The sequence below is a fragment of the Hemiscyllium ocellatum genome, chromosome 37 (assembly GCF_020745735.1).
Source record: "Hemiscyllium ocellatum isolate sHemOce1 chromosome 37, sHemOce1.pat.X.cur, whole genome shotgun sequence".
In the NCBI taxonomy this organism is placed as follows: Eukaryota; Metazoa; Chordata; class Chondrichthyes; order Orectolobiformes; family Hemiscylliidae; genus Hemiscyllium; species Hemiscyllium ocellatum.
In genome coordinates, this window is record NC_083437.1 from 39534625 (window position 1) to 39606713 (window position 72089).

The 72089-nt window shown below is 40.9% G+C and overlaps 1 protein-coding gene across 1 annotated transcript; it reads left to right on the top strand.

Moving 5' to 3' along the window:
- The first annotated feature begins 15869 nt into the window (after positions 1-15869).
- slc25a33 (solute carrier family 25 member 33) lies at positions 15870-55100 on the top strand. Its single transcript, XM_060852053.1, has 7 exons — positions 15870-16017; positions 27037-27216; positions 34669-34746; positions 49192-49292; positions 50587-50653; positions 50748-51022; positions 53379-55100. Exons 1-7 carry the CDS (start codon positions 15977-15979, stop codon positions 53567-53569), a joined length of 933 nt encoding a protein of 310 aa, XP_060708036.1. The 5' UTR covers positions 15870-15976; the 3' UTR covers positions 53570-55100.
- The last annotated feature ends 16989 nt before the right edge of the window (positions 55101-72089 follow it).

Here is a 72089-nt window from a genome sequence, read left to right on the forward strand (position 1 = left end):
TCTTGTATAAGGACAATCTTACAAAGATGTCACAGAACTGTTTCCCACAGGGCATAAGTAGCACAGCATTGGAGGAGTTAACTGGATTTGGAGAGAGAAACCCATTTAGATAACAGTCTCTCAACAATGTCTCAATACGCTTGGAATCTGGAATATCTCAGATTACCCTATCTAGTTGGATGTCGGGTTCACATGCAATAAGAGATGTACAAAGGTCTCAATCGAAAGATAGTTTTTGACCTTCCCTTCCCTTCGACCAGTCTGTCTTGAACCCAGACTGTCAGTTACGGCCCTAAAACCACACGACAAAAGACTATGCACTGGTTTGACTCGGCATATCTCAGTCCAATTAGAAAGCTGGGAATTCTTTGAGACACAATAAAGCTGAAATGCTCCCTCACCTTTAGTCATGTCCTCAATAGAAGATTTCTTCTTCTTGTACATATTCATACGTACACCATATGGAGCAACATTACAATGGAATTTCTGTATCCAATTTAATTTGCAAGAAGCCTTTGTAAATTTATGGGGACGATGGGCTGGATTTTACAAAACTAGTGCGAAGAGGGTTGTAGTTGGCACTTGTGCCTCAAGGTTATGGAGGAGGAAATCAGCCTTTCTCAGACCACTGTCTAACAAAACCTTGTGAGTGATGGGGAGGGAAAACAGGGACACACTTAGGTTTGGGTATCTCCTGAACTCAAACAGCCAAGATAAGGAGGTGCTGGTGTTGGACTGGGGGCAGACAAAGTTAAAAATCACACAACACAAGGTTATAGTCCAACAGGTTTATTTGGAAATACTAGCTTTCAGAGCGCTCCTCCTTCATCAGTTAATTAGTTGCTGCCTGATAAAGGAGCAGTGCTCCGAAAGCTAGTGCTTCCAAATAAACCTGTTGGATTGTATTCTGGCATTGTGAGATTTTTAACTTCAAACAGCCAAAACAAGGTCCTGAATTCCTGTGGAGTTCACTTCATGTAACTTTGATGGGAAATGAGTAGAAAACTGGAAGAAATAATAAAAACACTGGTTTGCAGTTCTGCTACCAGTTCACAGCAGAGAAAATCTGCAGAATTTCAATGCATGAACAGAAGTGCTCATACATGAAATTTCACTGTTTGATTGTTAGGAGAAATTGCAGAGCTAACACTTCTTATTCCTTTCTGCGTAGCAATATGATACAGCAGCAGGCATTCAGTCCTGTTAAGTTCAATGCACTCAGGGGAAGTCCCTGACTTTGATTTGAAGAACTTTTAAATCAAGACGTGAAAAACCCTGGAAAGAAATGTTTCATGTTAGATCAGTGAAAAACAGTTAGATCACAAGATATTAAGCATGAGCTCAATGTAGCTTAAAGACCAAAGGACAGATTTCTGTTTAACTCCTTTGCTGATTTCTTTCCCCTCAATACATTAACTTTATTCGTGTTGTTTCATATCCATTTTTTAATCACTTCCCATCCACTTTCTTCACAGGAAAAACAAATATCTTGCTTTCCTTCACTGACATGATCTCTTAATGTTATCTTTCGGACCAACTGCTCACAAACCAAAGCTTTTCACCGTACTTAGATACATGTGACGACAATAAATCAAATCAAATCAAACTAGCGAAAGTTACAATGTGGTTGGGTCAACTCATGTCCTTTTTTACAACACAATTAGTATGCAGGGAGATGAACAAGATCTGATCAATGCTTTCCTGAATTTACATTTTCTTTCTTGTCTAGCCTGCTCACAGGTTACTGCTATCACCATTTAAAGATTGCCACTGATCTGATTGTGAACTAATCTCCACTTCCTTGACATATCCCTCCCCATAACCCTTCAACCTTGAATAAGTTCAATAACCCTGCATCTACTGCTCTCTGGGGTAGAGAATCAGAAATGAAAACAGGAAGTGCTGGAGAAACGCATCAGGCCTGGCAGCATTTGTGAGGAGAGCGACCGCAGGAAATGTAAAACTTGCGCCCACACCTCCACACTCACTTCCCTCCAAGGCCCCAAGGGATCCTTCCATATCCGCCACAAGTTCACCTGTACCTCCACACACATCATCTATTGCATCCGCTGCACCCGATGTGACCTCCTCTATACTGGGGAGACAGGCCGCTTACTTGCGGAACGCTTCAGAGAACACCTCTGGGCCGCCCGGACCAACCAACCCAACCACCCGTGGCTCAACACTTTAACTCTCCCTCCCACTCCACCGAGGACATGCAGGTCCTTGGACTCCTCCACCGGCAGAACATAACAACACGACGGCTGGAGGAGGAGCGCCTCATCTTCCGCCTGGGAACCCTCCAACCACAAGGTATGAATTCAGATTTCTCCAGTTTCCTCATTTCCCCTCCCCCCACCTTGTCTCAGTCGGTTCCCTCAACTCAGCACCGCCCTCCTAACCTGCAATCTCCTTCCTGACCTCTCCGCCCCCACCCCACTCCGGCCTATCACCCTCACCTTGACCTCCTTCCACCTATCCCACCTCCATCGCCCCTCCCCCAAGTCCCTCCTCCCTACCTTTTATCTTAGCCTGCTTGGCTACTCTCTTTCATTCCTGATGAAGGGCTTATGCTCGAAACGTCGAATTCCCTATTCCTGAGATGCTGCCTGGCCTGCTGTGCTTTGACCAGCAACACATTTTCAGCCTTTTAAATTGAACCAGCGTCCAACACTTCCTGTGGCAGCTCATTCCATACACGCACCACCTCTGTATGGGCTGAATGGCCTATTTCCACACTGTAGAGATTCAATGATTCTATGAAGTTTTCCAGTGGCACTTAAAGAGTCAAGATTTCCTCAAGGAAGGAGTGCATTTACCCTTTGTCTAGCAGTGAACAGAATGTCCTGGACTATACCAACAATTCCTTTCTGCCACTGCTCTGAGACTGGATGATCACTTCTGCACATACAAGTGAAGCTCAACCATTCCTAATGAAGTGGAAAGCCCAACGTAATCTTTATTGTGCTGCTTACTGCTTCGTCCCATGTGTTGGGAAGCAGTCCAATGGACTGATCCAAATATTTAACCTGTCTAATTCTCAAAGATTTTGAATTTTAGCAAAAACAATTTGCAACAAAAGATTCTGCTCTGGCTCACTGGGCAGGTAAAGTCATCATGATCTTACCAGACCATAGGGCTGCTCTCTCATTAGGGAGAGATGACTGGTGATGGTTTAACCTGAGGGTCACTGCAGCTCAGTTGAAGGGAGAGGTTGAGGAGGTGAGTCCCTCATGGTAACCTCAGCTGGTGTGGGAACTGAATCCACGTTATTGGTGTCCCTCTGTGTTACAAACCATTCAGCCAAATGAGATAAACAACTGTCCCACTGGCTGGCTTGTGATGCAGAGTGATAACAAAAGCATAGGTCCAATTTCCTCACCAGCTGAAGTTACCATGAAGGACTCACCTTCTCGAACTCTCCCCTAGTCTGAGGCGTGGTGACCCTCGAGTCAAACCACCACCAGCCGTCTGTCTCTAATGAGAGAGCATCCTTTCTGGACAGGAAGCTAATCAAGACTGATGCTTTCAAGTGAGACTGAAGGAATGCTGAATTGTCAGAGGTGTGGCTTACTTTAAACAAAAACAAAATATAGAACCATGTCAGCGCATTTCCCAAAGCAATGTTTTTTTTAAAAAAGTTAATGCGTTTTATTGTTTGTTGGATCTTGGGTGGAATTTGGCTGCTGTGTCTGTCCATGTTACAAGTATGACATTTTGACAGTTCTTATAAACCTTAGACAAAAATGCGTGTAAAAGCACTGTAAGACCTTGGACTGCAGTGGTTGGGGAAGGCAGCTTACCGCCACCTTCTCGAGGGAAACCCGGGATGAACAATAAATTCTGGCCTTGCACCAAATGCTTACTTCACAAATGCAAATAAAGGAAGAATATACCTGGGGTCATTTCTATTCAGTACAAAGCAGAAACATGTTGTGAAACTTGAAAGGGTTCAGAAAAGATTTACAATAATGTTGCCAGGGTTGGAGGATTTGAGCTTTAGGAAGAGACTGAACAGGCCAGGGCTGTTTTCCCTGGAGCGTCAGAGACTGAGGGGTGACCTTACAGAGGTTTACAAAATCATGAGGGGCATGGATAAGATAAATGGACAAAGTCTTTTCCCTGGGGTGGGGGAGTCCAGAACTAGAGGGCATAGGTTTAGGGTGAGAGGGGAAAAATATGAAAGAGGCCATAGAGGCAATATTTTTTCATCCAGATGGTGGTACATGTATAGAATAAGCCGCCAGAGGAAGTGTGAAGGCTGGTACAATTGCAACATTTAAAAGGCATTTGGATGGGTATATGAATAGGTTTGGAGGGATATGGGCTGGGTGCTGGCAGGTGGGACTAGATTAGATTGGGATATCTGGTCAGCATGGACAGGTTGGACTGAAGGGTTTGTTTCCGTGCTGTACATGTCTATGATTCTACGAGAAGTCAAATCTTTGGTTCAATTTACAAATTAGATAAATCTGTCAGACCGTCGATACTATTTCAAAGGCAGTTTGAGCACTTCATCAGCTTATAATTTTTTTTACAGATTTACCATTTTGTTAACCCAGTAAGGGATTTTACAAAGGCCTATTAAATTATTTATTATTTGTTAAAGTTAATAAAAAATTAAATTCATTACAATAAAAGCTAGGTGGAAGCAGGGTACTCTTAACTACTTAGACTCATACAGCACAGGAACAGACCCTTCGGTCCAATCAATCCATGTCGAACATAATTTCAAACTAAACTAGTCTCATCTACCTGCTCCTGGCCCATATCCCTCCAAATCTTTCCTATTCATGTATTTACCTAAATGTCATGTTGAGTCTTCCTCTTGCAGTTTATCTCCTTGACTCCATTTGGTAAAATATTCCAAACATTTATTATTCTTGAGTATAAACACTGAGGAATTAAGCCCTGAATTTAGAATGGATCATTGTTTCATGTATCAGGATACAATAAAGGGAAGGAGTGGATTTCTTATAGAAAATACATGGTTTCCAGATTCATTTCAGTTTCTTAAAGAAAGTCGATTTTGAATGAACAAGGTCCTTCAGCTAGAAGACAAGGCCAGGTTAGCACATTATGTACAGCTACCAATTTAAAGTATTTGGAAGTTACCAAAGAACCTTATTTTGTAAAAGCAAAATACTGGAGCTGTTGGAAATCTGGAGAAACTCTGCATGTCTGGCAGCATCTGTGGGAACAGAAACAAAGAGTTGACATTTCAACTCCAGTATTGCCTCTTCCTCAGAACTTTATTTTGTTATTTTCTGATGGAACTAAGGAGTTTATTGTTCTATTTTGTTCTTCCATAATGTATCAGCTGTAGCATAGTTGGTGCCAGACCCTGAGTCACTCATTCAAGTCCCACTCCACAGTTTGAACACAGAAATGGAAGGTGTCATACCAAAAACGGTAGTGACGGGTTAACATTGGCGTACAATTTTCGTAGATGTAAAAGACAAGAAGGCATTATTTTGAGGATCAGGAGCATTATCCCCATGGTTCTGGCAAATATTTATCCCTCAATTAACATTACAAAACCAAAGAGACTCAAATAAACAGATGTAGAGTGAGAATGATGAAGTTTATACAGTGCAAGGTTATGTATGCCACACAATAGGTCTTCTTCTTCCTCTCTGTCCCACTACATCTCAGTGTAGTCCCATTGGTCCTAGAGGTCCAGATGGGCAAGGCTAGGGCTTTTTGTGCTCCAGTGGCCCAGACATACCGAGGGTCTTCTTGCCAGAGGCAAGTGAACGCTCCTTGGATTGAATTTCCAAGGGTCAGGGTAGGGGGGCAGGCACGATGGGGGTGAAGGGCTCATCCAGTTATATAGAGACCTGTGAGGAGACTTCTGAGGGGGTTGTGTGTGATTCCTCCTCCAGTTTAGTACCCCCAGCTCTCTGTCTCCTCGTGTGGAAGAGGCACCTGGAATGTATCGCTATCCTGGTTAATGGCGGGAATGATGGGGTATAGGTGTGTGCACCTCTTTAGCAGAACCCAAGGGCAATGGCAACTGGCAACCTGTCCATGCAGGCAGCTAGATGATGACATGACTTCCTGCTCTGCTGCAACTTCTGGGCAATGAGAGTCATTGTCTCCCATATTCTTGTCTGCTGTCCTTCCATGTGCGTATGGGTGAAGTCCCCGGTCACCTACACCACTGTGTCCGCTTCTGCTAGCACTGAGTAAGTACCTGGTCTCTGGCAGTCCCCCCGTGTGCCAGTGGCCTGGAGTGCTCCCCCCGTCAACCAACTTCAGCGTTATCACAGTAAGGTACTCACCAGTTTGTGCTCCCAAACTTTCTAAGGCGACCATTCTCACTGAGCTGTCAGTCTGTGATGATTGTGATAAGTTACGAATTTTATGAATTCTGCAATGTTGACTGTAAATTTAGAAGGTTGCAAATGTAGCCCTATTGTTTAAGAAAGGAGAGAGAGAGAATACAGGGAACTACTGACCTGTTAGCCTGAAGACAGCAGTAGGTAAGACATTAGAATCTAATGTAAGGTTATTACTACTGCATGTTTGTAAAATAATTGTCTGATTATACGGAGTCAACATATGAAGGAGAAATCATGTTTGAAAAATCTGAAAGAGCTTTTTGAGAATGTGAGCAACAGAGTCAAGAAGAGGGAACCAATAGTCAGTGTATTGGGATTTTTTAGAAGGTTTTTGATAAATTGCCACATATAAGGTTAGCAAACAAAATTCAATCACACAGGTCAAATCTCGATATTTAAACCTTGCACTTTGGAAAGATCACAGCCAGCCGGTGCGAAATATTGTAGTCGAAATGTTTTCCTTAATGAATATTGGGCCACAGTTGAATTTTTCCAATGATGATCAAATACACTTAGCTCAGGAAACATCAGTCACAATATAAGGAGACCACAATATGCAATAATTTTATTTGTTACTATCTGCAGGTTACATTCACCTAGGGGGGAATTGCATGCATGTTACACTCAACGAATATGATATTTCAAACACTTCATTTTGATTTGCTGATGTTATTTAATATCCACTCAATCACCAACTATCAGCATGTGGAGCTCATTTATTCCTCTATTTATAGCAATGAGTGTGACAACATATGTCTGATTTAATTCCTGTTATTGCATCAAATGGATTCAATTGGCCAGGTTGCCATCTGACTGTCTAGGCCTGTGACCAATGGTGTGTTGCGAAGATCGGTGCTGGATTCACAGCTTTTTTTCATTTATGTAAACAATTTGGATGTGAATATAAGAGATATGGTTAGTAAGTTTGTAGATGACACCAAAATTGGTCATGTAGTGGACAATGAAGAAGGTTACGAAGAAGAACAATGAAGAGTAAAACTGTACCTTGATCAGAAGGGCCAATGGCCCTAAGAGTGGCAGATGGAGTTTAATTTAGATAACATGAGGTGTCGCAATTTGCTAAAGCAAATCAGGGCAGGACTTATCCAGGTATGATAGGACCCTGGGGAATGTTGCCAAACAAAGAGACCTAGGCATACAGGTTCATAGTTCCTTGGAAGTGCAGGTGTAGGTGGACAGGGTGGTGAAGTAGGCATTTGGCACATTTACTTTCATTGGTCAATGCATTAAGTATATGAGTTGGAATGACATGTCGTGGCTGTACAAAATATTGGTGAGGACACTTTTAGAAAACTGCCTTCGAGATATTGTTAAACTTGAAAGATTTACAAGAGTACAGCTGGGAAAAGAGGGTTTGAGCTATAGGGAGAGGTTAAATGGAATGGGTGGGGGGGGCTTTCCCTGGAGTATCAGAGGCTGAAGGGAGACCTTATAGAGGTTTATGAACTCATGAGTGCATGGATAGTTCTTTTTCCTAGGATAGGTTAGCAGTGCGGCCTCACAGTGCCAGGAACCCAAGTTCGATTCTCAGCCTCTTTGTGGAGTTTGCACATTCTTTCCATGTCTGCACAGGTTTCCTCTAGGTGCTCCGGTTTCCTCCCATAGTCCAAAGATATGCAGTTTAGGTGAATTGGCCATGCTAAATTGCCCATAGTGCTCAGAGACGTGTAGGTTAGGTGCATTAGTCAGGGGAAATGTAGAGCAATTGGGTAGCGGAATGGGTCTGTGTGGCATACTCTTCAGAGGGTCGGTCATAGAGTCATAGAGATGTGCAGCTTGGAAACAGACCCTTCGATCCAACTCCTCCATGCTGACCAGATATCCCAAACTAATCTGGCCCAAATCCCTCCAAACCCTTCCAATTCATATCCCCATCCAGATGCCTTTTAAATGTTGCAACTGTACTAGCCTCCACCACTTCCTCTGGCAGCTCATTCCATACACCACCCTCTGCGTGAAAAACTTGCACCTTAGGTCTCTTTTATATCTTTCCCCCTCACCCTAGACCTATGCCCTCTACTTCTGGACTCCCCCACCCCAGGGAAAAGACTTTGTCTATTTATCCTATCCATGCCCTTCATGATTTTATAAATCTCCATAAGGTCACCCCTCAGCGTGTGAACTTGTTGGGCCAAATGGCCTATTTCCCACAGTAGGCATTCTATGCTTAAAAGGGGAGTCCAAAACTAGAGGGCATAGGTTTGGTGAAAGGGAAAAGATTTAAAAGGGATCTAACGGGCAACATTTTCATGCAGAAGGTGGTGTGTGTGTGTATGGAACAAACTGCCAGAGGATGTGGTGGAGGCAGGTACAATTACCCCATTTAAAAGGCATCTGGGTGAGTATATGAACAGAAAGGGTTTAGAGGGACAAGGGCCAAATGCTGGCAATTGAACTAGATCAGTTTAGGATAGCTGGTCGGCATGGACAAGTTAGACCAAAGGGTCTGTTTCCATGCTGTACATTTGTATGACTCTATGATTGGGGTAATATGCTAGTGTGAATTGAGCATTGGTTAAAGCCAGATTACAGGCATATGTGGGTTATTTTCAGGTTGGCAGGGTGAGGTACTGCAAAGATCAGTGCTGAGGGCCCAACTGTTTACAGCCTATATGAAAGCTATGGATATGAGAACCAATTGTAATATTTCAGGAGGCTAAATGGCCTATTCCTGCTCTTACATTCCTAATGAGTAGACTCGACAAATGGGGTTAAGGTTCTGTTTTATTGGCAAGTACTTTGTTTGGTCACTTTTTAGTATTTCATGTTTTCTGTCATCTTTCTCTTCACCTCGTGATGTTGTCTGGTATCAAATCTTGTCTGATCATTATTGCACCTTGGGGCATCTACTACATTCAAGTTGCCATACAGAATTAAGTCTCTATTAGTTAAAATCAAGTAAAAAACATGCTTAGACAATTGCCTGAAACATGTTTATCATGCAGGGAAGCACATAGCAACAGCAGCAGCAATTGTGCCTTTAGGCTGCACATGACTCTGAGCAAAGAATTCTGATGCCTTGCCAAATGAGTCGCATCTGCACAGCTTATACCAGGATGGAATTTGTTTTTTATAAAAGCTACGTGATAGCAGCCTCGTTCCCTATGTCCCTTTCAGTCTCCTATCTAGATCAGTAACAGCTTCTTATATTTCCATTAATAGTATTTGTGAACATGTGGTGGCCTGCTTATTTGAGCCATGGGACGTCAACAAATTTTAGGGAACAAGATTAAAAAGCCTTTCCTTTTCTGCAAAGTAGGAGTGGGTTCAGGCTACCCAGCAAACAGGGCCTCTTGCCAATGTTTCTGTCTGCAATTATATCATGGTTAGAAAATATTGCCTCTGAAGGTCTGATTGAATTTGTTGCTTGAGTTTGCTTGAGTTCAATTCCAACATTAATCTGGGATTGTTTTCTCCATAATTTTTTCTACAGGATGGATTTTACCACAAATCAGTCAAGTGCCATTCTTGGAGAGTTTTATGGAGGATTTCTCTAATGCTTCCTCTTGTGCTATCTTCTCAAACCCATCTCATTATCGGTACACCACATCCCTATGGCACTCCACTCATAGAATCCCTACCACGAGGCCATTCAGCTAATTGAGTCTGTACTGTCAGGAATTAAAAAGCGTCCTGCCCAAACCCAGGCTCCCACCCTATCCCCACAAACCCACATTTCCCTTGGCTAATCCACCCAGCCTGCACATCCTTGTCACTATGGGGCAATTTAGCATGGCCAATCCATCTAACCTGCATATCTTTGGAATTTGGGAGGAAACCGGAGCACCCGGAGGAAAATCACACAAACACCACACAGTCAGTCACCTTGGAATCAAAACCAGATCCCTGGTGCTTTGACGCAGCATCACTAACCATTGAACTGATGTGCACAGGTGGAATTATTGGCCACTACTGGGCCTACCACAGGATTCTAAGTTCTGTTTTTCAAGCTCAGTTATGCACCTAGTTAAACACTGTCAGCCTGCAGTTGCCCCTGCACATTTCCTTTCAATTACCCCAGACTTCTTGGGCAGAGTCTACCATTGAGGACCTGGCTGTCCTCGTGGACAGGGGTGCATACCATCTCCGTCCGTGGAGTGTACACTTAGGTTTTGGTGACTGATGGATGTCCAGAGGAGCGAGCAGTAAGCAGGAGTCAGCAGGTAACTTCTCTGATTTTCGTGTCAGGAATTATCCCCATCTGGTTTCTATCCAGTGGGAGGGAGAATGGGAAACTACTCAATGTCAGTGAGGTGATAATGATGACATAATGAGGAATTTATTAAGTGTGTTGATACATGATAATTAGCCTCTTGCCATCCAGTGGTGAGAATCCTGCCTTGCTATCCAACACTTGGTTGGAAAATGAATCTTTGTGTTCTTGATGCATAAAGGTCTTCAATGGTGATCTCACTCCATTCTCCGAACGTTCTCACCAAAGCCCATGTCATTCAGAAGTTGGGAAGATTTCACCCTTTGTTTTGTGGATTAAATATCAGATGCTGTAACCATCAATAATCAATGCTGGTCAAAGAGTTCATTCAATGTAATCTAGGTCATAACTTCAGGCTCTATGCCAGAGGTCCACCTACAAATGAAATTAATCGATGTTCCTCAGGAGTAAATGCAGGAATAGTTTTGCTACCTGATCTTCTTGGGTTCCCTGTATGTAGAGAATCTGATTGACAAGTACCATGACCTCCCCAGTGGTAGGGCAAAACCGCAGGCACATAATCCATCTCATGCTTCTGGCACCAAATAGACCCATACCAACCATCCTGACCAAGGATCCCCAAGTAATGCACATTTCCTGATAGTCTGAAGCTACAGAACATGATAGCAGAGGTTCTAACTCATTTTCATCAGATACCTGATCAGGAATCTTTACAGATTACCAACCTGCTCTTGGTGTGTGTTGGAAGGATTTGTAAATTAATCCTCAACCTGTTTGGCTATGTTATGAACATATTTCTCATGGATTATAAGTCCCGGAGTAGGGCTTGAACATAGAGCTTCTGGTTCAAAGGCAGGGAAACTACTCACAACACCACACAATCTCCTCAAAACAATCAGTTCCATCTATACAGTTTTAAAGCGTGTGTCATCACAGATGATCAATTGCTTTAATTGAAATCATCAGACATAATCATTTGGAAATTAACAATTACAGTATCATTAGTTTGCAGTTGTGACTGAATATGACCATGTGTAACTGACCTGTCTCAAAATGTTTTATTAACACATTAATATCTAAATAGTAGTAACTAATTTAGCTAAGTAACTAATCTTCTGAAGATAGAACACTTGTAATACCACAAACAGCACACCACGGCTACTTCTGCTGTTACCTGGTGATGGCTAAACTCATGACTTTTTTTGTTAAAGTAAACATTATTACAGCTCTTTTTAAAGCATTCTGGTGAAATGTATGGGTTTTTTTGTTGTCTCCTCACTTGTTTATTTTTGTGTCATTATTTGCTCCACGTGGAGTCAATTTGCCCACTTGCTGCTATGCACGTCACTATTATATCAACCTTATACTGGAATGCAGCCTGAACCTACAATATTCTGAACTCTAATCAGCTGAGCCAACAGAATAGACTGGAAAACAAGAAATACCAGACTAGAAACAGACCAAGGTCCATCTGGTTCACCTTCCTGCTATCCTGGTTTTCAGGATAATGAAGTTGTTGAAATCAATCGTAGAAAATACAGCAGAGAAATGGATCCCACAAATCCACATTTGTTAAATTCTTCATTTGAGCTCATTAATTATACCCAGACATGAGGAAACATGAGATGTGGATTTTTTTTGTTTTGGAATATATAGCATCTTTGTCCTCCCAAGAATGCTACGCTTACCACATGTCAAGCTATCCCAAATGTTATGTTCTGAAATAAATCCATCTGATTTATACCTCTATTTGTTTTGCAAGTAGGGAGACAATATAGTACTTGGTCCCATTTTCCTATGTTCCTTTCTAAACCTTTCTCCTGAGATTTTCTAACCAATCCAGATGCACAGTACTGTGTGATGAATCCTCACCTCAGCAGGTCATGTTGCCTGACGTGGACTTTTTGTCATGAGGCTGGTTTGCAACTATCATGCTGCCTTCTAGTTTGGAAGCTACTTGGCTTGGTTTTGTTCAGTGTATTGGGGAAGATCACTAGATAGTCTAACAAGAAGACGCTATTGTTTTAAACAAAATTGCATGATAGCAATCAAGTACAAGTTACCTGAATACGACAGTCATTCTTATTGAGACTGTGCAGAGACCTGAACAGTAGGTCTGTCTACTTCGAATTCCAGAGCTTTTCCATTATTACATCATCACATTGAATGCACTCCTCATCATTAACCCTTCCAGAGCTTAACACCTAATGGGCCTAATTTTAAAACAAAGTGAAAGAGGTTTTGAGGGGTTTCCTGAGAGTGGTGGGAATCTGGAATACATTGCTTGGGAGGGCAACTCGTGCCCCCATCTGAAAGAAGGTCAGCGTGCCCCTGACAGCCAAAAGAAACGCTTAAAAGATAACATCCAGACCAACCTCAAGAAACTCCATCTCAACATCAACAACTGGGAGGACATAGCTACAAAGCAGAATCACCAAGAAATATCACCCACAGAGAGCTTTATGCCGTGAGAGTGATCCCCACCATGCTGCTGAACAGAAGCTCAAGGAGAGACAGAACATCAGGAAGGCCCACCCACCACCATCTCCAATCACCATTACCACCCACCAATTCCCACACTGCAATAGAAGCTGTAGATCCTGGATTGACCTCTTCAGCCATCTGAAGACCTACAAATAGATGCCCTTATGGAGGGCCATCATACTCAACCCAAGTGATTGTCGAAACCTAGCAATGTTTAAAAAGTAAGTGGATAAGCACTTGAAATATCCTAACAGTCAAGATCATGGAGCAAGTATTAGAAAGTGGCATTAGTGTAGATAGGTTGGTGCAGACTTGAAGAGCTAAAGGGCCTCTTCTGTACTCTATGACATTTGTCAGAATGTCCTGTGAGCAAGTTGACTGTTGTGTTTTCAACAGTGACTACTTTGCAAGAGTTCCTCATTGGCTGTAAAAGTAATTCTGTTGATTGTTTTGTATATTCTCTGACACTTCTTGGGGAATAGTGGGGAAGTTTTTAAGGACAAGTGGGTTAATAAGTGGCCGTTGAACTGAATCAAGACTGCTCCTTTAATAGCTAGCAGGTCTTGGAGTGGGACTTGAAATGGGAACCCAGAGATTCTGGCTCAGAGGCAAGGGTGCTACCACTGCACCACAAGATCTCTGACTCAGCAATAGATTTGTGGTTGTGAAGGGCATTATATAATTGCAAATTGTGATGAAACATCATAGAGATTTTCCACATGCTGCCAAACCTGCTTAGTGTGTCTAATGCATCACATAAAAGTTATAGCACAGAAACAGAAGAACAGGAGTAGGCCATTCAGCCCTTCAAGTCTGTTCCACCATTCCATAAGGTCATGGCTGATCTTCAGCTTAACTCCATATTATCCCTTAATACCTTTGTTTAACAAAAAATTATTGCTTTCAGATTAAGAATTAGCAACTGCACTAGCATCCACAACTGTTTGAAGAAAACAGTTCCAAACCTCAAGCATCCTTTGTGTGTGGAAGTACATTCTAACATCTTCCATGAATGTTTACCCTAATTTTTAAACTATGCCCATTAGTTCTTGAATCTTGAATTATCTAACCTGTCTTTTGCAGCTATTATTTTGAAGACTTCAATCAGATCACCTGTTAACCTTCCAAATTCTAGAGAAACAGGCCTATCTTTTATAATCTCTTTTTTTGTAATGTACTCCCAGACATTCAGGCTGGATCAGAGATAGAGACACGACATCTGTGCCATCCAAAAATACAGAGCAGAGGCAAATTGTATTCAGTTCTTCCTTGTGCTGTAGGTATTTCTAATAAACCTTCTCAGACATGCTATTACATACTGCCTGCAGCAGGTGGGACTTTTGAATCAGAGGTAGGGACACTACACTGTTCACAAGAACAACCCCCCTCCCCCCCAGATATAAATCCAGTTCTAAAGAAGGGTCACTGGACCTGAAATGTCACCTCTGTCTTTTTCTCCACAGATGATGGCAGACCTGTTGCGTTTTCCCAGCAATTTCTGTTTTACTATCTGATTTCCAGAATTCACAGTTATAGACTCATAGAGTCATAGAGCTGTACAGCATGGAAACAGGCCATTCAGTCCAAATCATCCATGCTAACTGGATATCCTAAATTAATCTAGTCCAATTTACCGGCACTTGTGCACATCCCTCTAAACCCGTCCTATTCGTTTATCCATCTAGATGCCTTTTAAATGTTGTAATCGTACCAGACTCCACCACTTTCTCTGGCAGCTCATCCCAGACACGGATCACCCTCTGTAAGAAAAAGTTTCCCCTCCGGTCCCTTTTAATTCCTAAATCCTAAACAGCTGCAAGGTTACGCTGCAGCTCTATAGAGCCCTAGTTAGACCACGCTTGCAATATTGTGTTCAGTTCTGGTCACCTCATTATAGGAAGGATGTGGATGCTCTAGAGAGGGTGCAGAGGAGATTTATCAGGATGCTGCATGGACTGGAGGGTATGTCTTATGAAGAAAGGTTGAGAGAGATCAGGTTTTTCTCATTGGAGTGAAGAAGGATGAAAGATGACTTGATAGAGGTGTTCAAGATGATTAGAGGTATAGAGTGAATAGTCAGGGACTTTTTCCCAGGGAAGAAATGGCTATCACAAGGGGGCATAATTTTAAGGTGATTGGAGGAAGGTTTAGAGGTGATGTCACAGTCGCTTCTTTACATAGAGAGTGGTGGGTGCGTGGAATGCACTGCCAGCGGTGATAGTAGAGTCAGATACATTAAAGACATCTAAGTGAATCTTGAATAGGCACATGGATGAAAGTAAAATGAAGGATATGTAGGTTACTTTGATCTTAGAGTAGGATAAAACATTGGCATAGCATCGAGGGCCAAAAGGCCTATACTAAGCTGTAGTGTTCTAAGTTCTATAATCCCTTCCACTCTCACCTTAACCTATGCCCTCTAGTTTTGGACTCTGCCATCCTGGGGAAAAGACCTTGGCTGTTCACCCCATTCATACCCCTCATGATTTTATAAGACTCTGTAAGGTTTCTTTTGTTTTGGGGTCAACATATACTCCACCCTTCTTTTTGTTGTAGGTATTTTTAAAATTAACCCTGTGAGCTGAGCTATGACAACACCTACATCCTGTCCGTCTTGAAACTGAGCCTCCTGTCTCACAGGTAGGGTCACTACCAAACGAGCCCTCCTGCTGAGCTTGCAACTGCAATTGACAAACGCTCCCTTGATAGTCAGCAGGCGCCGGCCCCGCCCCCTCTGCCCACCGGTGACGCAAGCGACCGCGGTGACGTCAGGCCACCGCCCCCTCCCCGCCCTCGCGGTGACGTCACATGGGCCGGTTGGCGCAGGCGCAGTGGCGTGGCCGTGTCCCCTCCATTGCCCGGCATTGAACGGCTGTCAGTCTGTGAACGGCTTGAGGGACACGCTGTACCGGGCTGGGCCTGGCTTCGGGCTCACCGCAATGTCAGCCTGAAGATGGCACAGAGGGAAACTGTGTTGCACCTCTTCGCGGGAGGGTGAGTGCGACCGATACCCCTCTTTCCCCCCCCCCCCCTCCACCGGCGAATTAATCGTTTTTCTTTCTCACCGGTAGGCCGCATCCGGTCGCCCTTGGTTACCGGCTGGAGGATGGGCTGCGTGTGGCAGGCTGAGGGAATGTTCCAGAAAGCAGCGGGCATCCCTCCGAGGGAAACCGTCCAGCACTGACCCCTACCCCCCCCATCCCCGCACCCCAATATCAGCCCCACTCTGTCCCCATGTGCTCTCCATACCCCACCCGCACTTTCCGAGCTTTTTCAGCACCACACTCTCCACCCCTGTTCTCCAGCGACTGCAGTCATCACTTCCCCACAGTCTACCCATTCCATAAACCTTCCCAGTCTACCCATTCCATAAACCCCCCAGTCTACCCATTCCATAAACCTTCCCAGTCTACCCATTCCATAAACCTTCCCAGTCTACCCATTCCATAAACCTTCCCAGTCTATCCATTCCATAAATCCCCAGTCTACCCATTCCATAATCCTCCCCCCAGTCTACCCATTCCATAATCCTCCCCCCTGTCTACCCATTCCATAAACCTCCCCTAGTCTTCCGATTCCATATAACCCCCCAGTTTTCCCATTCCATGAACCCCCCAGTCTACCCATTCTGTAAAACCCCCCAGTCTTCCCATTCCATAAAACCCCCCAGTCTTCCAGCCATGAACTCCCCCCAGTCTACCCATTCTATGAACCCCAGTCTACCCATTCCGTAAAACCCCCCAGTCTTCCCATTCCGTAAAACCCCCCAGTCTTCCCATTCCGTAAAACCCCCATTCTACCCATTTATAGAACCCCCAGTCTACCCATTCCGTAAAACCCCCCAGTCTTCCCATTCCATAAAACCCCCATTCTACCCATTTATAGAACCCCCAGTCTACCCATTCCGTAAAACCCCCCATTCTTCCAGCCATGAACCCCCCCGACTACCCATTCCATAGAACCCCAGTCTACTCATTCCGTAGAACCCCCCCAGTCTACCCATTCCATGAACCCCCCCAGTCTACCCATTCCATGAACCCCCCAGTCTTCCCATTCCATTTGTGGGCGGCACAGTGGTTAGCACTGCTGCCTCACAGCGCCAGAGACCTGGTTTCGGTTCCCGCCTCAGGCGACTGACTATGTGGAGTTTGCACGTTCTCCCCGTGTCTGCGTGGGTTTCCTCCGGGTGCTCTGGTTTCCTCCCACAGTCCAAAGATGTGCAGGTCAGGTGAATTGGCCATGCTAAATTGCCCGTAGTGTTAGGTAAGGGGCAAATGTAGGGGTATGGGTGGGTTGCGCTTCGGCGGGTCGGTGTGGACTTGTTGGGCTGAAGGGCCTGTTTCCACACTGTAACTAATCTAAACTCTTCCCATTCCATGAACCCCCCAGTCTACCCATTCCATAACTGTCCCCCAGTCTTCCCATTGTCAACCCCTCACAGTCTTCCTATTTCACAAACCCTTCCCTGTTGTCCCATTTCACAACCTCCTCCCTGTCTTTGCATTCCATTCCATAAGCCCCCCAACCTTCCCATTCCACACTGCCTCCACCCTGTCTTCTCATTTCATTCTCTTTCTCCTACCCAACCTTTCCCATTTCTCTCATAACTCTTCCCATGCAATCCCCTTGTCTCCTGCCATGTTACCTAGCCAGATAATGAAACGTCTGGATATCAAACCTACAGCTCAGCGAGCAAACCTACACCCCACTCCTGCCATGTTCTCGGATTCTGGATCTCTGACAATGTGAGATCCAACTGGTCCAAAGCTTTAGCTCCCTCCCATTTTTTTCCATGACACAAAACATTTGAAAACGTATTCAGCATTGTTTTTGTTAGGTTGACCTCTAGTCAGCAAAAGTTAAGTTTAACGGATTTTATTGTAGAATTAATCATTGTGATCGCTTAATGCTGAGTGGCGCAAAATTATCCTGCGTGACAATGGATCTGTTTAGTTCACTGTGGTAGGTATGGGAAGGTTCTTTTAGGCATCAGATGTGAAGATTTTGCTTTTATTTTGATGTTAGTACATCTTACTGGTCTAGCATTTTAAATACACTCATCCTTAGATTACATGACCTTAATAGCCTGCAGTAAACAGGGTTCCAGCGCAATAGCATAAGCTGCTTTCGAAATTGTCATAAATGTGACTGTCTCATGGGGCATGGTTTGAAAGGAATATAGGATGTAATTGTAAACCCATAGTTTTAACCCGTGTCATCCACCTGACCGTTATAGTCTATTTCTGACTTTGGTTTTGCTTCCAAACTGCATTATTCACCGTTCTGAGGAATGGTCACTTGACCTGAAATGTTAATTCTGATTTCTCGCCGCAGATGCTCCATATCTTCTGAACTTTTCCAGCTATTTGTTTTTGGTGCTGATTTACAGTATCTACTGTTCTTTCGGTTTTTATTCCCAAGTATTCGACAGGAATCAGCTCACGCTGCTGATGTTAATTATAGCTACATTAATTTTGTTTTGGAGGAAGCACATTGAAATTATGTCCAATCTATTGTATCTCTTACAGCTAAAACTATAACTTGGATAATTATCGCTGTTGGCAAGTGGCAAAGTCGTCTCACTATGCAAGTGATATCACAGGGTTACATTGCGCTGGGTGAACAAGTGGGATGTTTCCTGGCAAGATATAGAGCAGCCAATTGAATGTTTGCAGCTTAAAGCCCACCCCCTAATCTCTTAGTTGCTCTATGCATGTGACGGAGGAACTGGAAGTTTTAGTGATTTCCCCCTAGCCTGTTGGCAATTTGGTGCAGGCGTTTGAAACTGGAGACAAATTACTTACTTAAGTAATAAAGGCTTTCAGAAGCCCCTTGCACACTTAAAAAAAAATTGGCAGTAGTTTCTTGACTTGCTAGTATTTGTGGAGAGAGAGGGGAAATATCTTTTTGCTGATTTTGTTTTTCTAGTAGCTGAGCTTCGAAGGGCTATTTATAGTGTAGCCTTTGCTTGGACTACAGTAATGTACAGTACTTTCACACACTGTTGGTTACTACTTTCTGTGCAATTCTATTGGAAGCAGTTTCTTTGGTGTTTGTGAGCATAGTAACATGGCAATCTTCTGAAACAGCAGGGGTTTTGTTACCTGATATAATTCAGTTCCCGATGAAAAGTCATTGACCTAGAACATTAGCTCTTTCACTTTCTCTACAAAGGCTATCTGACTTGTGTGTTTACAGCATTTGCTGTTTTTTTTAAAATGTCACTCACTTTGCTGTTTGGTAGGAGCTCAGTGTGCTTAAACTGGTAGCCACATTTCTTACAACACATCCAACATATTTTATTGACTATAAATTAATGTTGGATGCCCTGAGTTTATGTAAGATGTTTCATAAGTGCTAATGTTTTCATTGCTAAGCTCAATCCAATTGTTCGTCACAAAGACTAAGCAGGAGCAGAAATTGTTGTTATTACTTTACTGTTCTGTGTTGTTGGAATTGGACATGCCACCCAATAATTAATCCACCTGAGGCTTTATTACAGTAAAAACAAATTCAGACTAGGAAACAATACTGCTTTTATTCATCTGAGGGTTGATTAGCTCAGTTGACTGGACAGCTGGTTTGCAATATCGAGTGAAGCCAACAGTATGGGTTCAATTCTTGCACCAGCTGAGGTTGCTGGGAAGGACTTTGTTACTCAACCTCTCCCCTTGCCTGAGGTGTGGTTATCCTCGGGTTAAACCCCCACCAATTGTTTCTGTAATGAGAGAGCCAGTGGTTTGGCACCTTTTGTCTTTATACATTGAGCCAGGAGGAAATTGACTGTCTTTTCTAACAGCTCTTAGTGAAAAATATTACAGAAATTTCCTTCACTATTAGTCCCCAAAGTTTGGGTGTAAATAACTTTGGGGATGTTGCTTCATTTTTAATTTCATAATCTGCTGATCAAGTAATTTTACAACTTCATCCTATCTGTCATTTTTTTGGGATCATTTCTGATGGCAATTCAATGCAATTCCCAAAGATAATGTTTGAACTTTCCATATGTGTAGTAATTAAACGTTTGGGTCTAATGTGGAAGTACTTCTATTATTAAACAAGAGTAAACCTGGTTCAATCCTTTATTATAGTGTAAAAAATGAGGTCTGCAGATGCTGGAGATCACAGCTGCAAATGTGTTGCTGGTCAAAGCACAGCAGGTTAGGCAGCATCTCAGGAATAGAGAATTCGACGTTTCGAGCATAAGCCCTTCATCAGGAATAAGAGAGAGAGCCAAGCAGGCTCCTTTATTATACCTGCTTGACTCCTTTGTGTAAATGTGATGACACATATGCCCGAGCACCTATAAAAAATGTATGCTGTATAGTACTCTGTGTTCTGTCAAATGTTATGACTGTGAAATAGAACATGCAGCTCCTAAAACTGTCTGCTTGGAAGCTATAAACACTTGCAGCAATGACTCCATAGCATTGAAGGTTAAATGCTCTCAACCCTTAGTGTGTGAAACTATGACTGTTATTACATGGAACCATTAGAAGTAATCTTCATTCAGTTTATTTTCCTTTTTTTAGTAAGGCAGTGGTGTTGCAAAATTTAATTTGTTAATCCTGTATGCTGTTGTATAATTTATTATCAAGAAGTGTCCTTATACTTTACTGCAGTATTCAGAGAATGTGTAGTTATAATGTCTTGCCGAAGAAATAAATTCACAAGAGATTGGTCTGTGATCATCCAATTGTGTAGCAATTGTTATAATCCCAACTGATGGTAATATTGAACAAGTCAGATCCCAGAATGAGACCTGGTTCAATAGATCATACATTTAAATTTATTTTTATTTACCATGGTAATTAGTCATTGAAACATATTCGTACAAAACTGTAGATATTCTTTAACAGCAGAATGTAAATGTACTAAACAAAAGAGAGGGGGAAACAAGCATTATAAAAAACCTTAAACAGCAAAAGTTTCAATCTGTATGCCAACTTAGAGACTCCAATACAGAGAAATCACACTCCTAGTTCAATATTTTAATTTTCTACTTAACTGACTCCTTCCACAAAGGAAAATAGTTATGGAGGGCAATCATATCCATCCCAGGATGTCACAGCATGAATTCCTCAATGCAGATATTTTTAAACAACCTGTTTGGAAATTTTAAGACAAGCCTGTGGAGTTAATGGGATTTGAGCCCAGGCATCTGGTTGACAGGTAAGGCACATTACCATAATGCCATGAATGCTATTTTCCAATGTAGTGTCCGAAGCCAAATCATCAGTGATCTCTTTTTTTATCATGAGGTCAAAAGAGGGGATGTACATTAATTGCACAATACTCAGTACTATTCAATGAAACCATCTATGTTTATGTGCAGCAAGAACTGCATGAGTGAATGAGTGGGCAGGAACAACTTTGCCACACATGCCAGGCTATCATCTACAATAAGAGGATCTAACCATTTCATCTTAACACTCATTGACATTGCTGTCACTGAATCTCGTGTGTTAAACATCCTGGGATGCTTACTATCAGTCCAGTTCAATTTTTAGCCAGCCATATAAATAGTGTAGGAATAAGAGCCAGTCAGAGGCTGATAAATCACTTCCAATCTCCCTGGTGCCTTTTCACCATCTACAAGGTCCAAATCCCCACTTGCACGATGGTTAAAGCTCCAACCACATTCAAGAATTCAACACCATCCAGGACAAAGCAACAAGATTGATATGCAACCTTTCCACTACCTTCAACAGTTACTCCCTTCACCATTGATGCACACTGGAAGCGAAGCTCTGTTTGCTGGATACCTAGTTTGCAAAGCAAACAGATGCCAACAGCGTGGGTTCAGTTCCCACACCAGCTGAGATTACCATGAAGGACTCTCCTAGTCAACCTCTCCCCTTGTCTGAGGTGTGGTGACCCTTGGGTTAAACTATCACCAGTTGTCTCTTTCTTTAACAAGAGAGCAGCACCATGATCTGATAACTGTATGGTGACTTTGCTTACCTTACAATGATAACAGTGTATACCATTTGCAAGATGTATTGCAGCATCTCATCTGGGATCCTTTGATATCACCATCCAAATTCATGACCTCTCCTACCCAGGAGGACAAGAACAACAGATGCATGAGAATATCCCCACCTCCAAGTTCCCTTCCAAGGTACACACCATCCTGACTTGGAAATGTTATCACTGCTCCTTCATTGTACTGGGTCAAAAGTCTGCAACTCCCTTTCGAACAGCATAGTAGGGCCTCGTACCCTCATGGTCTGCAGTAGTTCAAGAAGGTAGTTTAGGATGGGCAATAAGTGCTGACCTATCTGATGATGCATGTATCCTGGGACTGATTAAAAAATAAGCAGTAATGAGGACTTATATATAAGTGAGCCCTCTTACTGATTATGTAAAATACAATGGTCAAGACCATTTTCCTTTTCCTGAAAGATTAAATGTTAAACATTAAATCTGTTTTTCCCTCACAGATGCTGCCTGACTTGCTGTACGTTTGTTTATATTTCAATTCTCCTTCCCCTGTTGTATTTTCTTCTGGGTTTGTCCTTTGAGTGAAATCCTTCCAATCTGCTCCAGAAGAGTTGCAGTGTTTCACTTAGTGATTGGTATGGCACTAATCCTAAATTCAAAACTGTAACAATGTTTATCCACTGTTAGCAGTAACTCCAAGTTTGTCCTGCATGAACTTTTTTTTTCCCCTGGGTCAGTGTAAAAACCTGGCTGTGTGATAATTGTCATTGTTTCAAAATACTGAAGTATTTTGTAACCTATTGCCTGGAGTAAGTTGAGAGTGATAACCCAACAGTGTGATCATACTTGGAGAAGATAGCTCTTTCTCCATGGTACTGCAATTTCTTTTCAACAATTTCTTTTGACCACCTTTCTACTTGTATTCCTCCTCTTTTAAGCTTTAAGTAATCTAAATAAATTAACATTAATAAAGCATTAAAAGTTTTTACTCAGTGAAGTTCAAATCAAAAAGTCCACAAAAGGTGGGACAGATAGCAGGAATGACTGGATGATTAAAGGGATTATGTTGCAACACTGTAGAAAATACTAATGTGTGCAAATAAAGAAAAACAATTGATCCAGAGCTGTTAGTAGTTATAGAACCATTACCAACATTTGCTGTCTAATTGAATAACAGTAGTTATGACCTGAAGTTGTTGAAACCAGTGTTGAGTCTGCAAAGCAGCAGTGAACTAAACAAATGATAAGGTGTTGTTCCTAAATCTTGTACTGAGCTTCATTGGCACTATATTGTAAATGGGAAATTTAGTACATTTTGGAAATCTGATATAAGCGGCAGTGCAGGAAAATTTCAGCAGAATTCCTTCTGATTATTCTTTGTGCACGCCCTGCTTGTTACAGTGTGCAGTTCATTTAAGATTACCATGCTAGAAAATGAGTCTGTAGTAGTTGGGTGCAAGATGACTGGCACAGGCAGAATGAGCTGAAGGAGCCTTTTCTGTTTTCTAAAATTCTGACTTTAGCTATATTGAGTTAACAATCTGAACTGTTCATAAGTAATGTTTGTTACATTCTTGGTTCAGGCCAATTTAGACCATTTTAGAGAACTGATGTTTAGATTTATTGGTTCATGCTCAGCTATTTATGGCTGTAGTAACCACCTGTGCATAGTTCATATTTGGAACTCCTCTGTATCTCCTTGCATCACTTTGGGGTAGAGGGAAGAGCTTGAGCCTGCCTCTGACTGTCCATGTGTGCATTTTCACATCTATTATACTTTTTTTTTATTTAACCTGTTTTTGTAATCAACCTCTTCATGAGATGTTATTGCACCCCTCTGGAGCTGGCGGGACTTGAATCCAGGCCTCTTGGTCAAGGGAAGGAACTCTACCTCTGCACCACAAGAGTCCCATTGTACTTCATAAAACCATTTGCTGATTGAGTGCATTTGTGTTAAATTCCATTGCTTTATGACAGTTGCATTGCTGGGCTATATAATAGAATCTTCGCTTTAACTTTAACCATTTGGTGTTTAAACCTGGACAAAAAGTAGTTTGCATTCAAACCACAGCACGATGGCTCAGTGGTTAGCACTGCTGCCTCATAGCACCAGGGTCCCTGTTTCGATTCCAGCCTTGGGTGACTATCTGTGTGGAGTTTGCACATTCTCCCCGTGTCTGTGGGTTTCCTCTGGGTGCTTCTGTTTCTTTCCACAGTCCAAGGATGTGCAGGTCAGGTGAATTGGCCATGCTAAAATGCCTATAGTGTTATGTGCATTAGGCAGAGGATAATGGGTCTGGGTGGGTTACTCTTCGGAGGATCGGTGTGGACTGGTTGGGCCGAAGGGTCTGTTTCCACACTGTTGGTAATCTAATCTAATTCATGGATGTATAATTGACCTACATGTTATAACAGTTTTTAATTTATTAAAGAAAATAATGCACTGGTGAATTGTTTGACAGTTGTTCACAGGGAATTACAAATCATGCTGATATGTGTGCATTGCAACCTCTCATACTTCATTGCACTTTTAGCATAAAAGCAGATGGAGTAGAAAGACTAGACATGGCTTGCCTTTGACTCATTTTATTTTGCCTCTAATGTATTATTTAGTTTGAATAAAAAGAAATACAAACTTATATATCACAGTTTTCAGACCTGAGAGGACTTCATAGACAATTAATTGCTTTTGAAGTGTATGCTTTGCTGTTATATTGGTGAATGTGACAGACAAATTGCAAACATCTGGATCAGTGCAAGCAGTGGGATAAGTGACCAGCTAATTTGTTTTGGTGCTGGTTAAAGGTTAGATGTTGACTATGACTATTGTAGGGCTCATCTCTCCTGTTTCAAAATGAGGCCCCATCCATGGGGCTTCTTATCAACTCAACCAGAGGAAGAACAATTCATGAAATCCCTAATGTCAGAGTACTCTCATTGAGTTAAGTTTGCTCTTGTTTATCACTTATAGCTTAAACACAGTAGCCGGTTACGCTCCTTAATATTCGAGTTGTACATAGTTCCTGCTTTTGGAGATACATTTTTATTCATTATTGGGATGTGGGCATTACCGGCAAGACCAGAATTTATTGGCCATCCCTAATTGTCCTTGAGAAGGAGGGAGTGAGCACATTCTTGAACCTCTGCAGCTCATGCGGTTTTTAAGTGGTTTTAATGCAACTGACTAGCTTGGCAAACCGGTTCAGAAGGAAATTAACAGTCAGCAACATTTGCTTATGTCTAGTTGATTTTTAATTTGGGACAGGAATTGAGATGAAAGACACAAACTACCAATGCTGTAGAGTCTGAGACTTGAGAGATTTTAATTCGGTGCCTCAGCATTTCTCCATGCTAACTCCTAAATCCAGCAGGGATGATAGCAACTGAATCTCAAAATTCATGGGCAGGTGAGGTACCTTTGGGATTTATGGAAGTTTTTTGAAAATGCTGTGAGGTGATGATAGTGCTGGGGAAATGATGAGAAATGTTGTGAGGTGCAAGAATGGAATTTCCAACTATAGAGGTAAACGGTTTGGGCTTTGGATGATTGAATGGAGTAAGGGGGAATGTTTAGGATACTGTAATTAAGAGTAGAGGATGAAGGAGGAATGTAGTGTTAGTGGGGATTTTAGAGTTTGAAAAGGGTAAGACTATAAAAGAATTTTGTAGAGGAAGTGAATTTTGTTGCTAATGTCCCAAGGGATGGTTCGCCAATGGAGGTCAATAAGAAAGAGTACATAGGTGAGTGGGAAATATAGTTAAAATAAGGTTAGTGCAGTTTTAGAAGAATTGGAGTTTAAGAAAGGTTAGAATGAGGGGTTCTAGCCTTCATCACTTAGTTGAGTACTTTAGGTAGCACTGGTCATGTTACAATTAGTTTGAGCATTGGCTTTAGCCTGAAAAACTACCAATATTTCTGCTCCTGATTTAGAATCTAAGATTTCTGCATATGTTGCATGTAGAAGGAACAGGATCAGTTTTGAATGTTGTTCTCCATAATGAAACAGGATGCCATCATAGAACTTAGGCCCAGAAACAAATGGCTGCTTGACAGTGATGAAAGGGGAAAGCCAGCATCCATTGTACAGTTAAGAGTTGGAAGAATAACACCAAAAAAAGTGGGTGGTATTGTGGTTGGAGTTTGGTCACAATTAATGTGCAGTTTTAGGTGCATTAAACTGCCTGTTCTAGCTGATATGTTTTTCCTGACAAAAATACCTGCCAATTTCTGGAAAGACTATTGTCACTAGATGTAATTATATACTGTTAGAATTTTTTTAAAGGAAATATTTAACTTTAGTTAATATTACAAATAATGCTGAGTAATGTTGATTTCATTTTCCCCAGTACTGTCATTGTTACAATAGTCACCAGCAATATTTAATATAAGCCTTAGGTATCCCAAGGTATTTCGAAGACACAGCCTAAGTTTAACTACAAAGGTTTCACATTCTGTGCAAATGAAACATGGTAGTGTCCTGTAAGAGTTGAGTTTAATGGTAACCATAACCATTGTTAATGCAGGCGAGGGTTAACCATCTGGTTATTGATGTTCTCTAAGGAAGAAAATCTGCCATCCTTAGTCTGGCCTACATGTGACTCCAGACGACAGCAGTATAATTAACCCTTACAATTAGGGGTGGATAATAGATGCTGGCTGGCCAGCAATACCCATATCTTGAGTGAATTTTTAAAAAAACCTGTGAATGAATAAATGTCTTCCATCAGGCCTGTGAAAATTTTTGCATCATGTTGATGCCATCGTCTTTGATTGAAGCTCAGGATGGTTTGAATGTTTTTTGAGGAACAATCTCTCCCCATATAAGTACCTATTTTCGAATATAGAAGGGCCTACTTGTGTTTAAGTCATTTTCTGTTTTTATTTCAGATTTCCAGCACTTAGATTTTGTTCTACTAGTTAATCCAAATGGATAGTCATATCATCCTTTTCCCATAACCTTTACCTCTGTTTCCAAAGAAAAACGTACTTAGAACTTCCAGTGTTTCATGTGTACCCTGTTAGCTGAGTGAAATATGCTAATTGTTTTCCATTCTTTGTATTATCCATAGGTGTGGAGGAACAGTGGGGGCAATTGTCACTTGCCCATTGGAAGTGATTAAGACTCGGCTTCAATCCTCGGGCTTAACACTTCGTCCGGTCTACATTCCACAGGTGAACCTTAATACGATCAATGGACCGGGTGTTGTTCGACCGGCACGTGTAGCACCCGGACTCTTTCAAGTTCTAAAGTAAGAGATCTATTTCTATTTATTTTGTTTATGTTGTTTTCTGCATTTCTTCACAAAAGTAATTAATTAGCTTCTCATTGTTGGGTTTTGCTTCAGCACAGTGTCCCTACAGCATCCTGGTCAGATCAACTACTATCCAGTTAGTGCATTTCATGTTTGATTTTCATTGACTCCAACATTTGGGATTTGCTTATTTTATCAGTAAAGCTGTTGGTAGTTTGTTTTATTTTCAGATTTGCAGAATCTTCAGTACTTTGATTTTATTATTATTTTTGGTGTTTCTAAACATTTTGATTTCTGATAGATTAAGATTTGGGGTGTGAGTGCAAATCTGTTTTTGCATTGGTTTAGTTATTTTGTGTTTCCAATTAGTGTTTTAATCAGTCAGGTTGTAAGTTTGCTCCCAGGCATTTCATTACCATGCTAGGTAACAGCATCACTGAGCCTCCGGTGCAATGCTGGTGTTCTGTCCTGCTTGCTATTTATGTGTCTTGCTTTATGGTGGTGGGTGATATCACTTCCAGTTCTGTTTCTGAGAGGTTGGTAAATGGGGTCCAATTTAATATGTTTGTTAATGAAGGTCCGGTTTGAATGCCAGGCCTCTAGTAATTCCCGTGCGTGTCTTTTTTTAGCCTGTCCCAGGATGGATGTATTGTCCCAGTCGAACTGGTGTCCCTCATCGCCTGTATGTGTTTGGCTACTAGTGATAGTTGTTCATTAATGTCAGTGAATTCCTGGGTGGAGTGAATGGAGTGGCTTTAGAAAACCATATGACAGCCACCTTGAGGAAACTAGACAAAGCAGGTGAAATCAACAAGACAGACCTCCAAAGAATGAAACCTGAAGGATCCAACAGACCCCGTTTCTGCGGATTACTAAAGGCACATAAACAAGGGATCCCCCTCAGGCCCATAGTTTCACTTCCCGATACATCAACATACAGACCAGCAAAGGCACTGCAACACCTAATAGAAGACTCAAGACACTTCATCCACTCCACTCAGGAATTTCTTAACCTAATCAAAGACACCAGGGTAGACAACAACAAGGCCATGGTTTCCTTTGACGTGACGGTCCTATTCACATCAGGAAACATTACCCTAGCAAAAGAAACACTGGCCACAATACTACATGAACCAAGGACACAAGCACCCGAGAGCACCAACTCTGTCAGCAAGAGCAGCTTCCTCAAACTAGTAGACCTGCACTTCACCTTCAATGATAAGACCAACAAATAAATCAACGGGACGCCTATCGGATCGCTAATATCAGGACTCTTTAGAAGCAGTTATGAGAGGTTAGAGCGAATTGCTCTTACCACAACCCAGCCCAAGATTTGGGTCCGCTATGTGGATGACACTTTTGTCATCATGAAAAGCAACAAATTAGAAGAAACCCACAAACAATGAAACAACATCCTTACCGGTATAAAGTCCACCAAAGAGGAAGAGAACAATAGACTTCCCTTCCTAAATTTCACAGTAGAACGAAAAGAAAATTGAGAGCTGCTGACCAGTATCTACAGGAAAGCCAAACATACTGACCAGATACTCAATTACAGGAGCAATACTTCCAAACCCACATACTTGGCTGCATCAGGACATTATTTAAACAAGGCACTGCACATTGCAGCACCCAGGAGCTACGAGAAGCCAAGAAAAAACACTTATACAATGTATTTAGGAACAACAGGTACCTGATAAGCGCAGTCCACCGATTCCTACACAACAGGCCGAAACATTCCTGATGAAGGGCTTATGCTCGAAACGTCGAATTCTCTATTCCTGAGATGCTGCCTGGCCTGCTGTGCTTTGACCAGCAACACATTTGCAGCTGTGATCTCCAGCATCTGCAGACCTCATTTTTTACTCGAAACAAGAAGACACAATACACCCAGAGACTATAGCCACCCTACCATACATTAAAGACATCTTGGAGATGATGACCAGACTAGTCCGGTCTCTAGGCATCGTGATAGCCCACAAACCTACCACCATACCGAAACTGATGAATTTAAAGGACCCTGTGCCAACAACCAACAGAATGTACATCATATACAAAATACCCTGCAAGGACTGCAAAAATCATTACATTGGACAGATGGGCAGGAAACTAACCACCATAAGCACCAACTAGCTACCAAAAGACATGACCAGCAATCACTAGTATCCATACATACAGTCAGGGACATTAGTTCGATTGGGGCAAACATCCATCCTGGGACAGGATAAACCAAGACGTGCACGGGAATTCCTAGCAGCCTGGCATTCAAACTGGAACTCCATTAACAAACATTAATTTGGACCCCATTTACCAACCTCTCAGAAACATAACCAGAAGTGATTTCCCCCACCACAACAGACCAAGACACATACCCAGCGGGACAGAACACCAGCACTTCACCGGAGACTCACTGATGATGTTACCTAGCATGGTAATGAAATGAGTGAGTACAAACCTGTTGGCTCAGTGAGTGAACTCTCAACCTGAGCTACAAATGTTTAATCAGTCTTTGTATCTCATAGTCATGTTGGCTATTTCAGAAAGATTTGAGCAAAAGTCTAAAAGCTGTTTCTAAAAATGCTCACTAACAGCAAAAATGCTGGAAATCTAAAATAAAATACCACCATCTGCAGGTGATTCTTTGAGCCACTCGGCATCTTCACTTGGAATTAGGTTGCTCTTCCTTAGGTATTGCTGGACTAAAATCTTGGAACTCCCTCACAAAAAGGCATTCTGGTTATAGCTATAAAAAATGGATTGCAGAATTTCAAGAAAACAACCCACCAAAACCTTCACAAGGACAACTAGAGATGGTTATCAACATCCCATGGAAAAAAATCTTTTTAAAATTTAAAATTACAACAGAAAATGCTGAAAATACTCAGTCAGACTGGCAGCACATTAAACTTCATGCTTCAAGTTATGACCTTTCAGCTCGTGAAAATGGGTGCTGGGATTGTGATGTGCATTTACCTAATCATCTTCATTATTATTATTTTTATCCAGCTCTTAATAGTTGTTCATTTGCTGCACACAACAGGGAGCCCAATATTATTACTTGTTAATGCACTACATCAAGCCTTCCTGCAAAAAAGGGAAAAATAAAAGTGAAAGTGCAATGTGGCATCACTCAGACGAGTACTGTATACAAAAGAACAATAGGTGACCCTGGGAGAGTGCATGCACCAAGCTGTTCTAGTACCACACGAAAGTGGTTGAAGGAGAGGTGCTGTATATTCACAGTAGGTCCAAACAGATGGTGAGAAGGTAATGGTAATAGAAAACAACAGAGAAAATGCTCGGAGTTCATGCAGTGTCCACAAATTTGAAGTGATGAGTCAGTTATTGAACTTGTAATGAAATGTCATATCCAAACAACTGCATTAATAGTTTCAGCCACTAGTGATGTTGTAGACGGCTTGCGTTAATTTTTAATATCCCCAAGATATTGGGAAGATGACAAAGGGTTGGAAAATGGCAAATGTGGCATTCTTATTCAAGAAATGGGGCAAGACCATTCCTAGTAATACAGTTAATTAGATTAGATTACTTCCAGCGTAGAAAGAGGCCCTTCGGCCCAACAAGTCCACACTGATCCTCCGAAAAGCAACCCACCCTGACCCATTCCCCTACATTTACCCCTTCACCTAACACTACGGGTAATTTAGCATAGCCAATTCACCTAGCCTGCACATTTTTTGGACTGTGGGAGGGAACCGGAGCACCTGGAGGAAACCCACGCAGAAACAGAGAGAATGTGCAAACTCCACACAGACAGTTGCCTGAGGCGGGAATTGAACCCAGGTCTCTGGCACTGTGAGGCAGCAGTGCTAACCACTGTGCCACCGTTTACTAAACTGCACAGTTTAACATCAGTGGTGGGTAATGCTTCAGAAACAATCAGAAAAGATTAATAGGTCTTTGTCAGCTTATCTGTTGAGATCTCAGACTTTAAGTATTAACTCTGTTCTCCTTCTACACATATGGCTTGACTTTTTGATCATTTTTTTCTGTTGCTGCTGGAGTGTTATTTTAACAGAACTTGGCTTCATTTGGCTGTGACGTTTGACTTTAAAATTGTCTGTAGCTTGAACCTTGGCCAACTTAAAAATCAGTGACGTTGAAATACTGTAGAACAGGAGTAAGTCCACCTCACTGGATTCAGTTTAACCTTATCCTTCCTTATGAAGGGGGAAAGTGAGAACTGCAGATGCTGGAGATCAGAATCAAAAAGTGCGGTACTGGAAAAGCACAGCTGGTCAGGCAGCATCCGAGGAGCAGGCGAGTCAATGTTTTGAGCTTAAAACATCAAATCTCCTTGTAGGCTGCTGTCTGACTGGCTGTGCTTTCCCGAGCCCACTTGTTTTGATTCCTTTCTTTATGCAGTCATCTAGCTAATGAGCAGTCCAAAATCCAGAATCTGTCTGCATTTGGCATTTGGATCTAATGTATGTTATTTGGTTCAAACAAAAGCTCATTTGCTAAGCAAAATCTGTTTTCAAAGAAATATCAAATGGAGGTTGAACATTAGTCATTTTGACCTTTGGACAGTAATGAAGAAGTTAAAAACATGGCTGCATTGCTATTCTTCTGGTTGAAGTTATGTTGCTGGTTCTCAGCAATTGCTGTTGCACAAAGGAAATGTTAACATGAGTGAACACTATCAAAAATTGATATTTAATCTGAAGGATTTCCTTTTCCCTCCTGAAGCCCAATTTACAACAAGCTCATAACACACTGCGTTTTTCTATCATATCCCTTTGCCATCAGAGATCTGTGCTCTTTATGGAACGGAGGAGTTAAGAAATGAAACACTATGCAGTAATGTAAACTGAAATCCATTGTTTTCATCTCACTAACTGCTGTGACAAAGCTAATCCAGTTCTTTCTGTTGAACATCATTGCTGTGCGTCTAATTGCTAGAGGCATCTTTCAGAGAAGCTCATTAGAATGATAGATTTTACTTTGTTTGAATGCGCTCTTCATTAAGCATTGCACTTTGGCCTTCACAAATAGAGGGTGCTGAGTTTTGACAGGCTTAGATAAAGCAGAGGAGAAACTCTTGTTAGCTGGTTGTCCTCTCGACCTTGTGTAAGTGATTTGCACTGAAATGAGGAATAGTTTTTTTTTGCGCAGTGAGCAGTAAGCATGTAGAACACATTGTCCCAACCACAATTTGTGAAGCACTTTGAAATGTCTTGAGGTTGGGACAGGGAATGTAAACAGATTAAGATTTCTTTCTTCCATATTTGTATTTATCACGGACTATTTTTAATTAGGAATGGAAATTTAAAGGAAATCCATAGAAGAGCATCTACGTGGTGTCCTGTAGAGTAGGGCACCTTTTGTACAGCAGACTCCACACTGCCTTGGACATTTCTTAGTTTCAGTAATCAAGTGAGTGTGTATAATTGAGAATAAGCTTCTGCTGCACAGCTTCCTCCTCAGACATAAGCTGATCCATCATTAACATTAAATTCAAGTTCCAGTTTGAACAACTTACTTATCGGATATCACTTGCATTTTGCTGTCTTTAATATTGGAGTGGAAGCTATCAATAAGCAGTACTGTTTTCCTTGAGTATTGCAAAGTGTTTTGTAGACTAAAGTCTGTGTGTGGTAGAGGTGCCTTATGTTTCGATTCAGTCTGTTCTGTAGTGAAGTTCTAACAAATTTTAACCTTTTGCTTCCAATTCTAAGTATAGCTGACAGAATATAAGTTTAAAATAGGCACTGAGTTGATGCTTATGCTTGCTGATGTAATTATCTAACAAATGGAAAATAAGTTGTACGTTTGCTTGCTGAACTGGAAGGTTTGTTTTCGGACGTTTTCTCACCATACTAGGCAACATCATCAGTGAGTCTCTGGTGAAGCACTGATGTTATATCTTGCTTTCTATTTGTGTCTTGATTTCTTAAGGTGGGTGATATCATTTCTGGTTCTTTCTCTCAGAGGCTGGTAGGGTTCAAATCTCAATGTGTTTATTGATGGAGTTCCAGTTAGAATGCTAGACCTCTAGGAATTCCTGTGAATTTCTCTATTTAGCTTGTCCTACAATGGATGTGTTTTCCCAGTCGAAGTGGTGTCCTTCCTCATCTGTGTGTAAGGATACTAGTGATAGTGGGTCATGTCTTTTGATGGCTAGTTGGTGTTCATGTATGCTGGTGGCTAGTTTTCTGTCTGTTTATCCGATGTAGTGTTTGTTACAGTCCTTGCGTGATATTTTGTAAATTACATTTGTTTTGCTGGTTGTATGGGGTCCTTTAGGTTCATTAGCTGCTGTTTGTGTGTTTGTAGGTTTGTGGGCTACCATGAGGCCAGGGGATCTGAGTAGTCTGGAAGTCAGTTCAGAGATGCCTTTGATATAAGGTAACGTGGCTAGAGTTTCTGGGTGCGTTGTGTCTGCTTGTTTGGGTTTGTTGTTGAGAAAATCGGTGGACTGTGTTTATTGGGTACCCATTCTTCCTGAGTATGCTGTATAGGATTTTTCTTCAGCTGTTTGTAGTTCCTGGGTGCTGCAGTGTGTTGTGGCTCGTTGAAATAATGTTCTGATGCAGCTCTATTTGTGGGTGTTGGGATGATTGCTCCTGTAGTTAAGTATTTGATCTGTGTGTGTTATTTTTTCTGTAGACACTGGTTTGAAGTTCCCCACTAACTATTTGTTCTACTGTGACATCTAGGAATGGGAGTCTGTTGTCGTTCTCATGTAAAATAATGCCAACTAGCCACCAAAAGACATGACCCACTATCATTGGTATCCTTACATACAGGCGAGGAAAGACACCTCATTGACTGGGACCACACATACATCGTAGGACAAGCTAAGCAGAGACATGCTTGGGAATTCCTCGAAGCCTGGCATTCTAATTGGAGCTCTGTAAATAAACACATCGATTCAGACCCCATCTACCATCCTCTGAGAAAAAGAACCGGAAATGATATCACCCACCTTAAGAAACCAAGACTTATAAATAAAGCGAGACATAACAACAGCGCTTCACCGAAGGCTCACTGATGATGTTGCCTAGTATGGTGAGGAAACATCTGAAAACAAACTTTCCAGCTCAGCGAGCAAACTTACAACCTGAACCTCAACCTGAGCTACAAATACTCTCAAAAATCGCAAATGGAAAAATAATTTGTCTTTAATGTATCAGTAAATGTCCAAAGTGTTTCACAGAGCTGTGATTTTAAAAAATGCCAAAGCAGTAGTTAATACGAAAGGTACCAAAAGCATAGTCAAAGAGAGAGGTTTTAAGAACAACCTTAAAGATGGAAAGTTGGAAAGAGTTTGAATGTGTGCCTTGGTGGTTGAAGATACAGCCACCTGAGAGAATAGTGGAATTTTTGTATTAAGATTAAACCATTGAAATAATAAACTTGTAAGAATTCAGCTGTTTTGTTCCCTTATTTCAAATACTTTCTAACTTTTTGTACTAACTCTTACAGATCTATCATTGAAAAGGAGGGACCGAGATCACTTTTCAGAGGGCTAGGACCTAACTTGATAGGTGTTGCTCCATCCAGGTAAATTTCCATGTTGCCAGTAGATTTCCATATATTTTCTTAATGCTGTGTGAAGACCTGATTAGATCTTAAAGTGGACTTCAGGCTATCCTTGGTAGGATTCAAAGGCTTATGGTGATTTGAATGTATGTGCTGTCCTCCTAATTTATTTTCACACTTGTCCTTTGAAATGTGAATACTACCCTTGTTCAAGTCACAATCTCTTCACCTCAGAACATGTGTAACAACGTCACTACACTGCGTTAATTACGCTTTTATCACAACACTAGAAGAACACATGTTAAGTGGCGTTACTCCCCTTTTGGCGTGAGGGGGTTGCACTTTGAACTTGGGATGTTAATGTGGATCTGCTTCTCTTTGAACAATAAAAATTTAATAATTCAAACATACCAGTAACACAATAACAGAAATGGTAGACTGCAAAAAGTAAATATCAAAAACAAAATTTCGAAGAGGGGCAGTGATTGGCAGAGAACCTTTATTCAGAATTCATTTCTACATTGGGAAAATTAGTGCCATTATAACTTAATTGGGGCACTCTTGTTTGGGGGGGAGAGCTATTTCAGCACCTTGCAAACCCATAACCCCTACCATATAGAAAAGTAAGGGTAGCCAATTAACATGACCAACTATGAATTCCCCTTCAAGCCACACCATCATGATTTGATAGCCCCCCTTCTTTTGTATTGCCAGGTCAAAATCCTGGAAGTTTCTTTGACTGCACTATGGGGTGTTTGTATCAGATGGACCATAGTGGTTCAAGAAAATGACACCAGATTTTTTATTTTAAGGACACTTGGGGTTGGGCTATAACAGCTGGCCTTGGCAGCAATTCTCACATTTATTAGATAATTAAAAAGTATTTTATGCTGATGCTTCAGTGAGGTAATAACAGATCTAGATTAAATGAAGGTCCAGATTTGTAACGGTGGTCAATATGCCTTCTGCAATTAACTTTTAAACGGCCTAATATTTTTTCATCTTATCGCTGTTAATTGTACATTGGTTTTCAAAAGATGACCAACACTTGAGTTATTATACTACAAGATAACTTAGCATATGTGGTACACTTTTGTACAGATGTGATCTAAATGCAAACAATTCAGGCTTTTTAAATAAAAAAAATACAACTTGAAACTGTAGATGCTGAAAATTAAACAAAAACTGAAATTACTGAGAAAACTTAGCAGGTCTGGTAGGATCTATGAAAAGACAGCAGCGTTAAAGTTTCAAGTCTAGTGACCCTTCTTCAGAACCAATGTAACGAGGAAAATGTTGGTATATATGCTGAAGATGGGGTGGGGAAAGAGTAAACAATAGTGGAAATGAAACCGAGAGAGGAGAAAACAGTTGGACAGACAAAGGAATTGGTAAAGATCAGCCTGGAGGGATCAATGGCTGTTAATGGGTTCTATTAGTAGCTGACAATGGAATGATGGTGGTGCAACCCATGTGATGACATAGTCTGGTATGTCAGGGTTGGAGTAAGGACTTGGGAGAAGGTGCTTAGCCCTTAAAATTATCGATCTCTATATTGAGTTCCGAAAGTTGCAGGGGTCCCAGCGGAAAAGAGGATGCTGTTCTTCCAGCTTGTGCTGAGCTTTGCTGTAGAACTGCAACAAGCTCAGGACAGAGATGTTGACCAGCAAATGCGGTGGTGTGTTGAAGTGGCAGACAGCAGTGAGTTGAGTCATTCCTGCAGGGATAATATCGGTGTTGTGCAAAATGGTCGCTCAGTCTGCGTTTTGTCTCCCTGATGTAGAGCACATCACATTGTGACCAGCCATTGCTGTAGATTGAATAAAGTACAGGTAAATTTGTGGCAGAGGGTGTGCCTGGGGCCTTGCATATTGATGAAGGAAGAAGTAAACAAGCTTCTTATAATCCTTGTGTGAATACCTGTTGAGCCACCTCACTTAACTTGAATGTATACTCTTTCTCATGATTTTAAAAAATGTTGAAGGTATAATACTCAGTCAATAAAAGAGATTAGAATTGAATATGAAGCTAGGTATATTCCTGTTTTGTGTTGTTTACTTGTGTGAACAAAGCAACATTGACATGCCTGTCACCTGTCCCCTCCTCTGTTAGCGAATAGAAATCAGCTGTGGCTATCCAGTATCCCCTGTAGAAATGTGTTGAAAGTAGGATGCTGGAAAAGCACATCATGTCAGACAGCATCCAAGGAGCAGGAGAATCGATGTGACGGGCGTAAGCTCTTCATCAGGAATGAGGATTGTGGGCCAAGGAACTGAGAGATAACTAGGAGGCGGTTGGGGCTGGGGACAAGGTAGCTGGGAATGCAATAGGTAGATGAAGGTAGGGGAGAAGATGATAGGTCAGAGAGGAGGGTTTGTGCACAGCAAGCTCCAGCAAACAGCAATATCTAATGACTGGGGTTTTTTTTCGCAATGTTCAGAGATAAATATTGGCTTGCTGACTGGGTAGACTTCTCTTGTTCCTCAAGCTAATGCGTGAGGTTTTTTTAGGTCTGTCTTAGAAGACCCAGGAAGTCTTTGTTTAATGTCTCACTTGAAAATGACACATCAATGCAGCACACCGTCAATATGTACTGTACTGCAGTGTCACCCAGATTCACCTTTAGCAAACTCACTTTTACTGCCATTTCTATATATTCTTTTGATTGTTTTGCAATTTTAATACAGGATCATAGGGTTAAAGTACACTACATTCAGGCACCATGTAGGAATGTAAAACTGATGTAACTTGGACAATCAATGACCTCTTGATTTTAATGAGTTGTTAGAACGGATGAATACTGCAGTTGTTAGCATTCTGCTGGAAAAATTTCATTGGATGGTAAAGAAATTACATGTTTTTTAATTGCAGTGTAAAGAGAGATTGCACATTGTTTCTTGGCAGGCAATGACGAGTGCAAGCGTAACCCATTGCATTCCTCACAAAAGTCAGAGTTTTAACATTTTACTTATTTTGCTGGGAACAAAAGGACTGTTTAATGAAGTAGCTGCTAGTGATGGGAGTGGACCTTGTTTTCTGATTCATTTTTGACTGTATCAGTTATGCTGGGAAAAAAATGAAGGTTTAAGATCCCAACTTTGTAGCAATGTAAATCCTTTTTGCATTCTGATAATAAGTGCAAGCTGTTTGTGAGGGATCTGTGAGAGATCTTTACTCAACGTGAACAGAATCTTGCCAAATGGCTGGTTGGATGTTAACCTAGTTTTTCCCTGACTGGGGAAGTGTGCATCTTGTGATGATGCTGCTCATTCAACAAGGATATGTTGTCGTTGACTTATTTTTCCAGAGACCATAAAAGATGCGGACACCAATAGGTCTAATTTTGAAGGGTTTTAGGGCAAATTGGTTATAGCTAACAAATACTGCCTCAGGCAAAAGGCTTTAAGTTTTTGAAAAAAGCACTTGTACAAAGAAAGGGGAGTGGCCAGTTATCCCAGCTCAGCTGTTTTCTAGTTTGATTTAATTTGGTTTTGGCAGTCAGTTTTGAAGCTACTGGATCCAAGAGAAGCAGGTCCATGCTGATCCTCCCTCTCTCTTACTTCTATCCTGTAAGAACCTGTGTTTGATTTTATATTTTGTGCCAAGGGGTGTTTATGGGGATTGTTGCAAGTATTTGGAACAGCATCATTAAGTGGGGATAGTCTGCTGTGTTTTCAGATAGAGTAAGTTATTCTGTAGTCTGTTCTCTTTTGTTTGTGTTTCATTTGGTAATCTTGTAAATAAATTGTTTTGCTTAAAACTAAGTGGTTTGACCAGCTGAATCATTCCTGGAATATCTGTGTTACACCTGCACTAGCAAAGTTAGGATCTGGGCTACTTTCTTGAAATGTTTGAGGGGGCCTGCCCTGGTCCATAACAATCTGCACTGAACCCAATTTTGATATCATTCAGCATGCAATTGTGCTGAATTCCAGCATATTTGTTTTTCTACATAGCAATCACAATTAGAAATTCTTCTGAAACCCCATGCTGCATTTCAGTACTTTGTCTCGGAAGAACTAATGCTGTCTTGAGCAGGCAGGTGAAAAGATGACCCTTCTACTTTGTTGAGAGGCATTATTCTTCTGATGAAGTATTAAATTCTGGTTTAATTGATGACCAGACACCAATTGCAAAACTAAATCTAGAAAATCTGGTCAGCATTCCCGCAGGCTTCAATGCAGAAAATAAATTCAAAACAAAAACAGAAAACAACAGATCAGCATCTGGAACAGAGCCAACTAGTCATTGAGGCGCACAGTCCTCAGGCTTGAAATATTATGATGTCTGGCCTGTTCCTTCAGTACTTTCTGTATTTCAATTTCTGCTGTTTTTGCCTTTAATTTATAGAAATACAGTCTCATTGGTCTAAATGTTTCCAAGCATGTCTGAACAAATGGTATTGTTCCCTGATTAATCAACTTTGTTTTATATGCTTGACATTGTATGTGGTGGCAGAGACTGTAAAACATCTCTTTGACTAAGACCCAAACTATTTTCGTCAAAGCATCACTAATGCCAGTCTTGAAGCGGAAGAGGGATTTGAGATCTTTTTTTCATTCTCTCATTCCTTGCCTTTGAAAGTTTTTGATTTTCAATTATACTTCTGTCAGCAAGCTATTAGATCAGTTCTCTGGATGTCTAATTTGAATGCAGATTAATGCCAGCAGAGCAGGTTTAGTTCCTCTACTGGCTGAAGTTTCTGTAAAGATCCTGCCTTCTCAACCTTGACCGTTACCTGAGGTGTGGTGATCCTCTGGTTAATTCATCACCAGTCATCTCTGTCTGAAGAGGGAGAAGCCCTATGGGACTATGACAACTTTATCTTTTCTTATTGGAAATATGGAAAAAGGTAGCAACCGTGGGTTAGCTGGCTCTTCGAACCTGTTCTGCCGCTCGCTGATCATGGCTGATCTTCCCAATCGATCCCCTTTCCTGCTTTCTCCCATATCCTTTGATCGCTTTAGTTTAAATCTAATTCCTTACTGACAACATTTGATGTTTTGGCCCAAAATGTTTTCTGTGGCAGAGCATTCCACAAGTTCACCATTCTAGGTGGAGAAATTTCTCCTTTGCACTCCTTAGGTCAGTGGGAACATCCTTCGTATGTTTACCCTGTCCAGTCCTGTTTGAGTTTTATAGGGATCAGTGTGCCTGACTAATTCCTTTCTTATACCTCATATTGGATCGTTTCATTGATTCAATGTTGGCAAAACAATGAATTCAAACTCGATAGGGTTTTAGTATCCTGGGGCATAATTTAAACTGGTTAAGTTCAAATTGTTGTCAAAATAGCAACCAACTCCGATATCCATTTCACAGCCAAATATTATATATTTTCAATTTTCCAGTACAGTCTGAGACTGCTATCTGGTCATATCACACGTTGCTTGTAAGCTCTAAGTTTAGAACAGCATTCACTCTTTCTTTACGGTACAGTCCACGCCTTCAACTTCATAACACCCTTGAGAAAAAATGAACGATCATAATAGTATTTCTGCACACACGTATAAAACATTAAAATCTGTCCAATCTTATCTATACTTTATCCTATAAATCCACGATAACGCATCTGCTATCACATTTTTACAAACCGCAACATGTACAATTACAAAAATAAAGGTATGTAACATAAGACTCCAATAAAATAGTCTCATATTTTTGTCTTTTAATATTTCCAAGAATGTAAAAGGATTGTGGTCTATGTACACAACTGTCTCTGACACATTGTTCATCACATAAACATTAAAATGTAATGCCAGTGCCAAACTCAACAATTCTTTATCGATGGTAGAATATTTTCTTTGGTGAGTGTTGGGTTTCTATGAAAGGTAATCAATTGGTCGTTCAATTCCATTATCACCTTCCTGCAGCAGTGCAGCTCCAACTCCTATATCGCTCGCATTGATTGCAACTTTGAAGGGTTTCAAAAAATCTGGTGTAGCTAAAATTGATGCGGTGGTTTTAAATTCTCAGATGCCATATGGCATTGTTCTGTCAACCAAAATTTTGTGTTCTTCTTTAGTAAATCTGTTAGCAGTGCCACCACACTATTGTAGTTTGGAACAAACTTCCGGAAGAATCCGGATAGTCATGGACATTCCTTGATGACATTTGTCTTCACGTTCCTTCGAGTCAACCTTCCTTGACTGATGTAATGTCCCAAGAATGTCACCTCCGCCTTGGCAAATTCTTTTTTTTTTAAGTTTATTACCAGTTTTGCTTCTCTTAATCATTCAAAGAGCTCTGCCAACTGTACCATGTGATCAGTAAAGGACACTATAATCATCCAGATAAGCTGTACAGTTTGTTAATCAAGCCACAACTCTGTTAATGAGTCCTTAGAATGTGGTTTGGTGTGTGCTTCAGTCCAAAAGGCATCGCTTTGAATTGATATAGCCCATTTGGGGTTACAATGCAGAAACCTCTTTTGCTTTCTCTGATAAAGATACCTGCCAATAACCAGTCAGTCCAACTTTGTGATGTAAGTGGCTTGTCCAACTTTCTCTATACAGTCTTCCAGTCTTGATTCCAATTTTGGTATGGTGTTGACCTTCCAATAGTCCACACAAAATCAAGAGTCCAGTCAGGTTTGGAAACTAACACAATCGGTGAACTCCACTCACTCTGACTCGGTTCGATGATATCTTTGCTGAGCCTCGCCTCCACTTCTGGACATGTGGCTTTGAGAGGATTAAGTCTGTAGGGGTGTTGTTTTATTGGAACAGCATTCCCTACTTCCACCTCATGCACAATAATGCTGGTCCTCCCGTTTTATTCCTGCATATGTCCTAATACTGATGCAACAAACCTTTCAACTGGGTTGTTTGCTCCTGAGACAGTTCCTTAACCTATCTCACTCCTCAGGGACTTGCTCATTATTTAACATATTTTTAGACATATCAAACTCCATGCCATCTGAATTTGATCCCTCACTCTGCAGTGCAGTAACTAACATCTGTTTCTCCAGTTCCCTGTCCCTATTATATCAAGGTTTCAACATAGTCACACTTGATACAGTTTTTTTCCAATCCTGCATCTTTACCAGATAGTTGACCAGACTTAATGTTTTGTCAGTTTAATAGGGACCACTAAACGTGGCTTTGAAGGGATCGCCTACCACTGGTAACAATACTAATACGTCCTCTCCACTGAGAAAATGCCCGAATTTTAGACTTTATCTGCCATCTGCTTCATTCTATGCTGTGCCCTCTTCAGGTGTTGTTTATTTAACTCACCACCTCGATTTAATCTCTCCCTTACCTCCAATTCATATTTCAAGTGAGAGATCTCAGACTTTGGTCCTGTCAATTTTTCTTTAATTAATTTCAAAGGCCCTCACACTTCAAGTATGAATATTAACTCAAAGGGAGTAAACTGAGTCAATTCTTTGGGGCATCTCTAATGGCAAACAATACGAATGGGATACTTTTATCCCAATCATCCGAGTAATCCTGACAGTATGCTTCTAATCTAGTCTTCAGGGTCTGATGCCACCTTTCCAAAGCTCCCTGGGATTCAGGATGGTATGCACTTAACTAAGCTATCCAGGACTTTCTTAAACAGCCTGGCAGTGAAATTAGACCCTTGGTCTGACTGAATCACTCTGGGTAGCCCATACAGCATGAAGAAAGCTACTAACTCCTCTATCACCCTTTTTGCCTTCATACTGTGTAATGGAATAACCTCCGGAAATCTGGTGCAGACATCCATTATAGTTAGCAAGTACCCTACTGGTTTCCACTTTCAGTTTTCGGGAGGGGACCTACACAATCAATCATAACCCGCGTGAAAGGTTCTTCAAATGCAGGAGTTGACAACAAAAGTGTTGGTTTATTATAACGTGTGGCTTAACTACCATTTGGCATGTATGGCAAAATTCACCCACATCCTTGTGCAGTCCAGGCCAATAGACAGGCTTTTGTATCTTATGATTTGGAGATGCCGGTGTTGGACTGCGGTGTACAAAGTTTAAAAATCACACAACACCAGGTTATAGTCCAACAGGTTTAATTGGAAGCACACTAGCTTTCGGAGGGTCGCTCCTTCATCAGGTAGTAGTGGAGGAGTGATGCTTCGAAAGCTAGTGTGCTTCCAATTAAACCTGTTGGACTATAACCTGGTGTTGTGTGATTTTTAATTTTGTACCTTAGCCTGAGTTTTCCTCATACCTAGATGACCACCTACTGGTAATTCATGTGCTACCTGTAACACCACCTGCCTGTATGCTACTGGCAACACAATTTGGTGCGCTTCTGCCCATTTTTCCTCTGAACTAACCTGTCAAGCTCTCCATTTTCATCTTAGAATTCTATCTTTAAGATAATAGCCCTCAGGAATAAATTGATTCCTTTTCTGAGTATGCATCAATATATATTATTGTCTTGTTTTTCTGTTGTAAGTCCATTTGCCTTTCAGGACTAAGCACTTCTGCCTGATCCTTTGCTTGTTCAGGTTCTTTCTGCATCATTACATCAAATAGGGTGTCTGCTAACTGAACCTCAACTCCTTCGTCTTTCTCTCTAGATTTTGCTTCCAGCTGTGACTTATGATAGTGACTTATGACTTGTTACTACACAGTTTGGAAAAATTCCAGGATATTTTTCTTTTAACTCCTCAGTTCCCTGGGTCTCCTTTTGGTTTCTCCACAAGGGTGTCACTCCCACTTTGGATCCTTCTAATTCATTCCCAAGAACAAACTGTATTCCTGGGACTGACACTGTCAATCACTCCCACTGTGACTTCCCAGTGGCTCTCCAGCCTGACCTTACACATGGGAGCGCTACATTTCTGCTATCTATGCCACAAATTTCCCCTCTCTCTCCGGCAACATGTCAGTGTACAAATGTGTTAATCTCTTACTATTAGAGACTGTATAGATCCCATATCTCTCAAGTTATAACTTCTTTCACAATTCCCCCTGTTCTTCCTGAGTAAATTTTACCCACAGAGGTGAAGTCTTTGTAGAGATCTTAACTCAATACCCTACCCCTGTTTAGGCTGTGCACTCGCCTGCTGCGCTTTGACTTTTCTTGGGGTTTTCTTTACTGCTTTTAATAATGCCGCTGGCTTAGCCTCTTTTACCCCATCTTTTCCCACAGTGCCTTTCTTCAATGACCAGGACTGAGACTTTACATGTCTCACCTTACCACAGTGGAAACACTTGAGGCTTTTCACCTCCTTTTCACCCTCTTGGGCTTCTTCATCTGTGGTAAACTATTACCAGTGTGTTCTGCTTTGTTTTTTGTAGTGTAGGGTCTCCCCTTCTCCCAAATTTGTATTCTTCTCAAGATTAAATTCTTGCCGGCAGCTAAATTTTGCTTTGTGCACTAATGCATTTTCATCTGCCATCTCTGCCACTCTTCTCACTTCTTGAACTTTCTGTTCATCCACATGAATTCTTATAATCTCTGGAAGCGAGCTTTTAAACTCCCCCAGCAGAATAATCTCTCTCAGAACCTCATAGACTGTATCTACTTTTAAGGACTGCACCCATCTATCAAAATTACTATGTTTAGTTTTTTTGAACTCCAACATAAGTCTGACCTGGTTCCTTCTTTATGTTTCTGAACTGCTGTCTAAATGTTTCTGGTACCAGTCAAAATAGCCTGTTTGACATCTGCATAATCTCTTGATCCCTCTTCTGATAGCACTGCAAATACCTCGCTAGCTCTGCTTGCCGGTTTAGTCTGAACTAGAATTACCCACAAGTTCTCTGACCACTCCATCTATCTAGCCAGTTTTTTAAATCAAATAAAGAAGGTGTCGACATCTTTCTCATCAAAGTGTAGCAATGTTTTAACATGTTTGTATGCATTACTACCTTCCCTCTTCATTACCATTCTGTCAACTTGACTTTCCTGACTAAATCACAAGTTTTGAAGTTCAAATTCTCTCTCCTTTTCTCTTTCTTGTCCCTCACTCCTTGCTCAGCGAAGAATCATCTCCCTTTCTTTCTCCTCTCTTGCTCTTTCTCCTCACTCGCTCGCTCTCTTTTTTTTATCTTCAAACTCCATTTGCCTCAGGTTGTAGTTTAAGTTTTTCTAACTCTACAGCACTTGCCATCTTTCTTTTTATTGCGAATGTGTTTCATATGAAAAGGTGCCTTTGATAGAGAGTGTTTCCTAATTTCTTGGATCTGTGGTGATGGCAGTTGCTCATCCAATTTTCAACATGCCTCCCTTTTTTTATATCCCTCATAATGGATTGTCTCATTGGTTCAATGTTGGCAAAACAATAAATTCAAACTCGATTGGGTTTTAGTATTCTGAGGCATAATTTAAATTGGTTAAATTCATATTGTCAAATCAGCAACCAACTCAGGTATCCATTTCACAGTCAAATGTGAAATTTTCCAGTACACCCTAAGACTGCTATCTGGTCATATCACAGGTACTTGTAAGGTCTCAGTGCAGAACAGTATTCACTCTCAGAGGTACAGTCCACACCTTCAACTTCACAACACACTTTTTCTTTCCTCCTTTATCAACTTTCCTAATTCCATCCTGAAAAAAGAATTCCAGTAGACTTATCAAAATAATTTCCATTTCATGAATATGTCCTGTCACTGCTTTCCAAGTGTTCTGCTATTAAATCTTTGATAATGACCTCGAAGCAGTTTCTTCATTATCGATGTCAGGCTAACTGGTCTATAATTCCATGTTTTCTCTTACCTCTTTTTTGAAATAATAAGGTTACATTAGCTACCCTTTGACTATAAGAACTGTTCCAGTGTCTACAGAATCATGAAAGATTATCAATGCATTACTCGGGCCTTTTCTTTAAGAATTCTGAGATGTAGCTGATCAGATCATGGGGATTTATTAGCTTTCAATCTCATTGATTTCCAACACAGGTTCTGTAGAAATACTAATTTCTTTCAATTCTTTCTCCTCCTCACTTGACCTTGTTCCTAATATTTTCATGTCTTCCTATATTAAGGCAGAACCAAAGTATGTATTTAATTGGAGTGCCACTTCCTTATTCCCAATATAACTTGCCCACTTTCTGACTGTAAGGGACTTGTATTGTCTTCACTAATCTTCTTCTCCTCACATACTTCTAGAGGTTTTTTACAATTAATTTGTATGTTACCCACAAGCTTACTGCTGTATTCTATTTTCCCTCTTCTAATCAGTTGTTCTCTTTTGTTGAAATCTAAACTGCTTCTAATTCTCTGGGCTTCTATTGTTTTAGACCATTTTTATGCTGTTTTGTTGGATCTAATACTATCCAAACTTCCCTTAGCCATGGCTGAACCATCTTTACCATTTTTAATTTTTGTTATGCAGAAATGAACCACTCTTGCAGTTTCATTATAAAGCTTTTAAATATTTACTATTGCCAATCCTCCATCACATGCTTAAATCACCTCGCTAATTTATAATAGCTTGTGTCTCTCACCACCGTAGCTTCCTTTATTTAGATTCAGGACCCAAGCCTCAGAATCAACTAGGACACTCTCCACCTTAATGAAGAATTCTATCATGTTCAGCTTACTCTTCCTCAAGAGCCTTGCAGAACTAGATTGCCAATTATCCCTTTCTGATGACACAATACCCAGTCTTGTGTAGCCTTTTCTCTCACTGGTTCCTCAACATATTGATACGGATACCTCCCTCCCTCACTGCAGGAATTTCTCCTCTACAATATTGTCATTGTTTTGGTTTGCTCAATCTACATGTGAATTCAAGTTATATTTGTAGGTGCACCTTTATTGCTTGTCTCCTATTTCCCATTGAATACTTGGGGATGTTTTGCGTGGCCTAAACAAAGTCAAATGGACCTAGAGAGACAGAATTCAGGACTTTGGAGGGGGATAAAACTTGGGTCAAAGCAGGTTTTTTTCCAAATGACCCAACCTCAGCAGGTCTACAAGTCTGTTCAGGTTCGCTTTCGAGAAGATTTTCATTTATTAGGTCTCTGGTTTTTGGACGTGTGGCTAAAGAGTACTTGACCTGTATTAAGACTCGAGGCTTTGAGGCTCGTCTTTTTAACATTCTTAGTCCCTTTTGCATTATTTTGTATTGTTTAATTCTCACCTTCGAATTCTGTCTCATTTCCCATTCTGCCTTTTGTTTTGCCCTAGTATCCCCCCTCTTGTCTCCCTGTCTCAGTTCCCATTTCCTTGCCACTTGAGTTTAAACCCTCCCTAACTAGCAAATACTTCCCCCAGGACCAGTTCCAATATCCCAAGAATTTGAAACTGTCCCCCTCGCACTTTCGCTCCAGTCACACATTTGTCTGATATATCCTGCTATTTCTCCATCTGACTAGCATATGAAACTGGTAGCAATCCTGAGATCACTACCTTCTGAGGTCCTATTTTTAATGTTTTTCCTAACTCAGCCTATGTTCTGCTTTTAAGATTTTTTTAAAAACTTGTGTCATTCGTACCATATGTACCACAATCATGGACTGTTCGCCCTCCCTCTCCAAAATGTCCTATATCTGCTGCAAGACATCCTTGACCCTAGCACCCATGAAGCAACATACCATCCTGCAATATTATTTGCAGCTACAGACACATCTAGCTCTTTCCTATACAAGTATTATTTTGGCCATTCACTATTAGTATAACCGTCCCACACTTAATCTTCTTCTTCTGTACAGCACTGCCAACTGTGGTGCAATGCATTTGCGTGTTGCCATTTGCCTCTGAGGAGCCATTGCCTCCCAATAGTATCCAGTGATCCATCTATTTTTACAGAGGAATGGCCACGGAGTTTCTGCATTTCCTGCCTGGTGGCCATCCACTCCTTTCACATCTGCAAGTCTTAGCCTGCAGTGTGATCACCACTTTGTGCGATCCATGTTACTCTCAGCCTTGTGGATGCTCCGCTGCATCTCCAGTCACTGGTTGAACTCTGAAACTTGAACTTCAAGGAACTGCGATACTTCTATACACACTCTGGTCCCTGGAACCGGACTTCCCACATAGAGCTTGAGGAGCACAACACAGCCTTGAATTCTACTTCTTTGACTTCTCCTTTTAAATTGAATCCTTAGATTGCCCTTAAAGTCAGCTAATATTAATTACCTGGGGTCCTTGTTCTTTGGACCTCTGCCTTTATAAATTAAACCAAAAATATAAGTGAGAAAAATAGTATACTCTTCCCAGCCATTTTCACTGTGGTGCAGGGCCTCCTTCCCATACTCAAGACTTTTATTGATTCATATTTCACCATGTACCATAGTGGAATTCAAATTTTAGTTTCCAGAACAATAGCTTGGGTCTCAGGATTACTCATCCAGTAACAATTTCACTGTATCATCGACACTCCCCTAAAGAGTTGTGGGCAAACTGATTTAAAGCAGAAATTCTGGAAGTACTCACCAAGTTTGGCGGTATCTGTGGAGGTAAAAAAAAATAGAAATACCATTTCAAGTTAATGGTCTTGCATCAACATTTCTTGAAACACTATTTCTCTTTCCTCAAACCTATCAAGTGCTTGCAACAAATTAGATTAGATTAGATTAGATTACTTACAGTGTGGAAGCAGGCCCTTCGGCCCAACAAGTCCACACCAACCCGCCGAAGCGCAGCCCACCCAGACCAATTCCCCTACGTTTACCCCTTCACCTAACACTACGGGCAATTCAGCATTGCCAATTCACCTAACCTGCACGTTTTTGGACTGTGGGAGGAAACCGGAGCACCCGGAGGAAACCCACGCAGACACGGGGAGAATATGCAAACTTCACACAGTCAGTCGCCTGAGGCGGGAATTGAACACAGGTCTCTGGCGCTGTGAGGCAGCAGTGCTAACCACTGCTGAAACAAAATTCTGGTTTTGTTTCAGGTTACCAGCATCTTCAGTACATTTTATGGACAAACTGGTGATATACCACTCTATATTACCTTGATGGGTCATCAAATGCTTAATCTTGCAACATTAGCCTTTCCTCAACCCAGGCATACTGACACTAATTATTCTTATTAGTCCCTGGTTCACGTACCATAGACAGGGAAACCTTCTGGTCTGTACAGTGTACCTATCTATTGAGCAACGTCTTTCAGTGAATGTATATATTATGTAAAGTTTTTAAATTGTTAGTTATTATGCAGATCTGTTCTGATGACAAACATAGGGATCTCTGGTGTACAAGACCACAGATGTGATTGTAGTTGCTTTATTTCCAGATTGAGCAACAGACTATTCAGATAAATCTTGAAATAATCCAAATTCATTCATAAGTCGTCTTTGGTATCCTCTTAGCTGACCACACTGATGTGCATTTTTTTCACGTCAAGTAAATTTGATTCCTGGGGTCCACCAGTCCTTTCGTGATTTTTTTACCTTGCTATTTGCTGACGTAGTCAGTATCTTAAGCATCAAATGGTATCCTTCATTTTTAAATACCACGTTCTAATGTTACCTAAATTATTTAATAATGCAGTGTGTCTGTTATCTGTCATTAAGTGCAATAAATGTTTAATGAGTTGTTATTTTTGTGCCTCTACAGAGCAATCTACTTTGCTGCATACTCCAAAACGAAGGAGAAGTGTAATGCAATCTTTGTGCCAAATTCTAATGTTGTCAACATGTGTTCTGCTGGTTTTGCAAGTAAGTACTAAATAATTATTAAGTATTAACTAAAATTTTCATTTGGGAGTAGACCATTCAACTCTGAGAACTCCCTGCCATTGAGGTCATGGCAGGTTTTCTATTTCAAAACCATTTCCTGCACTATCTCCACAGTCCTTGATTTTAAAATGTAGACATTTATCAATATCGGTTTTGAATATACTCAATGGCTGAGTTGCCATAGCCGTCTGGGATAGAGAATTACAAAGGTTCACCACCATCTGATTGAAATTAAAGATTCCTCTCCTTAGTCCTAAATGAACTGCCCCTTACTCTGAGATTATGACCTCTGGTTCTAGAAGTCCTCCTGCCAGTAGAAATCTATTTATGCCTACCTGGTCAGTCTCTAAAAGCATTTTGTGTATTGAATAAGATCAGCTCTCATTCTTTAAAACTCAAGAATATAGGCCCACTCTATTTAATATTTCCTCACTGGACTATCCTTTCAACCCAAGAATTAGTTCAGTGAAACTTAGTTGCACTCACTTTGTGACAGGTACATCTTTCCATATGTGAGGAGATCAAAACTGCACTCAGTGTTCAGTGTGGTGTCATCTGTACGCAATTGCATTACGACATATTTTCTCCAGACTCCAATCCTCTTGTAATAAAAGCAAACACGCAATCTCAACTCTTAATTGGTTGCTGTATGTTCATATCTTCCCAGACCTTCAATGCCATTTTACCATGGGGTGGATGTGTACTTTTTCAATATTAAAAGGGGCGTTTTGATGTTTCCAACTTATTAGAGATAACAGGCAGGCAGATGGCAGTAAAATATTTTCAACAGTTGAGGAAATTTGGACTGAGGGTAGAGTATTAAGTTTTAGTGCAAGTCTTTTTGAAATAAAATTTGGAAACACTTGACACATAGGTTTGGAGCTCTTTCTGAAAGTGAGAGCTGATGCTAGACCAATTATTAATTTTAATCTGAGATTAGTTTTCAAAACTTTTCCAATGATATTAAGGTGGGTTTGAGGAGTTACATTGTGAATTAATCATATTCTCATTGAATGACAGCCCCTCACCTATTCTAAGTGGCTTATTCTTGTTTCTGTATCCCTTTTGTCAAAGTATCCAAATTTTATTTTTACTCATCAACAAATGAGTACTATGAATTGTATCACACCCATATATAAAATATGACTGCTATTAATGTGCTTTGTTAAAATGTTGATCCCTGAAGTTGATGGTCATGCTTGATCATTGCATTTGTGATAATATTTCAAAATGTGAAATAGAATTGAATACATGTGCCTCTTTTATATACTAGGCTTCATTACAAACACATTGATGAACCCAATTTGGTTGGTCAAAACAAGAATGCAGCTGGAAAGCAGGTAGGCTACACAAACATATGTGATTTAAAATGTTTGCATTCATAGTAACCAAGTATGAAATTCTTAACCTTTATTGATTTCTCACTATTTGTAGGAAGCGAGGTGAGAAAGCAACAAATGCTTTCCAGTGTGCAAAAAATGTTTATCAAACAGAAGGATTCAAAGGTTTTTACAGAGGTTTGACTGCCTCGTATGCTGGGATCTCTGAGACTGTGATTCATTTTGTTATTTATGAAGCATTGAAGAAACATTTAGAGGAGTGGAGATTCGCTGTGAGGGAAAATGACAAGACGGCTTCAGACTTTTTAGGATTGATGATGGCAGCTGGCTTTTCTAAGACTTGTGCGTCTTGTACTGCTTACCCTCATGGTATGTCTCCCTTGTTCTTCCCCTTTGATTTGTTGATTACTGCCTTTAGTTAACTGATATATGACAGCAATTTGATTTTTTTTTAAATCTAAAATTCTGTCAATGTCACCAAATTGTAGAATTGTATTTTACTTTGGAAACTGGATATAATTTTCTATTATTTTATGGAATTGTTGAGGCCTTCCATGAAGGAATCTGATAACATTTAATTTTTGTCTTTATAGAACAATGTTTTGTTGACTTTTACCTTTTTTTTCCCCCCCAATGCATTTAATAGGAACATAGTCATGACACTCTTATTGTGCTGTACTGCTTTAAATTTGTCAATTCTGATCTATAGTTTTCTCTTTCTGGTGATCAAGTGAAGTGGACTGCAAAATTAGTTGCTCAAAAACCTAGCTGCAATTGTATTTTGTTCTGTTGACTAATGGTGTAGTGCAACCAACATTTACAGGGACAGCTTTGATCTGTTGTGTTAATCATGGTATCGTGTGACTGTGATCAGATTGTTTGAGATTCACCAAGAATATAAATGTTAAAATGACTTTATATAAAAAAAAGTCCAGTCCCAATATGGTCACAAAGCGGTGAAGGGGGTTGGAGTCTATTGGGATAGTATCCACTGGAGTTTAGAAGAATGAGGTGAGGAGGGAAGGAATCTCCTAGAACCCTGTAAAATTATAACAGGACTGAATGGGTTAGGTGCAGAAAGGATGTTCAGAACCAGGGGACATAGTTTTAGTGTAAGTCCTCTCAGACCTTACAAAAGTTTATAAAATCATGAGGGGCACATAAAGGGTGAACAATCAAGGCCTTTTCCCCAGAGTAGAGGAGTCCAGAACTAGAGGGCATAGGTTTAAAGTGAGAGGGGAAAGGTTTAAAAGGAACTTGAGGGACAACCTTTTCATGCAGAGGGTGATGTGTGTATGGAATAAGCTACCAGAGAAAGCGGTGGAGGCTGGTACAATTACAACATTTAAAAGGCTTCTGGATTGGTACAGGAATAGGAAGGATTTAGAGGGATGTGGGCCAAATGCTGGCAAATGGGACTAATTTAGAAAATCTGGTTGGCATTGGCGGGTTAGACCACAGGGTCTCTCTTCATCCTGTTCATCTCTGACTCTATTACACTATATGAAAGCTATAGGGAGAAAAATATTTTGTTCTATCTTATTTTCCATCATAACTTAGATTCACTTTAATGTCTTCTTTGTCTTCTGTGTTGTATTTAATTATTTCTTCCTTTATTGTTAAATCCACCCTTCTCCAAAGAAACTCTCCTTTCTTCTGAAGGCATTGGTTCCCGTCAAGGTCTATGGCTTCTTTGTGGCTGCAAGTAATTTCAGTTCCTATGGTACATTTTCCCAACTAAGTCCAGATAATTTCACGGTACTTGGAATGTTCACATTTCCCTAAACCCAGTGTTGTGCAATTATAAATGTGCATATACAAAGAGATTTACAATGCTGACTGCAGCTTTTAGTATTAGTAGAATGCAGTAAAATATACCCTTGTTTGCTGTCACAACCTGTGTTTCAACACTAGGCTTGTTCTCCTTTTACGATTATGCTTTGGCAAGTTTATTTCAAGAATGATTGATAAAATCATATGATTCAAAGAAAGCTATTCAGTTGTACTTGGGCCAGTTCTTGGTAAAAGCTATCCAATTATTCCAACACCTCTGCTCTTTGCCCACAGACCTGCAATTGTATCCTTTTAAAATAAGTAACCAATTCCCTTTTAAAAGTTACCATTGAATTTGCTTCCACCAATTCCTCAAACTCTGTACTTCAGATAATCATAAATTCTATGCACAAAATAAAAATTTTCATCTCCACACTGGTTCTTTTATCATCCTATCTTTATTTTCACTTTTTCATTCTTACTTTATTTTACTTCATACAGTGATGATGTGTATAATTTATTACTTGTCTAGAAAAAAGTTGAAAAGTGCTCCTGCATGTACGCTCACATATTAGTGGACCCTTGGTGTTTCAGAGGACTATTTGGAGTAGTACAAAGCCATTCCCACCGGAAAGGTGCTGGACTTGTGCTGAGGAGTTTAACTGCTTGCCTCTTAATCCTTTCTGTAGAGTCATGCAAAATAATGAGTTAGATTCTGTGTACACCAACTATTCAGGGACTTTTTTTGTAAGTACATATGAAGATAGATCAACTTTATCTTTGATAAAAGACCCATGGTCTGGACATGCACCTGGACAGTTGGTACTTAGTTAAAGAACAGGATTGCTAGCTGTTTTTTGTGGGTCAGTTAATTATGCTGAGCAGAACATCAAAGTGAAAATTGAAGAGAAGGAAAAAATAGCATTTTCATTATTTTTCATTTGTTTTTCAGAAGTAATAAGGACACGATTACGGGAAGAAGGCACAAAGTACAAATCATTTTTGCAAACTGCACGTCTAGTGGCAATAGAGGAAGGTTATTTTGCTTTTTATAGAGGACTACAAGCACAGCTGATACGGCAGATTCCAAACACGGCAATTATGATGACTACATATGAGCTGATTGTTCATGTTTTGGGATAGTGTTGGAAGTAAAACGAAACTCGGCAATCAACGGATTCTGTTTTATTGCACTGCAGTATCATAAAGAGCCACAAACTAAACAAAAACGTGAGAAGTCACTGGTCAGACTAGAGACTGTTCAGGTCAAGTACAAAGGTGAGATGTTCTCTCTGGGTTTGAGCCAAGTGGGCACTTTGGGTGCAAGAACTGGCATTAACTTCCCTTGGTGAACCAGAAACAAACTTGCAAGGGTTCCTGTTACTGATTGCACTCTGGTGATTTCTACACTGTATACTAAAGGGCATTCACTGATACCAAAAGCATGATGTCCTCTGTGGATTGCTGCTGCGAGAACAGGCTGTCAAATTGGACGGTTGGGGAAGTTTCTAGCTGGCAGGCAGCACCTGTAAAATTGTACCAAAGTAAGAATGATCACTGACAGAAAACTGACAAAACAAAAGAAACACACTTTCTCTGAACCTAATCTGTGCAGTGATATATGTGTATCGGTCTCTAGTCATCACTATTTATTTTTATGAAGTGAAGTTGCAAATTTCATTGTGATCCCATTTTTCTCATGGAATGCATAGGATTTTTCTTTTGGCCTTCTGAAAATCTTCAGAAGCTTTTTGAAGGGAATATGTATATTTTGCAATGTGTACGGTTTTTGTTGTGTTTAGCTAATGTGTTTATACTGAAAGCAATTCGGAATACATGCTATGTGCAGTTACAGAAGAAAATGAGAGTAATTGTTGATTAATTTGATTTAGTATGTCTTTATCAAAATGTGGAAACTGGAAACTGTTATCCCTTCAGCTACAATGGTGTATTACAAGACTTGAAAGGAAAATGAACATCTTATTACTTAAAAAACACTGATAATGCTACTTAGTCACTCTTAATTATTTTAGTTTACAACTGAGTCATCTAAAAATGAAGTTTAGAACTTATTCTATTCAATGTAAAGTTATCAGGACTAAATTGAACTCCAGACTTTAATCCTTCATTTTTTTTATCTGCTTACCAGCATCTGTGGTATTTCACATTTTCTTCTGACAATTATTTCAATGTTCAATCAGCAGAAAGCTGATACTTACTGTTAAAACCTGCAGTGGTAATCATTTGAAAAAATGTGCATATTTTACTCTTAATTTTACATGTGTGCCTTATCAGAGTTGACAAGCTAACATTGGAATAGGATGAAGTTTGTTTTCTATGATGAGTACTGCAGGTTTTAATATGACCTGGTAATTAAACGTTTTGATATCTATTTCCCATTCCCATATATAATTCCAAACTGGTTGCCAAGTTATTTTTCCCCCCCAGATATTTAAATGTTTTCATTTAATGACTGTATTTGAGGGTAGGTGAAAGAGATACTATGATAATGCTCTTCCACAGCAATATATGAAGTTTTAGTAGCAACAAATAGAAATGTTTTGGCTCACCTCAGAATTTAGGAAAGTGTTATCGGGCGATACTTTATAAGGGAAATAAATATTAGTGACTTAGTCATGTTACATTTTTGCTTGCATTCAGCATGTGTTACTGTTGGATTTGTTTCTTCTCAAAATATTCTGAATCTGTGCAAGAATTTCCATCTAAATAAATGCCTTCGTCCTAAACTTTCTACCAAGCATTTCAGTTATTGTGTTGTTGCAATTCAGCAGCAGGCTATGGTTAGTCTGAATACCAAAAGAAAAGGAAGTAATACATCTTGTTTTCTTCAACCTCTATGGTTGCAATCATCTATTTTGTTCTAATAATAACCACTCGGCTACATCACTGACCAAAAAAAACACAATAATTGTATTTTCAGTAAAAAGTGGAGATACTAATGCCTTGAATCGCAGCTGAATTTTTTGCCAAGTTCGCTAATTTTTGATTGCAAGTTGCATGAAGTCTTCCCTTCACTGGTGAGTACCACATATGGGTTTAATGTGATTACCTTGATAGGAAATGAGTTTTATTCAATTGAGTTTTGTAGTGAGTAATGTTATCTTGTACCAGGTCCGTTGGAAGGAAGAAGTTGTTATTGAAGTTGTAAAAAAAAAATTGGAAATGCAATTTATTTGTCAATTAAAATACAAGCAATGTTCAATTAATTGTAGGATTTTCAGATGTATTCTACGAACACTGTTGAAATGCTTCAGTTTTTTCTTTTGGATTCTTGTTATTCCTTTGGAGAACTGTAAAATTAGCCTGAGTCTTTAAGAAAAAGACATAACGATTTCTCTTAAAATACGCTGGCTGAACATGTAGGTGAATAACAGAACAGTAGGATTGCACAGCACTTTTAAACCCAACAAAGCAAATCTTATCTTCATAAGAAAGAATTTAGTCGTTTGGAATATCCTTAGCCAAACCTGTTTGATTGGATAATCCAAAGATCCATTCCAGCTTAGACATTAAACATTAAATTTAACTAATTTAGTCTGGAAGAGATTTATTTCCTCTCTATTTAGGGTGTTACTTAAACTTCTGAAATGTTTGAAAAATGTACTTGTTAAAATTTATAAGATTGTTTAGGCCTAGTCCTCATTCCTAATGAAGGGCTTATGCCTGAAATGTCGATTCTCCTGCTCCTTGGATGCTGCCTGACCTGCTGTGCTTTTCCAGCACCACACTCTCGACACTCATTTCCAGCATCTACATTGCTCACTTTCTTCTATCACTTCAGGGTGAATTAGAGGAATGAATGTGCTCATACAACTTGTATTGAATTCTAACTGACAACAAGCAGATGGCTTGATTGATAAAGGTTAAAGTGGGTGTGGAGTGTCATAGAGTCATAGGGATGTACACCGTGGAAACAGACCTTTCGGTCCAACTTGTCCATACCTACCAAATATCCCAACCCAAACTAGTCCCACCTGCCAGCACCTGGCCCATATCCCTCCGAGCCCTTCCTATTCATACATGTTTAAACCCATCCAGATATGTTTATTGTAATTGTACCAGCCTCCTCCACCTCCTCTGGCAGCTCATTCCATACACGTACCACACTCTATGTGAAAGAGTTGTCTCTTAGGTCTCTTTTATATCTTTCCTCTCTCGCCCTAAACATATGCCCTCTGGTTCTGGACTTGCCCCACCTCAGGGAAGAGACTTTGTCTATTTACCCTATCCATGCCCCTCATGACTTTATAAATCTCTAGGGTCACCCCTCAGCCTCTGACATTTCAGGGAAAACAGCCCCAGCCTGTTCAACCTCTCCCTATAGCTCAAATCCTCCAACCCTGGCAACATCCTTGTAAATCTTTTCTGAATCCTTTCAAGTTTTGCCACATCCTTCTAATAGGAAAAAGGCTAGAATTGCACGCAATATTCCAAAAGTGGCCAAACCAATGTCCTGTACAGCCACAATATGACTTCCCAACTCCTGTACTCAATACTCTGACCAATAAAGGAAAGCATACCAAACACCACCTTCACTATCGTATCTACCTGCGACTCCATTTTCAAGGAGCTATGAACCTGCACTCCAAGGTCTCTTTGTTCAGCAACACTCGCTAGGACCTTACCATTAAGTGTATAATTTCTGCTAAGATTTGCTTTCCCAAAATGCAGCACCTCACACTTACCTAAATGAAACTCCATCTGCTACTTCTCAGCTCACTGGCCCATCTGGTCCAAATCCTGTTGTAATCTGAGGTAACCCTCTTTGCTGTCCACCACACCTCCAATTTTGGTGTCATCTGCAAACTTACTAAATGTACCTCTTATGCTTGCATCCAAATCATTTATGTAAATGACAAAAAGTAGAGGACCCAGCACCGATCCTTGTGGCACTCCACTGGTCACAGGCCTCCAGTCTGAAAAACAACCCTCCATCACCACCCTCTGCCTTCTATTTTTGAGCCAGTTCTGTATCCATATGGCTAATTCTCCCTGTATTCCGTGAGATCTAACCTTGCTAATCAGTCTCTTATGGGGAACCTTGTTGAACGCCTTACTGCAGTCCATACAGAGTCATAGAGATGTACAGCATGGAAACAGACCCTTCGGTCCAACCAGTCCATGCCGACCACATATCTCAACCCAATCTAGTCCCACCTGTCAGCACCTGGCCCATATCCCTGCAAACTTTCCTATTCATATACCCATCCAAATGCCTCTTAAATGTTACAATTGTGCCAGCTTCCACCACTTCCTCTGGCAGCTCATTCCATACACGTAGTACCACCCTCTGTGTGTAAAAGATGCCCCTAAGGTCTCATTTCTATCTTTCCCCTCACACCCTAAACCTTTGGCCTCTAGTTCTGGACCCCCCCCCCCCGACCCCAAGAAAAAGACTTTGCCTATTTACCCTATCCATGCCCCCTCATAATTTTGTAAACCTCTATAAGGTCACTCCTCAGCCTTCGACGCTTCAGAGAAAACAGCCCCAGCCTGTTCAGTCTCTACCTATAGCTCAAATCCTCCCTCTGGCAACATTGTTGTAAATCTTTTCTGATCCCTTTCAAGTTTCACAACATCCTTCCAATAGGAAGGAGACCTGAATTGTGCGCAATATTCCCACAGTGGTCTAACCAATGTCCTGTACAGCTGCAACATGACCTCCCAACTCCTGTACACAATACTCTGACCAATACCAAACGCCATCTTCACTATCCTATCATAGATCCCATCTACTGCTCTGCCCTCATCCATCCTCTTTGTTACTTCTTCAAAAAACTCAATCAAGTTTGTCAGACATGTTTTCCCAAGAACAAAGCCAGATTGACTATTTCTAATCAGTCCTTGCCTTTCCAAATAAATGTACATCCTGTCCCTCAGGATTCCTTCCAACATCTTGCCCACCACTGACATCAGGCTCACTGATCTATAGTTCCCTGGCTTGTCCTTACCACCTTTCTTAAACAGTGGTACCACATTAGCCAACCTCCAGTCTTCCGCCACCTCGCCTGTGACTACTGATGTTACAAATATCTCAGTAAGAGGCCCAGCACGGTCAGGTTGCTTTACTGGGAGAAGATGTTCACACTTGTGGACAGCGACAAAAGCATCTGTAAAACTGTATATTTCAAACATAGGGAGGCATGGAGTAACTGGAGATTGGGTTCTTCTTTGGTTGTTTGTCATTTTGCAATCACTGAACCTGACCCCTTTTGAAATGTAGATGTAAAGGTCAAAAATATACTAACTGTAAAATACAACTAGTTTAGTCTACATCAGAAATACTGGTGGCACCCATGAGATGACATTGCGTACTTCAGGTTACTTTAACACTAGATTATAAGCAGTTGTCCATGTCAGAACGCTAACCTTCTATGTGTGTCCAATACAGGAATTACTGTGACTGGAGGTGGTGATGTACAGAGTTATATAATGCAGTTGAGCAGTTGCATTTAGTTTTTCGGGTGACTCCTCAGCAAAGTGGACAACTGGATTCGATCATTGTCTTTTCATTTGTTCTTGGTGTCTTAGTTAAATGCATTTGTGCCCAAGGCACTTGAGTGATTTTCACATCATTTGTTTCTGTCTCACGTGAATGGATGACTGCATACATCTGAGATTTGTATGACTCCAGGTACTGGCTATGGATTCTTAGCTGGACTTTTTTTAATGCGAGCATGACTGTTATCTTCATGTACTCAACAGAGTGAGTGTTCATGAAAGTACAGCTCTATCTATCTATTTCTTGCAGTGATGTTACTAAGAAGGAAAGCATATGATTTGCTCTAATTTATACTGGTACTGTATTTAAGATATTTGTAACATTCTTATTTTGGTTAAGGACATTGAATGAAGATCTTGCTATCATGCACGAAATTCCAAGGGAAAATTTATTATTTCCTTCTGTATTTTCTGACTTTTCCTAACTTCTGTTTGATTCAGTGACTATCCGATAATTCCCAGTAAGTCTGCTGAATCTTCCATAATAAAAACTGGAAGTGTTGGAACAACATCACATCAGCAGCATCTATGAAGAAATAAACAGAGTTAAGATTTCACATATAATGACTCTCCTGAATTAAAGTATAAATGTAAATAGAATTATAGGCAGAATTTTATGTTGTATGGTTAAAAAAAAGAGGGGGAAGGTGAAGGGACATCAATAGGTTAAGAGAGCAGGGAGATTAAATGACAAAATCTACTGGAACAAGAGGCAAAAGTTGATTAAAAACGATAATAAAGCAAAGCTTTGATCCACAGTCGGTGTTCATAACAAAATAAACATCGGATTGGTCTGAAAGCAAAACATTAAAACAAAACGCAGGCTAGCATTTGGGATAGAATTCAAATCTCCGGGCAGAGTTCATGATATGTTCTTGATCACTGTCAGTCCAAAAGGCTGTAAAGTATTTAAAAAGATGAACTGCCGTCTGTAAATCTTATGTTGGGCTTCACTAGAATGTGACTGTAGGCTGAAGACAGAAATATGCATGTGAAGGCGAACTGGCAAGCGACCAGAAGATTGGGGTCATGCTTGCAGACTGAGTTGAGGTGTTCTGTAAAGTAGTCACCAAGTCTTTGATCTCTGTGATGTAAAGGAGAATGCATTGTAAGCAGCAACTACAGTAGACTAAAGGTTGGAAAATAATAGAAATTCATTGAGAAAAATTGTTGTAGGATTGCAATTGAAAGAAAGGATGGTCCCCTTTTCGGAAACTGCTTTGTTTTCTACTCACTGGCTATAAATCTGTGCAAAGCTGAGGCATTTCACCTGGAAAGGAGTGCTTGGAATGAGGAGAGCAGAATTCAAGGTACAGATGTTCCTCTTCCTGTCATTGCATGCAAAGGGTTTAGGGTGATTAGTGGAGTGTTCCAGATGCCAGAAGAAACGATCCCTTCAACATTCTGATTTAGGAAGGCAAAATGTTTGAGAGTTCCATCATGTTGGAAGTGGCAGAGGTACATCCTTTTGAACATTGATACTGGTGGGGTTTGAATTGAGGACAATTCTGTGTAAATGTGTAGAAATTGGGTCAGGTACAGTTGAGGGCCCTGTCTATCGCAGTTGGGGAAAATCCTTCATTAAGGAAAAAGGAAGTCCTTTAGGAAGCGCTTTTGTGAAAAGTCGCATAATCAGATTTGATAGAGTCTGAGAAACTGAGAGAATATCCTTACAAAAAGCAGCATGAGAGAAAGTGAAGTCAAGATAGCTGTGTAAGTTGTAATGAATATTAATACACAGATTAGTAGAAATGGAGACAAAGAAGTTGAGAAAGGGATGCAAGCTGTTGGAGATGGATCATGAGAAAGTTAGAGTGGCAATTGAGAACAAAATTGATTTGTTTTTTGTGCAGTTCCGGATGAGGGCAGCGAGTGCTGATGTTTTCTACTTATTCTGCTTTTTGTGGTAAACCCACACTTCAGACAGCAATTACAGAGACAATGAGTATTAATTGTGGGATTATTACAGTAGTCACGCATGCTGATTGATGCAGTTTATTTGAAAGTGTAATTTTATACCTTTTTTGAGCTGTTGATTATTGAGCTTGTTCCTGCAGTCAGTTCCTTCTGAATAAGTATTTTAAGATCATTTTTAAAAAATGAAAATTCAAAATTTTGGGTGGCACGGTGGCACAGTGGTTAGCACTGCTGTCTCACAGCGCCAGAGACCTGGGTTCAATTCCCGCCTCAGGCGACTGACTGTGTGGAGTTTGCACGTTCTCCCCGTGTCTGCGTGGGTTTCCTCCGGGTGCTCCGGTTTCCTCCCACAGTCCAAAGATGTGCGGGTCAGGTGAATTGGCCATGCTAAATTGCCCGTAGTGTTAGGTAAGGGGTAAATGTAGGGGTATGGGTGGGTTTCGCTTCGGCGGGTCGGTGTGGACTTGTTGGGCCGAAGGGCCTGTTTCCACACTAAGTAATCTAATCTAAAACCATTTGTTGTGGGTTTTTGTGTTCAATACATACTTTGCCCCTTTTAAACCTGTACATTTTGAAGTATATATATTGCTGTCACCATCTAGTAGAAGATGGAGGATGTCTGTATCAGTAACAATACTAGACTTTCCATTGCAGGTATCTGCTACTTACAGATCAGACACACAAGGGTAGATGTAAGCCAAAATCTGGTCTGCTTTGCATGTTGTCTGAACGTAAGTGTTATCTTAACTACTGCACTAGTCCAAATTATCATTGCCCAAATTAGCATAGTTCAAGTCGCAGTCAGTGCTATAAATGTCATACTTAATGCTGTCAGGTTTCCTGGGATTTTATCATCAACATGTTGCCTGGTCTATCTGGAAACCATTACTGTTTTGAGTTAAAAATCAAACTGAAAAATTCACAATGGTATTGTGATTGCCTGCTGGGGAGTGTGTACACAGCTACTCTGAAGCCCTACTTGACTAATTCTAAAAAGCTTGAACACGTTTAAGAACTGCCATTCAAAAGGAGACTTCAGGTTCCCTTATGCCCTGTCTGAAGCCAACTCCTCAGTGAAGCTGTTCAATTGCATCTCCTTGTTCTTTCTTTGTGTTCTTTTGTATGTTTGTTCAAATATGTATTATGAGTGACTGAGAACTCTAAAATTGCACTATTCAAAGAAAATAATATCGATTTATTCTTTAACGCTAAAAGTGAACATTAAACAACTATTCACAACTCTAAGCCCCCTGTTCTCTTAACTGCTTATTACCTGCTTCCAACTCTATAACAATATGCTGTTCCAATAAGATACTTATTAAAATTACATCAACTTAATTTCAAGAAAATCTCACAGCAGCTGTCATCTTCTTCAATTTCTGTCTGCCGGCTGAGGATCTCCCTGGGTCGTCATCTTTCTTTTCACTGTGAATGTGTTTCATATGAGAAGGTACCTTTGATAGAGAGTATTTCCTAATTTCCTGGGAGTGTCTCGATGGCAGTTTCTCTGTCTCCAATTTTCAAAATGCCTGTGTTTTTATACCCCCAACGTCAGATCGTCTCGTTAGTTCAATATTGGCAAAACAATAAATTCAAACTCGATTGGGTTCTAGTATTCCGGGGCATAATTTAAACTGGTTAAGTTCAAATTCTTGTCACAAACAGCAACCAAATCAGGTATTCATTTCACAGCCAAATGTTACATATTTTCAGTTTTTCAGTACAGTCTACTATCTAGCCATACACACAGGTGCTTGTCAGCTCTCAGTTCAGGACAGCATTTACCCTCTGTTAAAAGTGCAGTGTATGCCTTCAACTTCATAACACTCTGAAAGTTCATTATACACAGGAACCACTCTCTCTGCTACAAAAAAGTTGTCCTTTTTTTTTAAATCTTTCTCTCTAACCTTAAAAATATGCTGCCTAGTCTTGAAATCCTCCAAGTGAGGGAAATGATATCTGTAATTCACCTTATCTATGCCTCTCATTATTTTATTACCCTCTATAAGGTCACCTCTCAATCGCCTAAACTCCAGTGGAAAAAGTCCCAGCTTAACCAGCAGCTCCCTATAACTCAAACCTTCCATTCCTAGAAATATCTGATAAATCTCCTCTTGTACCTATTTTTGGTATTTGATCAGTTGCTAGTTTCTCAATAGGCAGAGACTCTGTGGTAAAATAAAAATGGCAAAGAACAAGATAGACTGCATATTTTAATGTCATGATCGCAAGATTTTGTGCGCACATGTATATTTAGATTATTTCTGATTTGTAATCTTTCAGCTTATGGATCCTGTCTGGTGGACCAACGATACTCTCTAACTCCAACCTTTGAAGAGAATATGAACTGCACCTGACCCAGTGTGTGGATGTTTTTGCAGTTCAGAAAGTAATTTTCAGTAGAAACAGCTGGAAAATCACAAATTACAAGGTAGCAAAATAGGGTTCAGCCATGTAACAGGAAATCACTGCACATTTTATATACCATTTAGCCAATTGTTTCCTGAGATTTAATGAAGCAGAAATACGGATCTCGGAATTCAGCTTAAATTCAAAAACCTTTGCAAAGAAGCCAAACCCCTTTGGACATTTTGTCTTAAAACAGAAGAGATTTTCATTTTCCGCACAAAGCAATATTTCCCTCAGCCACTGAGCAATCATTCACAAGTCTTGGTTTTGTTTATCATTCCTTTTTTGTTCCTTTTTTCAATTGCTGGACAAACATTCCAATCCCAGGTCACTCCTCAATCCAGCCACTTGCAGCTTTATGGCTGGGAGACAGCAAGTCACTTGCTCATTGGCTTCTTATTTCCTGGAGACAAAATGCCCAAAATCTGCCAGCTATCTCCCCCTGCTGGTCAAAACTGAAAACATACCTAAACAAAAAAGAGTTAAAAATCGCACAACAGCAGGTTATATCCAACAGGTTTATTTGTACAAGCTAGTGCTTCCAAATAAACCTGTTGGACTATAACCTGGTGTTGTGTGATTTTTAATTTTGTCCACCCCAGTCCAACACCGTCTCCTCCATAACATAGCTAAACAAAAAACTGCGGATGCTGGAAATCTGAAACAAAGCCAAATTGCTGGAGAACCTCAGCGGGTCTCATAGCAACTGTGGAGAGAAAGCAATCAATGTTTCAGGTTCGTTGGCCATTCAGAACTGACTGCATCTAGAAAGATAATTATCCTGGAGATTTGGGGTGGGGAGCAGTGACTGGACAGTTCCACTTGGGAAACTTGCAGCCTCCAGGACTCAATATTACGTTCAATAAGTTTAGTGCCTAAGCACTGCCTTCTATGTTCTTTAACCACCCTCACACCCCAGGCCTTGTCTTCACTTGGTTTTATCTGCTTTCATCGCAGCCAAACCAATTTCACCCATTAATGGCCCCATTAGCAGCTTTCATTGAGTTATACAACACAGAAACGGACCTTTCCGTCCAACTTGTCCATGCCAACCAGATATCTTAAACTGAACTAGTTCCATCCGCCTGCGTTTAGCCTATATCCCTCTCAACCTTTCCTACTCATCTACCTGTTCAAATGTCTTTTAAATGTTGAGTGTACTCAGATTTACCACTTCCTCCGGCAAATCGTTCCATACATGCACCACCCTATGTGAGAAAAGGTTGTCCCTCTGGTCCCTTTTATATCTCTACCCTCTCACCTCAAACCTATGTCCTCTCACTTTGGCTCCCCTACACTGGGGAAAGGTTGTTCACTTTATCAATGCCCATCAAGAATTATAAACCTGTATAAGGTCGCTTTCAGTCTCTGATACTTTTTTTCTGACTCACCATTATCAATTTTTTTGTCTGCACAATTGCTGTTTTCTCTTCCCCTCTCATTCTCTGGGCTTTATCTCCACCTAATGATATGTTGACAGATTCTGGAAAGCTTTTAAAATAGCACATTATTGTGGTGGGTGAGTTTAACTTCCCTCATATTGATTAGGTCTCCCTTAGGGCCAGGGGTTTGACTGGGGAGCAATTTGTTAAGGAGTGTGCGGAAGTGTGTTTTGAAACAGTATGTGGATAGTCCAATGAGGGAGAGAGCCATATTGGACCTGGTATTGGGAAATTAACCTGGCCAGGTGATCAAAGTTTCAGTGGGGGACCGTTATGGGAATAGTGACCATAATTCCATAAGTTTTCAGATACTTATGAATAAGACAAGAGTGGACTTCAGATGACAGTGTTAACTTGGGGAAAGGCCAACAATAACTGAATTAGGCAGGGACTTGAGAATGGGGATTGGAAGTGGCTATTTGAGGGTAAATTCACATCAGCCAGGTGGGAGTCTTCTAAAGACCAGCTGATTGGAGTGCAGGACAGGCATGGCAGAATTCAGGAACCTTGAGTGACAGGGCAAATTATCAACGTCGAGGCAACTAAAAGCAGACAAAGTCCTTGAAGATTATAGAAAAAGTAGGAAGGAGCTCAAATGGGAAGCTAGGAGGGCTAAATATGTCTGTGGCCAGCAGGGTCAAGGAGAATCATTAGGAGCAGGAGGGAAGCTAAGGAAATCGTAGGCCCATTCAAGGATAAAGGAGGGAGGTTATGTGTGGACCCACAGCAAATGGATAAGATCATTTAATGAGTAAATTACATCAGTATTCACCAAAGAGAGGGATGTGAGGGACGTTGAGATTAGAGAAAGTTGTCTGAATACTCTTGAGCAAGTCAACATAATGAAGGAGGAAGTGTTAGGTGTCTTGAAATATTATATTAAGGTAGACAGATCCCCAAAGGTACTATCCCAGCACACTGTGGGAGGCAAAGGAGGAAATATCAGGGGCCCTAACAAATATTGTTGCATCCTCTTTGATCTCAGACGAGGTTCCAGAGGACAATGTTGTTCCTTTGCTTCAGAAGGGAAACAGATAATCCAGGTAATTACAGACTGGTGAGCTTGTGTCAGTCATGGGGAAGCTTTTGGAGAAGATCCCGAGAGACAGAGGTTTGTTCATGTTTGGGAGTGAATGGACTTGTTAGTGATAGGCAGCATGGGTTTGTGTGTGAAGGTCATGTCTCACCAAATTGACTGAGTTTTCTTGAGGTGACAAGAATGATTGAGGGAAGGGCTGTGAATGTTGTCTGCATGGACTTTAGTAAGGCATTTGATAAAGTACCTCATAGCAGGCTGGTACGGAAGGTCGAGTCTCATGGGATGCAGAGTGAGCTAGCTAGAGAGTGTGGTAAGTGTGTTGAAATGTCGATCAGCCATGATTGAATGGCAGAGTGGATTCGATGGGCTGAATGGCCTTACTTCCACTCCTATGTCCTATGGATACAAAACTGGCTTGGTCATAGAAGACAGAAAGTTGTGGTTCTTTTCAGAATGGAGGTGAGTAACTAGTGGTGTTCCACAGGGATCAGTGCTGGGACCTTCATATATTACAAACAACAAATGATCTGGAGGAAAATGTAGCTGGTCTGATTAGTAAGTTTGCAGATAACACCAAAATTGGCAGAGTTGCAGGTAGTAAGAGGGATTGTCAAAGGATGCAGCAAGATATAGTTTGCACATTTGGATAGTGAAATAGCAGATGGAGTTTAATCCAGACAAAAGCAAGGTGATGCATTTTGGAAGATCAAATTCAGGTGTGAATTGCACGATAAATGGCAGAACCCTTCGGAGCATTGACATACCGAGGGATCTGGGTGTACAAGTCCACAGGTCCCTGAAAATGAGTAACACAGCTGGATAAGGTGGTCAGGAAGGCACACAGCACGCTTGACATCATTGGCCTCGGCATGGAATATAAAAGTGAGCAAGTTGTCTTACAGCTGTATAAAACTATAGTTCTGTCACATTTGGAATATGGCATGGAATGTGCTGCCAATAGAGGTGGTGGGTACCTGGAACACACTGCTAATGGAGGTGGTAGGTACCTGAAATGTGCTGCCAGTGGAGGTGGTGGGTACCTGGAACGCGCTGCCAGTGGAGGTGGTGGGTACCTGGATCACACTGCCAATGGAGGTGGTGGGTACCTGGATTGCACTGCCAATGGAGGTGTTGGCTACCTGGAACGCACTGCCAATGGAGTTGGTGGGTATCTGGAAGCAGGTATGTTAGCAGTGTTTAAGGCGTACCTTGGTAGACACATGAACTGGAGGTGAACAAAGGGATGGAAATCGCCCATGGGCAATAAATAGCGGGTCTAAATAAAGATTAGGAATCGACACAGGCTTGGTGGCCAAAGGGCCTGTTCCTGTGCTGTACTGTATTGTATTATTGTATATTGTATTGTATTCACAAATACAGCAGCAGCACATCCTGCAGAGAATCGGGGTATTCCAACAGCAGCTTCCAGCCTTCTGTGTTTAACTGCACGTGTACCCCAGACGTTTCTGTGACTTTTGCAAAGTGATGACAGTGAACATTTAGATTATTTTGTTATTACAACTGGAACATTTGGGTTAATTTAATTTGTTGTTCGGTGTCTCAGACTCAAGGTCATGCTGCCTGCTGTATATTGATGGGACTCGAGTTTAATTTGTGTCTGTGTGCTAGCTGTGCCAAGTTGAATCACAGGAAAGAATGATGAATTTATTATTTTAAATCCACGTTTTTAAGATGTGTTTGCAGACATGCTATAAACACAAGTTAGACATTCTGGTTTCAAACTTTAATCTTGTTTTTGGGTCACAATTTCCTTATTCAATTTGTGAAAAGTATCCCTTTTATTTCACCTTCTGGTTTCTTAATTTCCAATTTTGCCGTCAGACTAGCACAGATCTGCCTTGTGTTTTTTTGAGTAAATAAACTGCCATCTTTATGACTGAAAGAAATATTATTTAACTGAGTTGTGCTTAGCATTCATCTGTGCATTTGTTACTTTCCTTGTACTCTCACGCATGGTATATTGTCGGTGTAGTTTGGCATCTTGCCTGGTACATACCAGCAACTTCCTAATTTTTGGTTCTGTACTTCACTGATCAGTCTGTGAACCTCCAGGAGAAACCAACTGTTCAGTACATGTTGGTTTAATCCTGTAGATTAACAGTATTCCTAATCCCCTTCGCCTGTTCCATTCCCATTCCCCATGTTCCCTTTCCCTTCAAATATCTATCTAACACACTGTTTTTCCCATATTAGTAATTGCTTATATTAGGCAGCATTCTGTTAACTCCATGCTAAACACTTTTTTTTCCTCAACATCCTTTCTCTAACACAGAGCCTAATACATGTACTTCCCACTGGGCCCGGGCTGTGGTATCACTACAGCAAACCTCTTTTAGATCATTCAACGTCACATTCTCTCTCTTTTTTGGACAAAGTCGATAAATTCACACTTACTCACATTTATTTTTGCCCATTCACTTAGTCTCATTAATAAGAATCATGAACCTAACGTTTTATTGCAGGTTTTTAATCATAAATTAAACATGTATTCCTGCAATACCTGCAGTGGGATTTCCAGCCCATTCGTCCAGTCCTCAGAATTACTAGTCCAGTAAATTGCCATTATGCGATGTTTCTCCCTCAGCTAGAGGCAGGTACATTTAAAAATCATTTGGACAAATACATGAATAGAAAAGGTTGAGAGGGATATGGGCCAAATGCAGACAAATGGGATAGTTCAGTTTGAGAAACCTGGTTGGCATGGACAAGTCGGGCCGAAGGGTCTGTGTTGGAGAAACTCAACAGGTCTGGCAGTATCTGTGGAGAGAGAAACTGAGCGAATGCTTCAAATCCTATTTAACTCTCCTTTAGAGACGATCGGGTTTGCTTCCTACCATTCTGGTAGTCGCGTGATTGAATGACAACAGATTCGGACGTGACATGAGGAAAACTCCACGAACGAAGATCTCTGGGAACGATATGTTCAAGTCACATGTTTCTATCAAACATGTTACAATTATCACACCACATACCTCAAATTGCTCTCATTCTGACTCCCAAATTCTTATTATCTGAAAGAATTCGACATAATTTGCACTTAACTGAATTGGTGCTATTTCCTGCATCACTCCAGGGAGATATTTCACAGCTTGACCCCTCACTCACCAAAATGTTTAACTGAACTTTACTGGCACCGTGCTTGTGGTCTTGGAGTGTGGAGAGCCAACAAAGTAATTGGACTAGGTCACAATGGCTCCCAGCACAGCCATAATCTCACCTTCACCTTTGATACCACAATCAGTATTAACGATATTTCACTCCAAGTCTTGCCATGGTGATGTTCATATGTTTGGAAGTTCAGAGCATGCAGACTTGAAAGGATGGGGCAGCCATTTGCCTGATCTGTTTGTTTTTTTTAATATACATTCCTGGGAAGTCAGCGTTGCTATCTGGGCCAGCATTTATTGCCTATCTTTCGTTGCCTTGAGAGGGTGGGAGTGAGCCATCTTCTTGAACTGCTGCAGTGCATTTGGTGTCGATGGACCCCAGCACTGGTGGGGAGGGAGTTTCAGGATTTTGATACTAAAGGAATGGCAAATCAGGCTGTTGAGTGGCTTGGTGGGGAGCTTGCAATGTTGGTGTTCCTACGCATCTGCTACACCTGTCCTTCTAGATGGCTGTGCTTCTGGGTTTGGAACTAAGTTCTCTCTAATTATTTTTCCTGCTGCAGGAACCTCCAGCTTCCATGCAGAACAGTGGTTTCCTAAAGTACACCCAACACCGTGTAGAGAACCACCAAGCAGCTTAGAGGGAGTGTAGATTTGAAAAGTGTTGGGTGCACTACTTTTCATCATTTATATAAATGATTTGGATGTGAGCATAAGAGGTACAGTTAGTAAGTTTGCAGATGACACCAAAATTGGAGATGTAGTGGACAGTGAAGAAGGTTACCTCAGATTACAACAGGATCTTGACCAGGTGGGCCAATGGGCTGAGAAGTGGCAGATGGAGTTTAATTCACATAAATGCGAGGTGCTGCATTTTGGGAAAGCAAATCTTAGTTGGACTTATACACTTAATGGTAAGGTGCTAGGGAGTGTTGCTGAACAAAGAGACCTTGGAGTGCAGGTTCATAGCTCCTTGAAAGTGGAGTCGCAGGTAGATAGGATAGTGAAGAGGGCGTTTGGTATGCTTTCCTTTATTGGTCAAAGTATTGAGTACAGGAGTTGGGAGGTCATGTACAGGACATTGGTTAGGCCACTGTTGGAATATTGCATGCAATTCTGGTCTCCTTCCTATCAGAAAGATGTTGTGAAACTTGAAAGGGTTCAGAAAAGATTTACAAGGATGTTGCCAGGGTTGGAGGATTTGAACTATAAGGAAAGGCTGAACAGGCTGGGGCTGTTTTCCCTGGAGCATCGGAGGCTGAGGGCCGACCTGATAGAAGTTTATAAAATTATGAGGGGCATGGATAGGATAAATAGACAAAGTTTTTTCCCTGGAGTGGGGGAGTCCAGAACTAGATGACATAGGTTTAGAGTGAGAGGGGAAAGATATAAAAGAGACCTATGGGGCAATCTTTTCACACAGAGGGTAGTATGGGTATCGAATGAGCTGCCAGAGGATGTGGTAGAGCTGGTACAATTACAACATTTAAAAGGCACATGGATGGGGATATGAATAGAAAGGGTCTGGAGGAATATGGGCCGGGTGCTGGCAGATGTCCAAACCCTAGATTGGGTTAGGATATCTGGTCGGCTTGGACAAGTTAGACGGAAGGGGCTGTTTCCATGCTCTATAACTCTATGACACTAAGTGCTAAGGATTGTTGGTGAATTTCTGCATTGCATCTTGTAGTTACTACTCACTGCTGCTCCTGACAGTTGGTGATAGAACAAATGGAGAGTATTGCATCACATTCCTGGTTTGTGCCTTGTAGATGGTGGACAGGCTTTGGGGAGTCAGGAGGTAAGTTACTCACTGCAGGATTCCAAGCCTCTGACCTGCTCTTGTAGCTCCTATATGGCGAGTCCAGTTCAATTTCTGGTCAATGGTAACCCTCAGGATCTTGATAGAGGGGGTTTCAGTGATGAAATGCCATTTAAAGTACAGGGGCAATGCTTAGATTTTCTCCTGTTTGAGATGGTCATTGCTGGCATTTGCATAATACGAATATTACTTGCCACTTGTCCACCCAAGCTTGGATTTTTTTGAGGTCTTGTTGTATTTCTCCATAATGTGCTCAGTATCTGAGAAGTTGAGAGTGTGGCTCTGGAAAGACACAGCAGGTCAGGCAGCATCCGAGGAGCAGAAGAATCAACGTTTCAGGCATAAGCTGTTCATCAGGATTCCTGATGAAGGGCTTATGCCCAAAACGTCAATTCTCCTGCTCCTCTAATTCTGTCTGACCTGCTGTCTTTCCAGCACCACACACAACTCTGATCTCCAGCAGTCCTCACTTTTCCCTTCGGTATCTGAGAAGTTGAGAATGGTGCTGAACATTGTACAGTGATCTGTGAAGATCTCCACTTCTGACTTCATGATGGAGGGAAGGTCATAGAAGCAGCTGAAGATGGTTGAGCCTAGGACACTATACTGAGGAACTCCTGCAGAGATGTCCTGGACTGAGATGACTGACCTCTAACAGCCACAACCACCTTTCTATGTGTCAGGTATGACTCCCAACCAGTGGAGAGTTTGCCCCGATACCTATTGATTTCAGTTTGCTCAGGATCCTCAATACCACATGCTGTTGAATACAGCCTTGATGTCAAGGGTTGTCACTCCCACCTCACCATGGGAAATCAGCTGAACTGAGGCTGGAATGAGGTTAGGAGCTGAAGGGTCCTGGTGGAACCCAATCTGAGCATTACTGAGCAGCAGGTTGTTGCTAGGCAAGTGTTACGATAGGACTGTTGATGAATAATTATCCCTTTACTGATTATCAAGAGTAGATTATTGGGGTGGTAATTGGCCAGGTCTTGCTTTTTGTGTTCAGGATATTCCTGAGTAATTTTCCACATTGTCGAGTAGATGCCAGTGTTGTTGCTGTAATGGGGTTTGGCCAGGGACATGGCAAGTTCTGGAGCACAAGTCAGCAGTACTGTTGTCAGACTGCTGTCTAAACCTGTAGCTTTAACAAAGTCCAGTACCACCAGCCCTTAACATGATGAAAGTGAATGGAATTGGATGAACACTGGCATCTGTGCTTCAATGATTTCCCCTTGCTCTGTGACTGGCAGCTTCAGTTTGCAGACACACTGGTGACACTCAACATGTGGCCTCTTTTGGCACCATCATTATCTCTAAACTGATTAAGGTTGCTTATGTGACACCTAACAGTGAACGAGAAAAAATACCTACAACCACATTT

Bases quoted from the DNA above. Each gene is read 5' to 3' on its own strand.
- slc25a33 (XM_060852053.1), top strand. From the start codon at position 15,977: ATGGCACAGAGGGAAACTGTGTTGCACCTCTTCGCGGGAGG. The intron at 16,018-27,036 runs GTGAGTGCGACC...TATTATCCATAG, and splicing joins TTGCACCTCTTCGCGGGAGG to GTGTGGAGGAACAGTGGGGG. The intron at 34,747-49,191 runs GTAAATTTCCAT...GTGCCTCTACAG, and splicing joins ATAGGTGTTGCTCCATCCAG to AGCAATCTACTTTGCTGCAT.